Source organism: Pituophis catenifer, unplaced genomic scaffold (assembly GCF_029215685.1).
Source record: "Pituophis catenifer annectens isolate HBS135680 unplaced genomic scaffold, rPitCat1.0.hap2 SCAF_15, whole genome shotgun sequence".
Classification (NCBI taxonomy): Eukaryota; Metazoa; Chordata; class Lepidosauria; order Squamata; family Colubridae; genus Pituophis; species Pituophis catenifer.
In genome coordinates, this window is record NW_027256895.1 from 17,329,490 (window position 1) to 17,401,578 (window position 72,089).

The following is a 72,089-nucleotide window of genomic DNA, read 5'->3' on the forward strand; positions in this document are numbered from 1 at the left end:
GGAACAGTAGATGCTGTGTGTGCCAGGCAACTTGGCTCCGTGTGCCACTTTGGGCATGCGTGACATAGGTTTGCCATCACAGCCATAGGGTAATAACAATAGTTTTTTTTTTTGAAAAAGTTTTTATTTTATTTTATAATCAAACAAATATACAATATTTGTTGATATACAATCATTCAATCTATCATCAACCTTCAACCCCCCCTCCCCACCACCCCCAACTTCCCAGAACAAACAGGGCATAGACTTCAACAAACATTCGCTAACATATGCTAACTTACTGCAAGATTTAAAACTCCCTGGACCCCTTAACTCCCCTTCTACAAAGTCATCAATCTCCCCTTTCATTAACTCTAAGGGTTTTAAAAACATTAACAAACATTGATCATTCAAACCCTAAAAACTCTCTTAGTATATCTGTAAAGTATTCTTAATTCATTTACTTAAACATTTTACTCTCCCTCCACTTTTCTCAAAATTCAGATATTTTAGAAGATCTTATAACAAAAAGTAAACCTTAATTAGTCAATAATTGAGTTTCTGCATTTTCCCCTCAATCTTTCTTCCTCCCTCTGTCATTTAAATTTTAAAAAATAATCATTTTAATTAGCCATTAATACATCAACTGCAAAACCAAAAAAAAAAGTTAATCTTACTTTCATGCTTTCAGATATTTTAAAAGTCTTATAACAAAAAGTCTTCCTCCCTCCAACTTTTAAATCTTAAAACATAATCCTTTTAATTAGCCATTAAAACATCAACTGCAAAACCAAAAAAGGTTAATCTTCCATTCTTGCTTTCTTTTTATATTTTTTCCAATCTTTCTTCATCCCTCCTAGTTCTGTTTTGAGGAGGTTTTTAATTTTAATTTGAGGTTGTTGTATCTGTAAAAATTGTCCCCTTTTTGAAAGTGTTTCCTCTGATTTAGAGCCACCATATCGCCTCTTCTTGCTTATATAGTCAGTCACTTCATTCCTTGTTCTGTAAAACCAAAGATTATCATCAGTTCGCAAAGAAAAATTCAGTTGTTTCTTTTCATTTAGTTGTGTGAAAGCCACTGGCAAATCTCCTTCTTCCTCCAAGACCTCGCAAGGCTTATCATTTTCTACTTTTTTCCTCTCCAAATCATCACAAAGAGCAGGAAGTAAGCTTGAAAGTTCTTGAGAACCAGCCGATTCCACCTTCTCTGCTTTAATCAAAATGTCTCCTGCATTGTCATTGTGCTCTGTATTTGCTTTTGTGTCCTCCAACAAATCTTTTAATTTCCATTCGAAGATTGCTATTTGGTTAATCATAGCTACAGTATGATTATTCATAGCTTCCTTTACAAATTCTGTAAATTCATTAATAAAATCCTTGTATCTCTGTGAATCAGTCGACTCACCACTGTGAATCAGTGGTGTCATTTCTGACACCACTGGAGAGCTTCCAGCACTTTCAAAAACTCCTTTCTTGGAAGCCATCTTATTTTAAGAAAAATTTTCTTTTCACCACCATAAAGTCATAAAGTCACAGCCATAAAGTCTCTTGAACAGCTTTCAGCAATTTGTTTGTAAATCACCAAGCAAAATGATCTTTTTACCAAGCAGCTCTTTAAAATCAAATCCAGCAACTTAAAGCCAGTCTCTGAGCACAAATCTGTTAACAAGCACTTTCCTTTCTAACTTTCACTTTTAGACTCGCAACAAAGATGCCATCTTCACCTCCAGCTCAGAAAATTCAAATAGAAACAATGTATCCCCGGAGTTAAGCATTATACTTGCAAAAGCTTGTTCTCCTGCTTCCGTTCAGTCTGCTTTTTGGATTCAATCAATCTTCTTTTTGACAGCAGAGTTGGACGCGACGCCTAGCTCTGTTAATACAGAGTTGCACCAGATCCGGAGCTTCAGTGGGCTGACCGGGGGGCTCTCACCCTCCAAGCCCCTGGAGTTATTCCAGGGGCTTCCGGGAAGCTCTACCCTTACCCACCGGCTCTCCTCCCCTTCTTCTCCCGAAGGAGAGGTTTTCGAGCCGTCTGACAGCTGATTAGCGCTGTCAGGACAGCTCCAACGGAATCACGATGCCGGCAGTCTGAAAAGACTGTCCGCGGCGCCGGAGGTGCCAACCGGAAGTTATTGGGTAATAACAATAGTTGTAAGCATTAAAAAGTCATATAGAAATCTGTCAACCTATACATAAAAATGGATGGATGGATGGATGGATGGATGGATGGATGGATGGATGGATGTTCAGGAAAACAAACAAACAAATAAACCCTGCAATTGTGAAAGGCTTTTGATGCAGACATTTTTGAAAGCTTATCTCAATCACAGGACTAAGCCATGTACAAAAACAAAAATGCAACAAGAATAATATTAAATTAAATCACTCTCCCTCTCTCTCCCTCTCTCTTCCTCTCTCTCTCCCTCTCTCTTCCTCTCTCTCCCTCTCTCCCTCTCTCTCCTCTCTCTCTCGCACACACACACACACCCACACACACACACACACACACACACAACCAGTGGCTGGAAAAAGTTGCACTAAAGACAGTCCTGAGGCACTGATCAGAGCAACACAAGAACAGGCACTAAGCACCAGATACATAGAAGGAGGGATCTATCATACAGGACTCAAGCTACAGACTCTACAGAAAGGCCTCAGAGATATCCAACACATAGTGAAAGATGTAAAATGCAGGCAGGTACATTATACCTTGAGTGGCAAAATGAAGGAGTCCCACTGTGTATATTGATGGGCCAGACTATCAATAGTCCAGATTTTTTTGGGGGGTGGGATGTTCCATTCAATGTTGTGGAGAATAACATGACTAAGATTCTGTGAGACTTCCTGATCCAAACAGTCAGGCAGGTACTGGCTAAACAGCAGACATTGTGATAGTAACCAGGGACCAGAAGACAGCAGTGGTGGTAGATGTAGTGACACCAACTGACAGCAACGCCAGGAAAAAGGAGAACAAAAAGCTCAAGGAGTAGCAGGGCTTAAAGGATAAATGAAAGGGGATACAGTAAATAAAAGGCAAAGTGGTCCCATTGATGGTTCAAGAACTCAAGACTGTGACTCCTACAATGAGAGAGTAGCTCTAAAATATCTCAGAAACATCATCAGAACTTTCTGTGTGAACATCAGAAGAAAGCAGTCTAGGAATGATTAAGGCATTATGCAGAACCCTCAATTTCACACAATTGTTATAGAGGATCTGAGATTGAGCAAGACACATTCCGCTCATAGTATGAAAAAAAGAGGTGAAATCCAGCAGGTTCTAGGAGGTTCTGGAGAACCATAGCAGAAATTTTGAGTAGTTTGGAGAACTGGCAAATACCAGCTCTGGCTGGCCTCAGAGTGGGGAATGGAGATTTCGCAATATCCTTCCCCTGCCACACCCACCAAGCCATGCCCACAGAACTGGTAGGGAAATTTTTTGAATTTCACCCCTGATGAAAAGGGATATGTATTATATGTATAGGTACAAGTATAACCACACACACACACACACACACACACACACACACTCAAGTCAATACATAGCTAAAACACTATTGGCTAATTCAAAAGAATTAAGGGTCATCCAGGTTTATATTCTTCTAATGATTTTTGGTGCTTAGCTTTTCTTTCTTATTTAGATCAGGTCTCCATATAATAATAAAACATTTGGGGGAAAAGATGCAAATTAATATTCCAATACTGGAGGCTATGATAGAGAAGATCTCCACAGCAACCATATATTTTCCCTTTGAGCTCAGGTATGCTGGAACAAAGGACAACCAGACACTGCAGAAGACCAACATGCTGAAAGTGATAAACTTGGCTTCATTATAAGCATCAGGCAATTTTCTTGCTAGGAAAGCCACTATGAAGCTTATAAAGGCAAGGAAACCCATGTAGCCCAAGACACAGTAGAACATGTAGGTGGATCCTTCATTGCATTCCAGGACTATTTCTTCTGCCATTGAACTCATGTTAGCATCAGGGAATGGAGGAGATATTATCAGCCACACCGTGCATATAATCCCTTGAACAAAGGAGCAGCCAAACACTACAGACATGGCAAGTTTTTTCCCTACCCACTTGGTGATCTTGGTCCCAGGCTTGGTGGCCATGAAAGCCAGAACCACAATGACAGTTTTGGCTAAAACACAAGAAATGACCACTGAGAAGACAACTCCAAAAGCAGTTTGACGAAACACACAGGTCACCTTGGATGGTTGACCAATAAATAGCAAAGCACAAAGAAAAGATAATAATAGAGCACCCAGGAGAACATAGGTCAGGTTCTGGTTATTGGCTTTAACAAGAGGAGTATCCTGGTGTTTAATAAAAATCCAGAAGACCACAGCTGTAATGAAAGAACAGAAAATAGCAAAGCTGGCTAAAATGGTTCCCAAAATTTCTTCATACATCAAGAAAGTTAATGCTTTTGGGAGACACAGATCTTGGCTCTTGTTTGGGTACTGATCTTCTGAACAATGAAAACAGTCATCCATGTCTAGAAAAGAAAATATTAGTTTAGAAACAGGATAGTTCTGACATCCCATTCACTAATTAAATCAGAAACTAACAGTCAAATAATAATTGTTGACTTTGAATCTGAAAACCAAAGAAATTTTTATCATTTGCACATGTATCCAACATCAGTAATGGCTAATAAAGCAGGACATATATTGTATTTCAATTAAATGAAATTCCAGGATGACTGAAAATGTTTCCTTAGAAGCACTCAACATTATTATATTTGCTTTTTGTGTATTAAAAAGAAGTCATGATGGGTAGGTTTGTGAACTTGTGATACTTTTAATTGGAATTTGAATTTGTAATTCTTCATCATACCTTGGGAACATATGCCTACAGACCCTTTCTGATGAGGCTACCAGATGCAGGTAAACTAGATGGTGAATGAACTCCAAAAGTTATCTGGATGAAGTCCAGAATTCAGTGATGGGTCTTAACTCACAAGGTAAGAATCACAACATTAAGAGTGATTTTACTATTTAGGAGTTCAGAAGATCAAATAATATAAGGATATCAAGAAGTCCAATGTGATCTCGGCTTTTATTTCAATTTGCAGTTGAAATTATTATTGTTGGTTGCATAGTCAGCCACATATTTTGATTAGATTTGATATTTTTGTCCATCTATTCAGGGATGTCAAATTCAATTTCATTGAGGGCCACATCAAGGCTGTGGTTGACCTCGGGGGGCTGGGCAGGCGTGGCTGACTGAGTGAGTGTGGCTGACTGGGTGGGTGTGGTCAGCTTGACCCCACTCACTGGGCGTGGATGACTGGGTAGGCGTGGCCAGCTTGACACCACTCCCCAAACTGCTGGCATATTTCCTCTTGGCATTGGGTAGACCGGGTTGAAGTGACATGGGTAGACCATGCCGAAGCAATGTGGTTTGGCCCCTTATATTTTCCAGGATGGCCCCACCGGCCAGATCCAACCACATTATGGGCCAGATCTGGCCCACAGGCCTTGTGTTTGATACCCCTGATCAATTGAGTATCTCCCATGGATCTGAAATAGGGAAATGTGATTTATATTATGGTTCATTGCACAGTCAGTCAGATGCTTAGACTGAATTTGCCATTTTCATCTATCTATTGAGTCCTTCACAAGAGCATGGGATAGGCAGATGTTAATTTTAATGGATTTAAAGGTGTCATTGGAGGATGTAAGCTGTTCTGAGTAAAGCTGGCATACTGGCTTCAATGTACCTCTTCCACTGTATTTCAGATATTCTTCCAATGCCCTTTTTTCTTCTTCGCGTAACATTACATGCTTACCTATTTTCCTTGGTAAGTAGAATCAGTCAACATCACAGCATGCATGAAGCATGATTCATTGCCATCATTTTTCTGGCCTTTCTCTCTGGGATTTTTAGTTCTACTTACATCCAGTCCCTATTTCAGCTGTACATATGTTTGGATCAGGGGTGAAATGCTCCCGGTTTGGACCAGATCGCCTGATCTGGTAGCGATGGCAGTGGGTGGTTTGGAGAACCGGTAGCAAAAATTCCTGCCCCCTCCCATGCCCAGCTGATCCACGCAATCATCAGAAGCTTTTTTTTAATTTTTAAAAGCATTTTTTTCTACAACCTCTTCGGCTGAAAAAATGCTTTTAAAAGTTTTAAAAAAAAGCCTCTGATGATCGCACGGCTCAGCTGGGATCATCAGAGGCTTTTAAAAGCTATTTTTTCTACAACCTCTTCGGCCAAAGAGGTTGTAGAAAAAATGTTTTTAAAAGAAAAAAAAGCCTCTGTTGATCAGGCAACTCAGCTGGGATCATCAGAAGCTTTTAAAAGCATTTTTTTTACAACCTCGTCAGCTGAAGAGGTTATAGAAAAAATGGTTTTAAAATTTAAAAAAAACACTTGGCCACGCCCACCCAGTCACATTACCCCAACCACCAAGCCACGCCTACCCAACCGGTAGTAACAAATTTTACATTTCACCACTGGTTTGGGTTCTTGTGGTTCTCTGAGCTTGCTACCGTTGTTGCAGACATTTCATTATTGGGTTGTGTAATATCATCACTCCATGGAAAGATGAAGTTTGCTGGCTGTTTTTATTTGCTTTATAACTTCTCCATGCATGGACGTCAGCTAGCTTGGTAATGAAATATCTACAACAAGATAAGCGAACTCAGACAACCTAACCGGTCCCCCCCCCCATTTTTTAATCCTGTGATATCCCTTGATGAATTAAAATATCATGATCATCATCTATTTTTGGATACTAAGAGAAGATACGCCTGTGATTATTGATGTCAGTAGATCCTTCAGCTTTCTGCACAACATCTCTTACCTTCCTTGTTAGCAATCTCCCCATCAGGACACCGAAGACAATCATAGCAGCAAAATGGCTTTGATTCTATCCTTTTCTTACTGTATCCCGAGTGGCATTTGTTATTACACAGAGAAAGTGGCTGGACCTATCCGTTATGAAAGGAGAGAATGCTTTTGATTGGACAAGATTGTACCTTCATTGTCTATTTGTATATTGATTTATTTGTTACACTTTCTTGTGTCAAACCTTAAGAGCCTGGATAGCTCAACAGACAGAAGCACTGTAATTTAATACCAGCTGTCTGCAATTAAAGTAAGATCAAATCTCGCCAGGCTCAAGGTTGACTCAGCCTTCCATCCTTTCTAAGGTAGGTAAATTGAGGACCCAGTTTGTGGGGGCAATAAACTGACTTTGTATAAATATACAAAAGTATGAAGGCTATTGCTTAACGCACTGTAAGCCGCCCTGAGTCTCCGGAGAAGGGCGGCATATAAATCAATTTTTTTTAAAAAAAAAAAAAACCAGAAATGGAGAATCCCGCCCAGAACTTCAGAAACAAGATCAGGTTCATGTCAGACTTCCCTCTCTCATTTACATAATCCAATCAGATTTTTCCATCTTAAAACTAAGCCCCCTTAATCTGGTCTGGCCAGAAGAAAAGAAGTATGACTCATTGGGACTAAACCAACAGAAGATAATGAGGATTCAGCCTTTGCAAGTACTCATCAGCAGACCCATTAAACAAATTGCAACAGTGTTGTTGGGTGAAAATTCACAGACTTTCCAGTTCTAGATTAAGAGCATGCACCTAAATCTCCCATCACTAATTAGCATGGACAGACCATTTCCAAACACTGATTTATGAGCCACGGTGGCGCAGTGGTTAGAGTGCAGTACTGCAGGCTACTTCTGCTGACTGCCAGCTGACTGCAATTTGTCAGTTCGAATCTCACCAGACTCAAGGTTGACTCAGCCTTCCATCCTTCCGAGGTGGGTAAAATGAGGACCCAGATTGTTGGGGGCGATAGACTGACTCTGTAAACCATTTAGAGAGGGCTGTAAAGCACTGTAAAGTGGTATATAAGTCTAAGTGCTACAGTATTTCTCCTTAGTAAAAATATGAACATCCCTCCTCCCATAAAGTAAAAATAATTTGACCCACCCTCTGTGGCCCAAGATAACTACCAGCAAATAAGACCCTAAGAATTTCCTACTCCCCAAGTCACAATTCCTATCAAAGTCCTTCACTTTCTTTTGTTTTTGCTCTTGTTCCTGTTTCTCCTATGAACTGAAACTCAATGATCATGGCTAGTAATAAGGTGTGATCTTTTTCCTCAGCATTGTGTTAACCCTGAAGCTGTCCTGACTGAAGCCATTTTGTCTGCTTCAGTGTTGCCACTCTGGAATTGAGGGCCAGGGAGAGTGGGGGATCTGAGATAGAGGGATTTTTGTAGCCAAAATAAAATAAATCTACTAAGCATAAAATCATGCTGTACCATAGGAATAACAAAGCAAGGATAATAAATTAAACATTAGTAAAACAAGCATAAAATAACCAGGCAGGAAGCAAATATTGTATAACAAACTGTGAAATATTTTAAATGTCCCAAAACATCCTGGAACGATATGCTCTACACATTGGAAACCACTATGGAAAACACTCTCTCTGTGTTCCCTTAACATCTCATTACTGAGTGGAAAAGTATTTTTGTTTTATATAATTTTTATTCCATTATTTTCTCTTCTTTGAAACAGACATTCCTGTAAATAGGGGATAATCATATTCAAATAGTTGGCTATGATATTCCAGTTCCATCAATAGGTTAAAGTTGATATACAATCATAAGATAGATAGATAGATAGATAGATAGATAGATAGATAGATAGATAGATAGATAGATAGATAGATAGAATAGAGATATATACTGATAGATAGATAGATAGATAGATAGATAGATAGATAGATCGATAGATAGATGATAGATAGATAGATAGATAGATAGATAGATATAGAGAATAGAGATATATAGTGATGATAGATAGATAGATAGATAGATAGATAGATAGATAGACAGATAGATGATAGATAGATAGAAATGAATATTGATAAATCCTAGTGAGAATTCTGTTATCTTTTATTTATATTTATAATATAAATATATAAATATAAATATATTTATAATATTTGTGAAAATATTTTATCTGCTAAACTGTTTTATCTTATTCCAAAGTTTTTAATTATATTTATCCTTTGCCATTTGGTTTTTGGACAATAAATACAAATTAGAATAATTATTTTATTTTTATTTATTTTATTTTATTTTGAATTTGTATACCGCCCTTCTCCCTGAGGACTCAGGGCGGTGAACAGCCAAGTAAAAACATCAAGTACAAATATTAAAATACAGTTAATATATATATATATAAATTTGGCCCCATTAATTAAAAACAATAAACAAAACACTTAAAAACACTTAAAAAATTAGGCCAGCCCGGCTTGCTGGAAAAGGAAGGTTTTAAGGGCACGGCGGAAGGCACTGAGGTCTTGGATTCTCCTTATCTCTGGAGGCAATTGATTCCAGAGGGTAGGTGCCCCCACAGAGAAGGCCCTCCCCCTGGGGGTCACCAGCCTGCACTGTTTGGCTGATGGCACCCCGAGGAGGCCCTCTCTGTGGGAGTGCACGGGTCGATGGGAGGTCGTCGGTGGCAGCAGGCGGTCTCGAAGATAGCTAGGCCCTATGCCATGGATCGCTTTAAAGGTGATAACCAACACCTTGAAGCGCACCCGGAAGACCACTGGGAGCCAGTGCAGCTCGCGCAGGAGCGGTGTTACATGGGAGCGCCATGCTGCTCCCGTCACTACCCACACTGCTGCGTTCTGGACCAGTTGGAGCCTCCGGGTGCTCCTCAAGGGGAGCCCCATGTAGAGAGCATTGCAGTAGTCAAGGCGAGAGGTGACGAGGGCATGAGTGACTGTGCACAGGGAATCCCGATCAAGAAAGGGCCGCAACTGTCGGATCAGGCGAACCTGACAAAAGGTCCCCCTGGTTACAGCCATCAGATGTTCCTCCAAGGACAGCTGCCTATCCAGGAGGACTCCCATTATAACTGATGCATGTGACTTATGGAATCCCAAACCATCTTTTTACCAGATTTACATATATCCCCATGCTATTTTTCCTCATGGTTTGGACAATATATAGAAGTAGGGGAAAAAAAAACCCATGGAGGGTTTTATTACTGAATGTAAATGGAAAGTGGGATGTTGGATCTGTAAATATTTCTAACAGTGGAATAATTATGGAAAGTAATCCAAAATGTAATTGCACCATACCTGATTAAATCTCCTAGGCCACACAATAGATTCTTCAGGAGAAGAGAATGTTATTTCTTGAGAATCCATGCCATTGATCCCTCCAATTCTGACTCTCAGAAAAGACTGATTTGGAAATATGATCCAGTTCATAATATCAAATCCAACCTCCAACTCTCCATTCTGACTGAAGGAAACTTTTTCCCCTGCACTGTTATTGAAAGACACCCTTCTTATAAATTGGTTGAGCTAAATGTAAGAAAGAAAAAGAAAACAGAGTACAGTTAGAAATTCCAGTACATAAAGAATAATGTTCCTTGCTCTTTGGAGAATGCAGAGAATAAACCCTTTAAGACAATAGTGGGTTTCAAATCTGTCACTACTGGTTCGCTCGTGGGCGTGCGCCTGCTTGCTCGCTCTCATGACACTTCTGTGCATGCACAGAAGTTTCTGCACATGGGCAGAGATGTCCAGGCAGGTGGGCAGAGCCTCCCACCGCCACCGGTAGCAACCCACCACTGCTTTAAGAGCTTTAGAGTCTAGAACAGGGGTGTCAATCTCAAGGCCCAGGAGCTGGATCCGGCCTGCGGAGTACTTAGATCTGGCCCATTGGGCTGCCCTGGAAACATAGAAGGACTGGCCTGTTGTGCTTCTGCCAGGGAAAATGGGCTCCCAAACTCCATTTTTGGCTACCACGGCTTTCTGCAACCCTCTGTCAGTGTAAACAGAGTTTGGGAGTGCTCGGCTGTGGCAGCCGAAAACAGGAGGCCACAGAGCTCGGGAGCCTGTTTTCACTGGCAGAGCGCTTGGGATGCCACAGGCGCCCCGACAGGAGTGATGTCAAGCTGGCCATGCCCCCCCCCAGCCATGCCCCCCCCCAAGATCAAACACAACCCTCATGCGGCCCTCAATGAAATCAAGTTTGACACCTCTGGTCTAGAAGGTAAGGTAATACTGAATGATTATGCTTGCAGTTTTAGTGAATAGGCATGAGACTAAAACCTACAAAGCGGCACAATTTAATAAAAGTACCAAAGCTATGAAAAACAAACAGATAAAAACTGAGAATAAAAAAATCCCTGATTCTAATTTATTTCAAGAGAAATATAAAATAATTTGAATCAGAATCAGAGTAGAACTGGAAAGGACCTTGGAGGTCTTCTAATCCTATCCCCTGCTCAAGCAGGACACCCTATATCATTTCAGATAAGTGGCTGTCTAGTATCTTCTTAAAAACCTCCAGTGGTGAAGCACCCACAGCTTCTGAGGGCAAGTTCTTCCATTAGTTAATTATTCTCACTGTTAAGAAGTTTATCCTTAATTCTAGGTTACTTCTCCCCTTGGTTAGTTTCCATCCATTGTTTCTTGTCTTGCCTTCTGGTGCTTTGGGGGAAAAAAAGTTGATCCCCTCTTCTTTGTGGCAGCCCCTGAAATACTGGAACACCATTATCATGTGTCCCCTAGTCCTTCTTTTCTCTAGACTAGCTATAACCAATTCCTGCAACCATTCCTTATATGTTTTAGTCCCCGGACCTTTAATCATCTTAGTTGCTCTTCTCTGACTTTTTCCAAAGTCTCAACATCTTTTTTGTAATGTGGTGAGCAAAACTGGATGCAATATTACAGGTGTGATTACTAAGGCTTTATAATACTTCTTTTGATTTTTTTTTTATTTTTATTTTTTTTGCAATCAAGGATTGCATTAGCTTTTTTTACTGCTGCCACTCACTGCTGGCTCATATTTAAATGATTGTCCACTAGGTTTAAATCAGTGGTGAAATCCAAATTTTTTTTACTACCGGTTCTGTGGGTGTGGCTTGGTGGGTGTGGCTTGGTGGGCATGGCAGGGGAAGGATACTACAAAATCTTCATTCCCACTGCACTCCAGGGGAAGGATTTTGCAAAATCTCCATTCCCACCCCACTCTGGGGCCAGCCAGAGGTGGTATTTGCCAGTTCTCTGAACTACTCAAAATTTCCGCTACCGGTTCACCAGAACCTGTCAGAACCTGCTGGATTTCACCCCTGGTTTAAATCATTAGTGGATAATTTTTTCAAGCACATTTGATTGAGGAGAATATTTGTAACATAGAAATTATTATATATTATGTGAAGATCTCACTTCCTAAAGAAGATATGAATACTGGGAAAGGGAAAAGTAAAGAAAAGAAGATGAAAACCAGCAGAAAGTTATAGAAACCAGAAACCATGCAGTCAGTTATAGTTGTAATGGGTGCACCAATAAAAGACGTGAAAGGCAAGATTCAGGATAATTCATCCTGGAGAAACCCTGTCTACATTGTGGATAAAAACCGACCATTACTTGATAGCACATAGTCAATCAAATTAATCAATAAAGCTATTTTTGAAGTTTGCAACAAATCTATATTTGTTTTTCCTGATGGTTTCTTATCTAATAAATTACAAGACCTTGCTTAACTATTTGGGATAAGCTAAAGACAAATAAACATTTCACTTTCATTCTAGCAATAACTAGTATTCATTTTTTTTCTTTTCTTATTTCCTTTAAAAAAAATGAATTGGATAAGTGCTCAGACTTGTGATTTATTAGTCACTGAAACTATGATACATTTCACAAAACTGCAGTGTGCTTGTTATATAAGGTGGAATGAAATAAATAATCAGAAACATATCACATAGCTTATAAACATTAAAAACATAACTTTAAAGATATAATTAGAGAGAATCTTATGTCTAGATAAATGTTCATATTTAGGCTGTAAAAAGTCTTGGAGAATAGCATCCTCCCCAATCTAGGATCTACAGTATTAGTTTACCTGCAAATATGATCAGCCCTCTGCAATTTAGTTTCTGTGCGTAGAAGTTACTTAGACTTCCTTAGAAGTAGTGCTTAGAACAGTGATGGCAAACCTTTTCGGCACCGAGTGCTGAAAAGGTCGCACGGAAATGTCACACATGCATGCATTGGAAAAGCCAAAGTTGCGGGTTCTAGCACGCATGCATGCCTGACGATCAACTGGCCAGTGTGCATACATCAGTGGTGAGTTGCCCCCAGTTCAGACTGGTTCTATAGAACCGGTAGTAACACTGGCAGGAGGCTCTGCCCACTGACCCCGACATCATCAGGAAGCTTCTACGCAGGCACAGAAGTGCGCACATGCAGCCCCGTTGCAAACTGGTAGTAAAGGTAAGTAGAACCCACCCCTGGCATACACACACCAGTTTTCAGCACTGCCGCGCACGCAAAAGACAGCTGTTTGTTGCATGTGCATGCACGCCAGAAACCCGGAAGAGAAACAGGCAAGGCCGTGTGTGCCAGGCAACATGGCTCTTCACATGCCACTTTGGGCACGCATGCCATAGGTTTGCCATCATGGGCTTAGAACATTACCTTCCATGGTTGTTGCAACAGAAGGTTTAGTTTGGCTTCATGATCTCCTGCTTTGTATCTGAATATGGATGCCTGGATGTCATGTAAAGCATGTGCCACAGCAAAGACTGCATTGTAGACACTGTAGCTGTGGCTAGTCATGTCCATTTCAAATACAGATGAAGGAAGATTTCCCAGTTTTTCTTCACCAGTGCAGATGACTGCATCTTTCTCCCCATTCATGGAGTTGGAGAATGAACATTCAAATGCATTTTCCCAGAAGAGCTTGATAATGGCATCTTCTTTTTTCATGTTAGACTTTTTCATCTGAAGAAATTCCTGGAATCCCAAAACCTCCCCTGAGTGAATTGCAAAGGAGAGAGCACCATGGAGGAAGTCTATGTTGTCATTCCTTTGGAAGGGAAGTGATGTGAAATGCATCTGAGCTGTCAACACCCACACTTTAACTTTTGCCAATAATGGTACATCTTCCACTTGGGATATGGTGGGAATTATCCTCAAAATAATCATATCTTCAGCTTCGCCATGGATTAACACTACATTGGCAGAGCTTCTCATAATAATCTTGAAAGTTTCAATCCCAGCTTCCACAGAAGTGAAAATATTATTCGAATAAGTAATTGCTGGCAAAGTTTCGATGAAAGCAAAGCAGATGCCACTCATGGAAAACAGGGGTACAACATCTTGTACAAACCTTTCACCATTCTCACTATTTGAATAGAGCATCCCAATCCAGGTCCACTGGAAGTGGAGCATCAATTGAAGAATACCATTGTATTCATGGTGCACATTTGGGAACATCTGTTGGTTTAAAACAACCTGTGTTTTTTCATTTATCTCTGGAGTTGAGCCATAGATGAACTGAAGAAAGAGATGGAAAAACAGGATGGGGAAAAATCATCTTTAATTTTATGTGGTGGGGGGGGAGGGAAGAAAAGATTAGGCAAAACAAAAACCAGGAATTAGAAATTAAAATGGGGATTTTAAGCTTCCATTGTAGCCACATTTTGCATGTGGCAGTTAAAATGTTAAGGGAAGTAACTGAGAAATTATGAATTATCTAGTTTTCCATGAAAATAAATGAACAGAAGGTATGTAGAATTTAATTACACATTGGGACGTTTGGTCAGTCCCTGCCTAAGTAAGTCTGCTCCAATGAAATTGATTCAGTGCAGTGATGGGTTGCTCTCAGTTCGCCCCAGTTCAGGCAAACTGGTAGCGGCGGTGGTGGGAGGCTCCGCCCACCCACCCAGACGTCATCAAAAACGCTCTGCGAACTGGTAGCACCGGGATTTGAAACTCACTACTGATTCAGTGGTAAAGTTTCCATCAGATCATCCTGCATTTCATGGAACAACTATATCTGCATCTTATTAATAAAGCAGAACTTACATTGCAACCTCTAGTTTTGAATGTGATATATGTTGAAAACAATTACCTTCAGAGATAATAAAGTACACTCAACAGGTTCAGTGGTCTATTAGTTTGCAGATTGTTTGGGTCTATTTATCTATTAATTTTATTTATTCTATTTATTTAGTCTATTTATTTTTATACCCTATGAATTTTAACTGGTTTCTTGCTCTACAGTTCAATTTACAAAATATACTTTTCTTCTCATTTCATTTCACATTTTTTTTCTTTCTTTTCTTCCTTTTTTAAAGAGCATGTAAGAGAAAGGATTACTTAAAAATTAACGATAACAACAATATTGATACTGTGGTTTCACAGTCTGTGTATATAATAGCCCTTGGAATTTAAGTAGGGATGAAAACCAAGGAACATCAAGTAAGATACACTATGAGAATCTCTAACCCAAAAAGAATGATATCAAACAGGTAAACAATTTACAATAAACAGAATAAACTAGGCCTAAATAACCCTATTAATAATATATAATTAATTAAATCAAGCAAACAAAATAGTTTAAGACTTTGTAAGGTACAAGGGGCCCATTTATTCCCTAACTCTTTCTCCTTACCTCTAGGTAAAGGTAAGGGTTCCCCTTGTACACATGTGCTAGTTGTTCCCAACTCTAGGGGGTGGTGCTCATCTCCGTTTCAAAGCCGAAGAGCCAGCAGTGTCCGAAGACGTCTCCGGGGTCATGTGACTGGCATGACTAAATGCCAAAGGCGCATGGAACGCTGTTACCTTCCCACCAAAGGTGGTCCCTATTTTTCTACTTGCATTTTTTATTTGCTTTTGAACTGCTAGGTTGGCAGAAGTTGTGACAAGTAACGGGAGCTCACCCCATTACGCAGCACTAGGGATCTGAACCGCTGAACTGCCGACTTTTTGATCGACAAGCTCAGCATCTTAGCCACTGAGCCACTGCATCCCTTTACCTCTACCCCATGACTGACAAACATCACTGGAAGGAAAACATGAAAGACTTCAAAAACCTCATTTTTCTCAGCAGGCATTGTACCTGTGGCATCTTGTAGAGGGAAAGGATAGTAGCCAGGTGGTCTCCAACTGCAGATGTTGATCCTCCAATGACAGCTATTGGTCTTTTCTGCATGTCACACCTGTAGTTTGGGATGAATCTCTCCTTGGTGGAGAACAGTTCTAAGGAGGCACGATAGGTCCACGTGGGATTAAAATAACTGTTATAGACATGGAAGCCCAGGGTGTGATTGGGTAAAATGTGGGGATTTTCATTGATCTCCTTGAGTGCAAATTGCAGAGCCAGGAATTGCTGATACATTGGTGTCATCACTCTGAAAGGAAAATTATACACACAGTTCAAGAAATGACAATTAGCAGAGTTCATTGTATCATATTTTTTTAAGAACTGGCGTTCATGTATGTGAGGAAATATTGTCACCTTCAGCTGGATGTTTCTCACCAGTTTTTACAAGCTCAATTTGTTAATATGATTTATTGGGTTAGGGATTTTCTGACTTCACTGTGAGTTGTATTGTGTTGGGGGGGTGCACTGAGGGAGCTCAATCAATTTCGTTGTACATATGTTGTGCACTGACAATAAAGATTTCTAATTGAAATTATTCTAAACATTTAATATATAATGGTAAAAGCAATGATTTCTGTCCCCCTTGAATAAATTCTTTTGTAATGCTATTTTCAACAGGGAAATAACTTTGCAGCAAATAATGTTTGAAATAAATAGTGTTGAAGAACATATCAGCACAGTGGTTTCTTAAAATACTTTGTTCTTTTCTCTCTCTTTTTTTGCATATTAACATGAAATCACAATTTAGCCAGACTCTTTAATTTTATCTGTTTAGTTTTCAATTTTATCCTGATCATTAGTACAATAAAAATATTAAACATTAGTATGTACTGAATAAAATGTGATTCATTATCTATACATTATGAAAGGAATATAAATGTGTTCCTTTCCTTGAAAGTATTTCTTGGACCCACAAAAATATTAATGTGATGGAAAGTCATAGCTCAACAAATATAGATTATGCATAATCTCTTTCTCTCATTAGACAGAGTGTTATTCATTGCCTATGAGGAAACCATCTCAGATAAGATTCCATATGAATATGTGTCTCCATGTTTCAAATAAAATTACAGGATTTCATCAAAGAGATTACTAGACGGTGCTTCATTGAAGTCCATCACTGTATAGAATATGTAGATCTTAGACAAAATGCCTATAATAACGGAGTCTCCAGGTTCATATTGCTGGTGAAGAAAAGGCAGAGGTTCACTTATGCTGCATTTAGCACTGGGAATCATGCACACCACTCGGGGTAAAAGCACTATAATTAATGCTTCAAATACCGCCATGCTGAATGAAGCAGTTTTTCTTTAAGCCAGTTCATCTCTCCCAGATCTGTCTTTCATTAATTCAGATTGTCCAAGTCCCAGCCTAAGTAACAATTATCAGAGTTCAGAATTCTAACTATCTTTAAGCCCAGTTTGGAATATTGTGTTGTGTTTTCTCATTCCATTTTATTTTGTTGTATTTCATTTCTGTTCAACCTGTTTGAGATCCATGAGGAACGCAGAAGTTATCATCATTAAATGGATAATTATAGAGGAAGAATTACCAACAGAAAATTATAAATGAATCATAAATAAGAAAGCTCATTGGACATTTCCCCTCAAAAATCCTTTTTTTGTTTTCCAAGGGATTAGGCGATAATTGTTCCTTTTTGAATGGGTTCAATTATATTCCTGGAATTGAAAGAGGACATTGAAGTATAATTAAATTAGTAATTACATTGAGGATTTTATAAATTTGTAATCACAATTTCTAGAAAATAAGAAAGAAAACAGAACTGAAAGAAATATAAAACACTGACATTTATTTAGTATCAGTTTCTCTAAGTTACAGAGAAGAGTTCTCTGTATAATATTTCTCCATGCTTCTGGAATTAATGAGAACCTTCCTAACAGTTAGATCAATTAACTAGTGGCTTGCCTTCAGAAATTGTGGGTGCTTCAACACTGGGTTTTTTAAGAAGAGACTGGACAGCCACTTGTCTGAAATTGTATAGTGTCTCCTTCTTGAGCAGGGGATTGGACTAGAAGATCTCTAAGGCCCCTTCCAATTGTCTGTTATTCTGTAATTCTCACCTTCCTGCTGTTCATCCTATTTGCTTTCTTCTACTTCCAGTTTCTTCCTCTTTTCTTAGCATTAATTCAATACAAGTGTTTATTTTATATTTCCTAGACAATTTAAGCAATATTTTAATGGGTTAGCTAGAAACCTCACTAGTTTGGAAGAGTATCATGGCTGAAGTAATACCTACTCATATGATGTAGGTATTACATCCCTTTCTCAACCCACTTGAATTAATATCAATTATCTTGTCAGTTTTTTCAATGGCCTGAAGATAACAATGTGACCTTGATTTATATAACGAAAAGTATACAATTTACTATTTTATCAAATATTCAGTTTACTGAAAATGGTGGATACAGACAGATTGACAGACACTAGAAAGACCTAAACTTCAAATTTACAATCTTTGACTATATGTATTTGCTTTCTATTTATGAACTGGTTGTTCATGAAGTAACAGAAAGGTAGAGTTATATTATTCAGTAATCAAAGTTTAATGGTTCGTTATTTCAAATTGGGATAAAATCAGTGGTGGAATTCAGCTAGTTCATACTGGTTCGGTAGAACCGGTTGTTAACTGCTCAGTTCAGTGAACCGGCTGCAGCTTCGCCCCTCCTTCCCAGTCTCTCTTCACCAGGCGGTTTGTCTTGCAACCTGGCCACTCACCCAAGCTTACTTACCACTTTGTGTGGTGATGTAACCCAAAGGGAAGGGAGCAGGAGCAAAGAGGCTTGCTTGCTTCCTTTTTCTACGCCTGCACAATTCGGCCTTTCATTTTTCTTTTCAGTGTCCAAGCCACGTGACTGCTGCCATGGGCCACCAGCAGCTGTACTGGAGCCACCCCAGGATGTTGGGCAGAGCTTGCACACCTGGTAGGTCTCTGACCCTCCCCAACTCCCTCTTTCAACCTCTGCTAGGAGTGGAGGGAACACAGGATCGCCTGGCAGCTACACACATGGCTGCGAGAGGAAGAGAGGCCGGGTGAGCTGGACCCAGATATTTCCTGGCTCCCCTCATCCCAGAAGCACTCCCCTCTCTGCTAGTGGCCACCCCTTCTCCCTCCCCCTCCTTGCTTCCAGGTGATCCCATGTGAAGAAGGGGTGGCCACATTTTTTAAAAAGGACTTTTAATGAAACCTCCAATGCAGCAGCTAAGATCCAATCCTGAATCAAAAACAACAGCTCTCCCCTCCCCACCCTGCATGTCTGCTTCGCCTTACTAAATTGGGTCTAGAGCCATGATGACGAACCTATGGCACGTGTGCCACAGGTGGCATGCATACCATATTGGTGGGCACGCCAGCTCAGCTCTGGCATGCATGTGCACACCAGCCAGCTGATTTTCTGGCCTTCTGGGCCCACCAGAAGTAGGGAAACAGTCTGTTTCCTGCCTCCAGAGGGTCGGGGGTGGGTGGGGAAGGGCTGTTTTTCTTTCTCACCTGGCTCCAGATCCTCTCTATGCATCTGGGAAGGGCGAAAACAGCCTTTTCCACTCCCTCGGAGGCCCTCCGGAGGCCTGAAAGGGCCCATTTCCCAACTCCCGGTGGGACAGGAAGTGACTTTTTTTGCTGTTCCCAGCCTCCAGAGACTCCTAGAGAGGCCTGGCACATGATGGCAAAAAGGTTAACCATCACTGGTCTAGAGCCTGGGGGAGGATGAGAAATTTAACAGGCGGGAGGGAGGGAAGGACAGAAAGGCAGCAGAGCAAGTTTTATAAAGTAAACTCAGGTTTCTTAGCCTGGACCTGCAAAAGGCGGTGGGCAATGGTGGCATCAGAGAATACAAAGGACAACTGGAGAGATGGAGCAGTGCTCAGCCATCCAGGCTTCAAAGAAAAGTTCACTTCAGGGCAAGGGGCGGCAATCGATGTCACTTTCTAAAACAGAAGATCCTGCTAAACTCCAGATCCTACAAAACAAGCTGTGATGTTCAATCTGTGCACCAACCTCATGCCTTTCTAAAGGGACACCTCCCCACCACCACCCCACTTGCTCCTGCATGTTTCCACTGTGGTCTCACCCTTCACTGGGTCAGCCCAACACCTTTTGCTGGTCCAAGCTAAGAAACTTGAGTTTACTTCATTAACCTCACTCTGCTGCCTTTCTGTCCTTCCCCACTCCCCCCCTGTTAAATTTCTCATCCTCCCTCAGGCTCTAGATCTGATTTAGCAAGGCAAAGCAGATGCGCCAGGTGGGGAGGAGAGAGATGGGGGCTTTGGATCTTGGTCACTGTATTGAAGGTTTCATTAAAAATCTTTTTTAAAAAATGTGGCTGCCCCTTTCTTCACACGGGATTGCCTGGCAGCGAGAAGGGAGGGGGGAAGGGGGAAGCCACTAGCATAGAGGGGAGTGCTTCTGAGACAAGGGGAGGCAGGAAGAGAAAAGGCAGTGAAACGTTCAAGAGTGGAGGTGGGAGAACAAAGCAAGCAAGTGAGTGAAACTTCGGCCTGCCAAGTGGCCTCTTTACTCCCCCTCTTCTCCTAAGGCAGCCTGGTAGCACCCATTTCCTCACATGAGAAGCAACCGAAGGGCCTTCTCACCGGGAGGGCCACCCTCATTCAGATTCCCCACCTCCCTCTGGCAGACCTCGGCTGAGCACAGCTGCCCCACCAACTGAGGAGAGAAGCAGACCCGCTTCGGTGACACTACCACCACCTGCACCCAAAATCTTTAATCTTGAAATGTTTCTTGGGGTGACCAAAGTAGGCTTCTTATCCTACATTCTCATTGGAGTAGTCCTCAATTTATGGCCACAACTGAGCCAAAGCTTTCATTGCTAAGCAAGATTTAAGTGAGTTTTGCTCCATTTTGTGATTTTCCTTGCCACCATTAAGTGATGTTCAGTAGTAGTAAATAAATAGAAATTGTATCTTGTTGAAGACTTTGAGGCAAGTGGTTGGGAGACGGGACCAGGCAGGGTGAGTGACGTTGAGTTGGCCATGCCCATCCAGTCAATGCCCACCCAGCCATGCCTACCCAGCTGGTCATTAGGGATGAACTGGTTGCTAAATTATTTGAATCCCACCACTGGATAAAATATTATCAACCAGCTATATTCAATATGTATCCTAGATTCTGATGTGCTGGGGTTTTTAAAGCAGGTATGGAAATGGAAAATAATTTATACAGAACTTGGAAGCTTGTATGAAAACCATGGGAATTCCACACTCCAGCAGGGTCCTTTCCAGAATTGCAAGTTACAAGGAATGTTTGAAAATGTGTTGCTGTTCAAATCTTCAAGGCAGTCTATTTAATTCCATTTTTTGACATTTTGTTTACAAGCTAGGCAATAAATACTTCTAACATTCTTATTCACAAATACTGAGGAATATACTCCAAAAAGCTCAACAATGCTTACCGCAATACACGAGTATATAGGATTGTAGAATCTTTTTTTTTAAAATGAAAGGCTATCCAGTATGATATTATTGCATTATTTTTTTACTCTTAGCTGCTCTTTCTTGTTGAGATCAGGCCTTAAGATAAGAATGTAGCATTTAGGGGAAAAGATGCAAATCAATAAACCAGCACTGGAAGTTATAATTGAGAAGATCTCCACAGCAACCATATATTTTCCCTTGGTGCTCAAGTATGTTGGAATAAAAGACAACCAGACACTACAGAAGGCCAACATACTGAGGGTGATAAACTCGGCTTCATTGAAAGCATCAGGCAATTTCCTTGCTAGGAAAGCCACTGTAAAGCTAACAAAGGCAAGGAAGCCCATATATCCCAAGACACAATAGAACATGAAGGTGGATCCTTCATTACATTCCAGAACTATTTCTTCTGCCATGGAACTCGTGTCAACATCTGGGAATGGGGGAGAGATTGAAAGCCATGTACCACATATAATACCCTGAATAAAGGAGCAGCAAGATACTATGAAGAAGCCTAGCCTTTTCCCCACCCATTTGGTCATCTTGGAACCTGGCTTGGTAGATATGAAAGCTATAACCACAATGATGGTTTTGGCCAAAACAGAAGAAATGGCCACTGAGAATATAATGGCAAAAGCAGTTTGACGAAGGACACACATTACTTTGGAAGGTTGTCCAATGAATAGTAAAGAACAAAGGAAAGACAACATGAGAGCAACAAGGAGAATATAGGTGAGGGTTTGGTTGTTGGCTTTGACTATGGGAGTGTCTTGATGCTTAATAAATATCTAAAGTACTACAGCTGTGATTGAAGAAAAGAAGAGAACAAAAGTGGTCAAAACAATTCCCAAAGTTTCTTCATACATCAAGAATGTTATACCTTTGAAGAGACATAACTCCTGGTTCTGATTTGGATATTGATTTTGTTGACATTCCAAACAATCATTCATGTCTGCAAACAAAATCAGATTAGAAATATGATAGTCTTGGAGTTGCATTAAAACAAGCGAATGAAAGGCCTGTGATTAGGGCAGCTAACTTAAAATCTGAAAGACAAAGTTCTACAATTTTCCTAAACTTCTATTCTGCAGTTTCTGCACTCAGAAATGACTAAGAGGGGACTTGCCATTCAAGTATTTTAGGAGGCCAGTGGGGGCAGATTAAGTTTATTCATGAAAACAAAAAGAAAAAATAATAACTTGTCATTTAACATATGAATTTAGAATAGATTGTAGATAAACATTGATTTTAATCATTCTGGTTGACATGGACATGGATGTGTTCTGTCTATTTATGAATTTGTGCATATATATATATATATATATATATATATATATATATATATATATATATGTAGGTCTTTGGTTATTCGGGTCTTCTCCCACGTAAAATTGGAAGTGTCTTGGCGACGTTTCGACGAAGTCTCATTCGTCATCTTCAGGCTGGTGTTCTCGGCTTCGTGCTTCCAGGAGCAATGTGAGATCGCAGCTGTCTCTTCCTTTTAACTGCTAGTGGAGGTGTGAGCTGATTGGGTGGGAACTTGGCTGTGTTCTGATTGGGTGGAGGTGTGTTCTGATTGGTTAGGGGCTTGGCTGTGCTCTGATTGGCTGGGGTTGTGTTCTGTTTGGGTGGGGGCTTGGTTGTGCTCAGCTTAGTCTGAGTTGCAGGGGGATTTGAGCTGGTGAGCTGCGTTGTTGTTGTTTGGCTTCGTGTTTGTGGCCGTGTGAGCTCTTCATGGTGGGTGTCAGTCTGCTTCATGTATGGATTGGAGGGGTTTAAAGTGGCTAATGATGCAGCTGCGGTCTGGCTTCTGGTCCTTGGTCGTGGCTCATTATCAGTGTGGGTTTGAGTCTGCTTTCTGCGTGGATGTGTGGTGGTGACATCAGGTGTGGCACTCGTGAGTGTGGGTCTGGTGTCATTCGTCGTGTTAGGGACTCGTTTGTCAATAAGGGCGGGTTTCCAAATGGCTGGTAGGTGGGAGGTATCGTCTCGTTTGTTCATGCTGTGTGGGCGTTTTTCTATCTCAATGGCTTCTCTGCATAGAAGAACACAAGAACTCAGTCAGAAAAGAGGAACCAACTTCTTCCCTGGTCCAACACCTTAAAGCCACAGGACATGATATTGACTTTAAAAAGACCAGAACTATCGCCAAAACTGAACACTTTAACAACAGAATAATCAGAGAAGCCATTGAGATAGAAAAACGCCCACACAGCATGAACAAACGAGACGATACCTCCCGCCTACCAGCCATTTGGAAACCCGCCCTTATTGACAAACGAGTCCCTAACACGACGAATGACACCAGACCCACACTCACGAGTGCCACACCTGATGTCACCACCACACATCCACGCAGAAAGCAGACTCAAACCCACACTGATAATGAGCCACGACCAAGGACCAGAAGCCAGACCGCAGCTGCATCATTAGCCACTTTAAACCCCTCCAATCCATACATGAAGCAGACTGACACCCACCATGAAGAGCTCACACGGCCACAAACACGAAGCCAAACAACAACAACGCAGCTCACCAGCTCAAATCCCCCTGCAACTCAGACTAAGCTGAGCACAACCAAGCCCCCACCCAAACAGAACACAACCCCAGCCAATCAGAGCACAGCCAAGCCCCTAACCAATCAGAACACACCTCCACCCAATCAGAACACAGCCAAGTTCCCACCCAATCAGCTCACACCTCCACTAGCAGTTAAAAGGAAGAGACAGCTGCGATCTCACATTGCTCCTGGAAGCACGAAGCCGAGAACACCAGCCTGAAGATGACGAATGAGACTTCGTCGAAACGTCGCCAAGACACTTCCAATTTTACGTGGGAGAAGACCCGAATAACCAAAGACCTACATACAAACACCCGCGAAAACTTGAGAAAACATATATATATATATATATATATATATGTCTTTTTCTTTTTTCATAGGCTTTTATGTGCATATTCTTTCTAGCCAGGTTCCACCTATGTAAGCTAAGTTGTTCTTCAGCCCTAGTTCTGTGAAATCTCATTCACAAGTTTCTGGGCTTTTTGTATCCTGCTGAAAAGCAACAACTCTGTGCTGCAATTTGGGAGACTCAAATAGCTATTTCTGCCTTATAAGGCGTCATCAGTGAGCCACACCCTCTTCTCAAGTATCCTCCCTGTAGAGGTATAATGTGTCTTTTTCTTTTTTCATAGGCTTTTATGTGTATATTCTTTCTAGCCAGGTTCCATCTATGTAAGCTAAGTTGTTCTTCAGCCCTAGTTCTGTGAAAGAATATACACATAAAACGTCACCAAGACACTTCCAATTTTACGCGGGAGAAAACCAGGTGTTTTGGTAAACACTATATACATATACATATACATATACATATACATACATACATACATACATACATATATATATATATACATATATATATATATATATATATATAGTGTTTACTGAGACACCTGGTCTACCCCAAAATGTGGGAGGGCGCATTTTGCTCCCTTTTGCCTTTCAGCTCCAATCCAGGAGCCCTCAAGCAGTCGCATTCACGAGAAACCATTTTTATACCAAATATATTTTGCTGATAAAGAAATAAAGGGAGACCAATATAGATCTATTTCAAGCTTTTTAGCTTTCATCAGCCAGCCAGAATGGGAGCAGAATGCCTCCTCCCACATGTTGGGGTAGACCAGGTGTCTCGGTAAACACTTAATCTTTCCCCTGGCTCAAGCTGATGAAGGAGAACTTGTGGCTCAGTGGTTAATACAACTGCCTAAGATGCAGGCAGCCCAAGTTCGAATCCAAGTAATTGTATGGCTGGCTGATGAAAGCTAAAAAGCTTGAAATAGATCTATACTAGTCTCTCTTTATTTCTTTATCAGCAAAATATATTTGGTATATATATATTTCTCATAAACATACTTAAATGTACAGTCTCTTATCCATAATTAATTGCCAGGATCATACTATCATATGTGGTGGTCATGTAAGGAAGCAAAGAATTATTGGGTTAAAATATGAACATGGTTAGAGGGAATTTTACAACAACGTATAGAGTTAAGACCAGAGATATTTTTACTGGCAATTTTACTGGAGAAATATAGTAAAGAAGGTACATATTTGATTATTCATATAATAACAGCAGCTAGAATAGTATTTGCACAAAACTGGAAAGCAGAAAAAATCCCGTCAGAAGGAGAGATAATAAAGGAAAGTTTAGAATGTGCAGAAATGAACATTAAGAATAAAAGATAAAGAGGAGTCAGTGTATTTCAAGACATGGGGATGCTTTTATGATTGGTTAGAAAAGGAATATGAATAAAAGATCAGAGATAAATTGGATAGGGAAAAGGCAAATGAGAGAAAAGACAAAAAAGGAATAGAAATCCAGATGACACCTGGGTAAATGGAAAAGGGGGAAAACGGAAAAAGTGTTATTATATAAATGTACATGAATGATGATAAAGGTGTAACTATTAAATAAAAAAGAAATTGAAATGAAGATGTATGTACTGTAAATAGAAAATTGGGGCTGCTCGAATACCATTTTGAAAATATATTGAATTGAAAATGAAAACAATAATGGAGTGGGAGTGGAGAGAGGAGGAGAGGGATGGAGAGGAGGAGAGAGGAAAGGAAAGGAGAGAGCGGGTAGAAGAGCAACCCTGAATATACCTTAATATATGCAATTTTTTTAGGATGAAGAATTAACTAATATGAAAGTTAAAGGATGTATGATTAATGATGGATAAGAGACTGTACATTTAAGTATGTTTATGAGAATTTGTGCTTTATTAGTCATCAATATTCCTAATTCTATTTCATGGCAGCTGGTGCTGCTAGAGAAAGTGCACAATTTTTAAAACACAAATGAAATATTTAACAGGATTATACATTTTCATTTCTAAACTGTATTCCATTTTTATTATAAATTTTAACTTTTTCCATTGCACCTTTAGGCCATTTGCATTCAACTTATATTGCTATTACATAGAACTTAGCTAGAGAATAGGAAAATTCTTGAGTCAGTTTGGAACTGGGTGGCAGGTCTTACCTCCAACTTTAAAGAATGATATTGTTAGACTATTTATTCCATTTATATGTTCAAAAAGCTGAAATTACTCCCAATAATTCTGTATTTATTTATTTAAAACAGTTGAGAGGACAACATCTGCATGTTGCTGTATGCTTATGTTGCTTATGTTGCTATATTAGCATCATAAGCTAGTATATGTAGTTCAAGAAACTGCAGAAGACAGAGAGGCAAAAATCAAAATTCATATGGAAAACACTTTTTCTAAAACTAATCATTAACAGTAGTGCTATGTGCTATACAGTTCATAAGCAAAAGTAATAATTTGTTTTCTACCTCCTTCAAGCAATATATAAGCTTTCTATAAGACAACTCTTACCTTCCTGGTTGGCAATTTTCCCTTCTGGACACTGAAGACAATCATAGCAGCAAAATGGCTTCCCTTCTAATTTGCTTTTACTATATCCTGAATGACATTTGCTATTACAGAGAGAAAGTGGACGGGACTGTCCATAATGAAGAAAAGAACATTTATGATTGTCAGAAAATGCTTCTGAATGGACCAGACTAGATAGACTAATATTTATAAAATTACCTCATATTGCTTTCCTATTGGTCATGGCATGGTCTAATATTTAGTGTTAATTAGAGAATATTTGGTGTTAATTAGAGAAACAGAATGGTGTGTGTGTGTGTGAGATAGATAGCAAGACAGAGACAAAGAGAAAGAGTGCAGAGGAAGCATGGTGGTAGGATGTTAATGAAAACTTAAGGAATGAAAACTTAATAAAAACTAAGAAATAATGCAGTGATTTAGTAGTTTGCAAGGTTAGACAATGGTATGAACTACTCTGTTTTTGTGTTAACTTTTTATTCTCCCAAAGGAATGATATGTCTGTTAAAGCTACAATGTTATGTTTCCTTCTTCTGCATTACAAATGTCCTCTGATATTGTTATTTCAGTTGAATAATTTACTTTATTAAGTCAAAGCTGGTGTAGTGTGAGGAAGGTGGACTGAAAACAACTCCACAAAAAGTGGACCTGAGGATTATGATCAGCGGTGGGTTCTACTTACCTTTACTACCAGTTCGCAATGGGATCGCACACATGAGCCGAGCTTCATCACCTATGATGACATCTGGGGGGGGTTGGGCAGAGCCTCCAGCCGGTTTTACTACCGGTTCTTATGAACCGGTCCGAACCGGGGGCAACCCACCACTGATTATGGTGGAATGAAGAATCAGTGAGTAGACAGGATCTTTGATGATTCCTCTCCGGACAAGGAGAGGACTTGAGATCACCCATATTGTACTCATCAGAGACTGACTTGGATACTTTTTCCCCTATTTCCTTGTATTTTATCTTTTTTGAAATTTAATTAAGTTTAATTAAAATGTGAAATGATGCACCTTTATAGATTTATTATACTTGTGATGAAAAGGAAAGTCTCTTTATATATTTCTTATTTTTTCTTTACCATATATATCTTTTCATTTCTACTTCTATTGTTTCCCATACCTTCTACTTTTTTCATCTTCTACTTTTTAGTCTACTTTTAGTTTTTATCGTTTTAACTGTGATTTTAAAAGGAAAAGATGAATACATGTGCTATAAGATGAGGAAAAAAGACACAAAACAATGTTGACAAGCATTCTATAGAAGCTTTTTGGATTAAAAGAAGAATGCACTAGAATTTCTCACTGACCAATTTATGAAAAAATCATTTAGTATTAGACTGCATTCAACCATATATTCCTTAACCCCTTGTTCCCGTTTGACATCTGTCCACACTATAAGAAAACATGTCTAGTTATTACAACTAAATGACAAATTATGTAGGGTTATCCAAATGGGGAATAAGAAAAGTGGTTAATGATGTTGCATTAACTATTTCTACTCACATCCTAAACTTATTCTTAAATAATCAGAATGAGATATTGTATTGCAAATTCAAGTAAGAAAAACCATACCCTGATGTTTTCCTATAACTCAATCTGTCATTAACACAATATCACACTCGCTGATAATCATTAGATAGTTGGGAAAATTTTCTAAAGATAACCATATGGCCTAGATAGAAAATCAGAAACCATTTTGTTTCTCAATGTAAATATTGGTAAAATCAGTACTTCCTGTGTGGTTTTACTGTATTAATGGAATAATTATCAGACATAGTTGAATTTAACTTCCGTGGCATACCTGGTTAAACCTCCTTGGCCACACAATCGATTTCTCAGAAGATAATATTTCTCTTTTGGATATCATGGGATCTATCCCTCCAACTCTGACTCGCTGGAAAGACCGGTTTGGGAAAGTAATCCAATTTACAAGGTCAAATCCAATCTCTAACTCACCATTCTGATTGAAGGAAATCATATCTCCTGCATCATTGTTAAAGGAGATTCTTCTCACAAAGTGATTGAGCTAAGTTGAAAAACAAACAAATAAATTTAAATTAAAAAAAAAACCAGAGTAATATACCAAGAAGTACAAAAAATAATGTAATTTTCCCTTTGAGGAAGACAGGTAATAAATCCTTTCAAAGCTTTAAGAAGGTTATCAGTGTAACAGTAGTTGACAAAGCATATCATAAGTTAATTCATCTTAATTGAGTTATTTTTTAAATACAGTAAGACATACAGTTGCAAAATAATAAAAAGCCATGGGACTACCTAAAAACAGATTAAAATTAAGACTTTAAAACATCCATGATTTGAATTGTGTTTGAGGAAGTATTAATATTGGATAATATTTGGGGTGAGATGGGGAAACATTTTTAAATAAAATTACGCATGAACTAAACTGCAAGAAATTAGAATATGTCAATTTTATAGACACAAATATATTAGGTTATATTAAGTGCACAAATATATTAGGTTATATTAATTGATTTCTCAAAAATATATTACAACTTTTTATACTCTTACTCATATTAATAAGCAGTAGGTAAATCTAATTAGATAGACAGATAGATAGATAGACAGACAGACAGACAGACAGACAGACAGGTAGGTAGGTAGGTATAGATATAGATGATATATAGAGATAGAGATAGAGATAGAGATAGATAGATAGATAGATAGATAGATAGATAGATAGATAGATAGATAGAGATAGAGATATCTACTGTCCGACGCAAGGAACAGCGCTTCCAGATCTGGACGCATATGAAGGAGCACAACCACACATTTGATTTTTAAGAAGCTGAGGTTATTGTATCATCCTAAAGGAGGATGCCTACTAAAAGAAGACCGGTTCTCCAATAACAATTCCATCAACAGGCATATTGAACTGCCACCGGTCTACCAGGCTTTGGGACACCAGGAAAGACCCTGCAGGAGGAGCAGAGATGGTTTTCCACCCACCCACCCTCCACCTCTGGGCATGCAGACTCAGCCTGTGAAGGCATAGTTAGTCCTGTCCAAACACAGAGCCACCTGGCAGGGCTGTCTCAAACTGTAACAAATAGGATTAATGAGAAACAAACCTGGCTGACCACGAGGTCACGGACAAGGCAGCAAATTGCAATGGCTGACAGGCTAACATCATCCCCCACTAATAAGCAAGCTAGGAGGGAGGAAAGAGTAGGAATCAAGCCTCCATCATCCAGCATGACAACAGCAAAAACAACACAGCTGATTACAAGTGGGAGATGGCTGGAAGGGCCTATTGCACGTGCAAGGGCCAAATTGATTAATGGCATATAAAGGCAGAGATCTCTGTAATGGTAGTTTAATACTCTGACGATGTCAGCAGATGGCTGATGAAAGCTTAATAAAATAAAATTTTAATTCTTTTCAAATTTTCAAATTTTATGTTCTGGAGTTCGCAGGATGTCTGCTTCTTTCTTTACTAATATACCTGGAACTTGTATTTTTAGAATAGTTTGTAAAGATAGGTAGATATAGATATAGATTTAGATATGTATTTCTCTTTAGCCAGGTAAACCAAGATATTATGCAGCCCTAGTTCAGTGAAATCACAATTCACTAGTTTCTGGGCTTTTTTTCTTCTGGCAGCCAGCAGACCCTTTGCTGCCCATTGGGAGACTGAGATAGATCTATTTCGGCCTTATAAGGCCTCATCAGTTAGCCACACCCTCATCTCATGTATCCTCCCTGTAAAGGTACAATATTTGTTTTTCTTTCTTTTTTGTAGGTTTTATGTGTATTTCTCTTTAGCCAGGTTCTACCTACATAAACCAAGATATTATGCAGCCCTAGTTCAGTGAAATCACAATTCACTAGTTTCTGGGCTTTTTTTCTTCTGGCAGCCAGCAGACCCTTTGCTGCCCATTGGGAGACTAAGATAGATGTACCTTAGATAGAAAAAAAGCCCAGAAACTAGTGAATTGTGATTTCACTGAACTAGGGCTGCATAATATCTTGGTTTACGTAGGTAGAACCTGGCTAAAGAGAAATACACATAAAACCTACGAAAAAGAAAGAAAAGCAGATATAGATATAGATATAGATATAGATATAGATATAGATATGGATATGGATATGGATACGGATACGGATACGGATACGGATACGGATACGGATACGGATATGGATACGGATACGGATACGGATACGGATACAGATACAGATACAGATACAGATATAGATATAGATATAGATATAGATGGATGTAAATCTGAAAAAGCTTTTGAATTCTGTTGGTTTAGGACAGTGGTGTCAAACTCAAGGTCTGGGGGCCAGATCCAGTCCATGGGGTGCTTAGATCTGGCCCATGGGGCCACTCTGAAAACAGCAAAGGACCGACCTGCGTTGCCTATGCCAGTGAAAATGGAGCTCGGGAGGGCCGCAGGCAGCCCTTGCAAGCTCCATTTTCATTGGCAGAGGGTTGCAAGAGGCTGTTGTAGCTGAAAATGGAGCTAGGGAGCCCGTTTTTGCTGGCAAAGCACTCAGGCCACCACGTGTCCCGACATGAGTGATGTCAAACTGGCCACACACACCCTGGCTATGAACACCCCGGTCCTCCAAGGTCAAACACAATCCTGATGCAGCCCTCAATGAAATTGAGTTTGACACCTCTGGTTTAGGACTTTACCTTCCAGAATTGCTGTTTCACAAAGGAAAGTTTGGCTTTGTGGTTTTCTGTTCTGAATGTGACTGCAGATGACAGCATGGCATGCAAAGCATGTGCTACCAAGTAGACTGCATTGTAGATGCTGTAGCTGTGGCCAGTCATGTCCATTTCAAACACAGATGTCGGAAGAGTCTCCAGTTTCTCTTTTCCAGTGCACATGACTACTTCTTCTTCATCATTTATCACAGAGTTGGAGAATGAACATTCAAATGCATTTTTCCAGAAGAGCTTGACAAAGCTATCTTCTTTGTCAAAGTCAGGGTTTCTCATCTGAACAAATTCCCGGAATCCGAACACTTTGTTTGAATGAATTGCAAAAGTGAGAGCACCATGGATGAAGTCTATGTCCTCATTCCTTATGAAGGGAAGTGAAATGAAATCTATTTGTGCTGTCATAACCCAGACTTTAACTTTTGTTCATAGCTCTATTCCCTGCAATCTGGAAATAATGGGGAATGTTCTGAAAAGAATCATGTCATCAATTTCCCCGTGGATTATTACTACATTAGTGGTGCTTCTCATAATCACCTTGTATGTTTTAATTCCATCTTCCATAAAGTCAAAAATACTATTTGAATATGTTGTTTCTGGAATGCCTTCAATGAAATCAAAGCAAATACCTCTTTGGGAAAACATGGCAACTACATCATGTACAAAATTCTCACTATTCTCATTCTTTGAAGAAATTATACCAATCCATGTCCATTTAAAGTGCAGTAGCAATTGGAGAATTCCTTTGTACTGATAGTTGATATTTGGGAACATTTGTTGGTATAAAACAGCTTCCTTTTCCCCTCTTCTCTCTGGAGTATAGCTATATATGATCTAAACACATAGAAATAATGAGTTGGGAGGATGCATGCTCAGTCTCATATTTTTTAAGTGTCCCAAGAATATAACTTAAACTCAAATTCCAATTTCAAAGTTTGAATCCAGCCATACTTTACTTAGGAATTTAGGGCATGTTAATGGACCAGAATGTTCCCACATTCTTTCTAAGCTTTGATGATTTGGAATTCACCTGGAAAACAAATGTTTTACTAGACCTAGTCTAGTTTGTTTTTGCATTGGAGAATTTACTGTACAATAGTGCATTGCTCCTTAGGCAAAACTGAATCAACAAAACTAATCTTCTAGATAGTTTGCCCCAGACAATCTATTAAATTGTCCAATATGTATTTCATGAACGTATTTTTTTTTTTGCATTATACGAATAAGGCAGAACACACACACACACACACACACACACACACACACACACACACACACATATATTCTTTCTAGCCAGGTTTTACCTATGTAAGCTAAGATGTTCCACAGCCCTAGTTCTGTGAAATCTCATTCACAAGTTTCTGGGCTTTTTGTATCTTGCTGAAAAGCAACAACTCTGTGCTGCAATTTGGGAGACTCAAATAGCTATTTCTGCCTTGTAAGGCGTCATCAGTGAGCCACACCCTCTTCTCAAGTATCCTCCCTGTAAAGGTACAATGTGTCTTTTTCTTTTTTGTAGGCTTTTATGTGCATATTCTTTCTAGCCAGGTTTTACCTACGTAAGCTAAGATGTTCCACAGCCCTAGTTCTGTGAAATCTCATTCACAAGTTTCTGGGCTTTTTGTATCTTGCTGAAAAGCAACAACTCTGTGCTGCAATTTGGGAGACTCAAATAGCTATTTCTGCCTTGTAAGGCGTCATCAGTGAGCCACACCCTCTTCTCAAGTATCCTCCCTGTAAAGGTACAATGTGTCTTTTTCTTTTTTGTAGGCTTTTATGTGCATATTCTTTCTAGCCAGGTTTTACCTACGTAAGCTAAGATGTTCCACAGCCCTAGTTCTGTGAAATCTCACTCACAAGTTTCTGGGCTTTTTGTATCTTGCTGAAAAGCAACAACTCCGTGCTGCAATTTGAGAGACTCAAATATTATAAGGCCTCAAAGCCTTATAAGGCACATAAAAGCCTACAAAATTCCTTTGCAGCCCAAGGAAACAACAGCCAATAACTTAATAGTCAGCAACAACTCGATCTACATCTAAAAAGCTACACACAATAGCCACCATATAAATGCCACACACAGAACAGCTCAAAGCAGCCAAATAAATTCCCTGAAGATGGGCTCCAGCATGAGTCCAAAGGCTCAGAAGACAAAATCTCTGGTCCCGGTCACCAACCCAGATTGCGTCCTGCATCATAAAATAACTATATCCATTTAAATACTGAATGAATAAATAAAAGTCCAATGTTCCAAGCAAGCAGTATACCTGTGACATCTTGTAAAGGGACAGGATGGTTGACATATGAGCCCCAACTGCAGCAGTTGGTCCTCCAATGACGGCAATTGGCCTATTCTGCATGTCACAGCTGTAGTTAGGGATGAATCTGTCCTGAGTAGAGAACAGTTCCAATGAGGCATGATAGGTCCAACTTGGACTAAAATAGCCATTGTAGATATGGAAGCCCAAGGTATGGTTAGGCAAGATTTCAGGATTTTCATTGATTTCCTTGACTGCAAATTGTAAAGCCAGAAATTGCTGATAGATTGATGTGATTACTCTAAAAAGAGCAGTACATATTATTTTACAGCATTTGTAGTTTAAAATAAAATACTTGGCATATTGATGAATGTCTGAATTAGTGAGATTAATGAATCCCATGAAACGGTTAATAAATCCCATGAATAGAAGAGAATAGAATTCTTTATTGGCCAGGTGTGATTGGACACACAAGGAATTTGTCTCTGATGCATAAGCTCCCAGTGTGCATACAAGCAAAAAGGCTCATTTTGATGAACTAAAGCAGAGTTTATGAGTTTATTATCCTTATAATAATAAACTTAATCATAATAAAAATGCATTCATCATAAATCATAAGATACAACACTTAGTGATAGTCATAGGATACTAAATAAGCAATCAACATAAATCATACTAGATACAAAATAAAACAAATAATATAAATTGTAAGATACAAGCAACAAAGTTATACTCATAAGTTATACTCATAAGTTATACTCATAAGAAGATAAGGAAATAGGTAATAGGAAAGATGAGAAAGATAATAATAATACAGCCCTCCTAGGTAGTTTGACAGTGTTGTAGGAATTAGTTGTTTAGCAGAGTGATGGCATGGGAGGGGTGGAAGTGTCCTTGTGTCTAGTTGTCTTGGCATGCAATGCCCTATAGCAGTGATGGCTAACGTTTTTGCCATCGCGTGCCAAAAGTGGGGTGAGCCTGGGGAGGGTGAAAACAGCCTTCCCCACCCCCTTGGAGGCCCTCCGGAGGCTGGACACTGCCCATTTCCCGAGTTCCGATGAGACCAGAAGGGCCGTTTTTCACCCTTCCCAGGCTCCAGAGGCTTTCTAGAAGCCTGGAGAGGGCGAAAACAGTCTTCCCCACCCCCTGGAGGTCCTCCAGAGGATGGAAACAGTGTGTTTCCCAACTTTCGTTGGGCCCAGAAGGCCTGAAAAGCAGTTGGCCGGCATGCACATGCACGCTGGAGCTGAGCTAGGACAATACTCATGTGCCCACAGATATGGTTCCATGTGCCACCTGTGGCACGCGTGCCATAGGTTTGTCATCACGGCCCTATAGTGTCATCTTGAAGGAAGAAGTTGAAACAGTTTATGTCCAGGATGTGAGGGGTCTCTAGACATTTTCACAGCCCTCTTTTTGACTCGTGCAGTATACAGGTCCTCAATGGAAGACAGGCTGGTAGAAATTGTTTTTTCTGCAGTTCTAACTATCCATTGAAGTCTGTGGTCACTTTATTTACATTTACACTATTTGAAGTGATATTTCTATGGAAAAATGGGGTAATTCGTTCCAGTTTCATTGAAATAGGCAATGAAGAATTTTAAGTCAAATTTTTATATTTCATTAATGAACTATTACAGTAATTCAAATTTATTGCAGTCATAGAAAACTAAATACCTGTACTGAAATTGAAACTATTACAGTAAAAGATTAAAAGACATTTACAACCTAAATTTATTTTTAACAGTCACAGAGCAGTTATAGAAAGCAAAATAAAAAGAAAACTATTCCAAACATTATTCCTATCTATCTTCTTAATATATAGAACTCATAAATATTTAAAAATAAATAAAGTGAACAAAGGGCAAGTTGAAGGATAATAAACTCATAAACTCTGCTGTAGTTCTTCAAAATGAGCCTCTTCCTTTTTTTGAGCTTTCCACAAATAGAAACTTCCTCTTCTCCATTTTGCAAACACAACAATTGACATCTAAAACCCCATCTGTGCCTATACTAGCCTCATACTAACTGAATTTTGACTTACATTATAAACAACTTGGTATCTGCATTAATATCACCCTGTTCAACAAGTGATTATTATCTACTTATACTGTTTTTTCTTTTAAAAAATGTATATTAACGCAAGCAAATAGGATTCTGATTCTCATTTAAAAGCTATTTATAAATTTTGAAACATAGAGAGACACTACCTATTTTGGAGACATCAGTGTTTTTCTTTAATACTATTCCCTTCGGATTATGGAAATAAATTTCAGATAACATTGCAAATGTCTTATTTCTATTCTATTAGTTGCATAATTTATTTAAGATTTGACCTAATAGATTCTTCATTATACACATGACATGATTTTTTGCAGGTAAGAACCTTATTAGGAGAAAAATCTTGTTATGGGAATAAAATCAGAAATTGAGAATCAAGAGGAGAATTTTCATCACTGCTTTTTGTCAGTAGAAGTTCTAATCCTTTTTCAGAAGACTTGGTCGAATAAGATGACCATCTTACTCAACCCAGCTGTCTCCTTAACTCAATATCAGAACCAGATACATGGAGTTTTGTGATGTACAATACTACTAATTCTATCATTCCTTCTTAGTCCAGGTTTTAGACATTTCAGCATAATATTACCCCACACTTGAGAGACTGTGTCACTCTCTTGTCTCACTTTTCCTATGGATGTGTTGTCTTCTAAAGAAATGTTAGCATTTGTGCTAATAAAATACTTAAAAGAAAATAAAATGTTTGTTCTCGACCTATAGGTGTTTAAAATGTACTGCCTAATTAATTATTCTGGAGAAAGTGGTAGAAAAAGAACACAAATGTATAGGATATCATTCAGCAAAGACTGGATAATACTCAACAATGATTTAATTTTTTTTTAAATGGAATACAGTTAACAGCAAACAAAGACAGGTCTGTCAATACAAATTATTACGTGACACATATGAATCATACAGAATCTTAAATTGAGCTTAACTTTTGGTGATTCCATTCATGCAGGGTTTTTTTCAAAATCTTACATGAATTGAATCTTCTTCTATGATTTTGATTTATATTTTGCTCCTCAATCTAGTCAATAGCCACAAAATTCTCAGGTTGCCCCAAATCAAGTTAGATCCTGCTTAGATTTCTGGATCAGACAAGGCTGGCTTGGTGCTGCCAGATATATTTGTTGGTATGTATGTTTGAAAGAAACTTACAGAATGTCATCAAAAAGATGACCAGAGGGTGCTTCACTGAAGTCCATCATGGAATAGAATATGTAGATCTTAGATAAAATACCTACAATGATCACGTCTCCTGATTGGTATTGCTTATGAAGAAAAGGCAGAGGCTCACCAATCCTGCATTTAGCACTGGGAAATTTGCATACAATTTGGGGCAAAAGCACTAAAACCAATGTTTCAAACACCACCATGCTGGATGAAACAGTTCCTTTTTAAGCCATTTCTACTGTGCCAGCATCCCCCATCAGTCAGTTTACAGAAAAGCCCAGGTGCTGACTGAGTAAATAACTCTTTGAACTAAAAACTGTCAGGTGATGAGACTCACAGAATCCTTTCTAGCTTATTCCCAATTTTGAATACTTCAGGGAATATTAATGGCACTGTATTTTTTAAAAAATACTTTTGCTTTTCTCATGTTGTGTTTCCATTCTAGTGGCTCTAGAATTCATGTGGGATATATTTCAGAATAACTCAGAAGTTATTTTGCTTAAATGAATAATTGCAATTAGTATAAGGGGTGTGGGGGGAACCCTAAATCATAAATAAGGAAATTTATTCATGTTGTTGATCACATAGGCCATTGATCTTGTAGAAATGTTTTACACATTTTAGAAAAATAACAAGAATTATAAGAGATTATTGAAGTTGTCAGAATGAGTACAAGTGTTCCCTTTGTGTTATGAGATGTAGTGGAAATAAACCTAGTCAAATTGCTAAGTACAATGGAGAAATCAAAAAGCCGAATGGAATAGGCTGTTTACATTTATGCAAGCATTGTACCAAGAGTTTTAGAAATCGGTTGTTTACTGACAGCATGATAGTGATCCACAATCTAGTTGTAACTTCAAAAATAAAGGGAGGGGAAGGGAAAATTTCTTCAGATTTCTTTGCATGAATATTGCTTTTACTATATATTCATTATGACTTGGAAATGAGATTCTTTTGAAAATACACAAAACTGACATGAAGCAACAAGAGACAAATCAGCTTTCCCCAACCTTCACTGCCCAATAAAATATATCTACTTTTTCTAAAACCTTAGCACATCGAGCAATGAAAAGATCAAGAAAACGAATATTTAAAGACAGAAATAACATTATTGATTCCTAAAATATTTTTTATTTATTTTTTATTTTTATTTTTGAATTTGTATACCGCCCTTCTCCCTGAGGACTGAGGGCGGTGAACAGCCAGATAAAAACATCAAATACAAATATTAAAACACATTTAAAAATATATATAGATTTGGCCCCATTAATTAAAAACGATAAGCAAAACAGAACAATTAATAAAACCCTTAAAAAGAAATTAAGCCAGCCCGGCTTGTTGAAAAAAGAAAGTTTTAAGGGCACGGCGGAAGGCACTGAGGTCATGGATTCTCCTTATCTCAGGGGGCAACTGATTCCAGAGGGTAGGTGCCCCCACAGAGAAGGCCCTCCCCCTGGGGGTCACCAGCCTGCATTGTATGGTTAATAGGTATATGGTTAATATATGGTTAATAGGTAAAAACTATAAATATTGGAACAATTTTTTTCTTATCTCTTTACTCTCCAATTTGCTTACTCACAAAATTTGACTAAGTTCAAGAATGTCAGTGTTTGGGTCAAATTTTGGAGAAATTCCAAGCACATTGTTTTGGCTTCCTTTTAAAACAAATTTTAGATTTCTTAACATTACATAAAAAATAAAGAACTCCACTTTTCAGTGACACCTAAAGGGAAATTTTGCTTTCATTCATGTTTTATTCTTGAAATATGTTGAACAGGTAGAATTTTCCATAGTGCTGTTGTTTAAATAAATAAGTAAGTAAGTAAGTAAGTAAGTAAGTAAGTAAGTAAGTAAGTAAGTAAGTAAGTAAATAAATAAATAAATAAATAAATAAATAAATAAATAAATAAATAAATAAATAAATAAACAAATAAATAAATAATCACTAAACATTTCAACTGAAGACAAAAGAGGTATTATCTTCTTATAGGGATTTGGCTTTAGGTCATCAGACTTTTCAAGAACTGAACAAAAATACCCCAGGCACTTGTTTTCTTTTAATTAAGAAATTCTATTCCTTTTCAGTTATAGAGGATGGAAATTATTCTTATGGCAAACTGTTTAGTTTTTTTCCCCCTTTTAGCTGTTCCTTGTTATTTAAATCAGGCCTCAACAGAATAATGTAACATTTTGGGAAGAAGATGAAAGCCAGTAACCCCCCACTGGAGCACAAAATGGAGAAGATCTCTACAGCCACCATATATTTCCCCTTTGTGCTCAAGTAGGTTGGAACAAAGGACAGCCAGACACTGCAAAAGACCAACATGCTGAAGGTGATAAATTTGGCTTCATTAAAGGTATCCGGTAACTTCCTGACCAGGAAAGCCACCACGAAGCTGATAATTGCCAAGAGACCCATAAAACCAAGGACACAGTAAAACATGATGGCTGACCCTTCCTTACATATCAATACAATTTCCTTTGGCATGGAATACATGTCAACATCTAGGAACGGGGGAAAGGTTGATAGCCATACTGTACAAATAATGGTTTGAATAAAAGAGCAAGAAAGGACAATAGAAAGACCCAGTCTCTTCCCCATCCATTTTCTAATTCTGGATCCTGGCTTGGTAGCCATGAAAGCAAGAATTACAATGATAGTCTTGGCCAAAATGCTAGAAACTGCCATGGAGAAGATGATGCCAAAAGTAACTTGCCGAAGAAGGCATGTCCATTGGTGAGGCTGGCCAATATATAGCAAAGCACAGAGAAACGAGAGCAGGAGAGAGATGAGAAGAATGTAGGTGAGGGTTTCATTGTTGGCTTTCACAATAGGGGTGTCGTTGTTTTTAATGAAGAGCCAGAGCAGCAAAATAGTAATAATAGAAAAAGTAAGAATAAAGCTGGTAAAAATGTTCCCCAGCATTTCTTCATAGGATAAAAATGTTACAAATTTTGGAAGGCAGAAATTTTGCTCCTCATTTGGATAATGATCTAGTGGACACTGAAAGCAGTTGTCCATGTCTGTGGGGAAAGAGAAACAGGCTTTTATTCTATACTGTATATAGCTTTCATGAAAATGATACTGGAATAATCAGATCTGTTTTAGTTGTTAATCCCTACAGACAGCTGCATGATGGACAACCTGAGTACCTCAGCAGATCATCAGTCATGATCCCAGACCACAATTGGGGCACCACACCTCTGGGTAGTATCTTTTACCCTTCTGATTAGTAATCTTCTCTGTTGGATGGCAATCCGTCGGCAATCCTCTGTTGGACGGCAAGGAAGGCAATGAAAGCAGCAAAATGGTTTCCCTTCCTTTTTAGCCTTCTAAATTTGATAAGAATTTGATAAGGGCCCTGTTACTTGGTTTTACTGTTAATTGGTTCATTATGAGCTGAGGTGGCACAGTGGTTAGTGTGCCAGTACTATAGGCTACTTCAGCTGACTGCCTGCTGCAGTTTGGCAGTTCAGCAATTCAAATTCCACTGGCTCAAGGTTGACTCAGCCTTCCATCCTTCTGAGATGGGTAAAACGAGGACCCAAACTGTTGGGGGCAATAGGCTGACTCTGTAAAACCACTTACAGAGTGCTGTAAAAGCACTATGAAGTGGGAAATAAGTCTAAGTGCTATTGCTATCACAGATGCTGTTTGTACTTATTTATTTTATGGATGTTTTTATTGTTTTTATGTTTTCTAACTTTTTTTTTTTTTAATTTTAGAATTGTAAGCCACCAGAGTCACTTGGCTGAGTTGAGCAGCTATAGAAATTGACTCCATCAATCCGAGTAACTCAACAGATAATCAGTTGTGACCACAGCTACCAAATGGGCAACCATTCCTCTAAGTATTACCCTGTTTTCCGAAAAATAAGCCTCCCTAGATAATAAGCCCAATCAGGCTTTTGAGTGCATGCGCTAAAATAAGCCACCCTAAAAATAAGCCCTCCCTGAAAATAAACCACCACCACCACAAAAATATTAATATGCATGCGCAGATGGCTGCCATTTCCTCTGGTTAGGGTTAGGGAGACAGAGCTGGAAATCAGGTAAAATGGCAAGGGGAGCCCCATCTTGTTCCATGTACTCCAAAATAATAAGACCTCCCCGAAAATAAGGCCAAGTGCTTATTTTGGGGTTCAAAAAATATAAGACAGTGTCTTATTTTCAAGGAAACACAGTATCATTTACCCTTCTGATTAGAAATCTTCTCTGTTGGACAAGGAAGGCAATCATAGCAGCAAAATGGTTTCCCTTCCTTTTTGGCCTTCCTGTAACCTGGATGACAATGGTCATTGCAAACAGAAAAAGGCTTTGTCTACAGAGAAAAGAAAGAGAAGGTTCTCTATCTTGCAAATGTATATATCTACAAATAACCATAGGAACATGTGCTTTCATAGATGAATAATTCAGAAAAAAAATCATATATGACAACTTATTGTGAAGACTCCTCTAGGGGAAAGTTGTTTTTCAATTTTGCTTATGTGTATCCAGAAATTCATATAGAGAGTGATAGCTAGGCAATGAGTCAGATTAAAAGAAAAGTGACATGATGTATTTCTGCACCAATCCAATGTCATTTAAATGTCATACTTTGAATTTATTAGCATTTCACAGTGATATTTTATTTATTAATAAATAAATAAATACTTCAATTTGAGATAATAACTCAAATGAATGAATATAGCTCCCAAATATATTTAAGTCATGATTTTGGATGGAAACCATGGTATAAATGAATGCAATCAAATAAATATGGTATTAACACATAAGCATATTAAGGAAGAAGAGATGACATGCTTGTCCTGGAATATATGATTCCTGAATATTGATATTCTGTGTAAAATGAAATATTTGAACATTTCATGTTTTGTTGGATTCTTTCTCCTATATCTTGTGATCTGACACTTCTTTCTACATTTTCTCTGTATTTTCTGAGGTAGTTGAAGAGAAGTTAATTCAAAACATATATTTTTAAGTTTGAATAGAACTCTTAAGATGTATAGGTCCTACCTGGTTAAACCACTTTGGCCAAATTATGGTTTCCTCTGAAATAGTAAATGTGTTTTCTGCGAGAGACAAGGGTTGTATGTCTCCAACTTTGACTCTAAGGAAGGAAAGGTTTGGGAAGGTAACCCAGTTGATAATATCAAATCCAGTTTCTACTTCTCCATTTTGATTGAAGAAAATTGTTTCCCCAACACTGTTGTTAAATGAGATTATTTTCACAAAATGGTTGAGCTGAAGAGAAGAGATGAGATTGCAATTCATCAGGATATATTTAAGGATACTGCTGTTTTCCATTTGAGTTTTTTTTCCATGTATAACAAATAGACATAGACAGAAAACAGGAATTAGAATAGCGTTCTAGAGAAAAAGGAGAAATTAAGATGAATAGATTCATTTTCTGAGAAGGCCTCAAGTATTTGTTTGCTGGACACATGTTGCTATGCAATCTCATGCCTATTTGTAAAGGGGTGTGATCTGTGCCTGTATGATTAGGTCTCAATACAGAGTAACTCTTAGGCAAATAGCCTATGAGAACCAGGGGTGCTATTCAGCAGGTTCTGACAGGTTCTGGAGAACCGGTAGAGGATATTTTGAGTAGATTGGAGAACCGGCAAATACCACTTCTGGCTGGCCCCAGAGTGTGGTGGGAATGGAGATTTTGCAATATCCTTCCCCCGGGAGTGGGGAGGGAATGTGGATTTTGCAGTATCCTTCCCCAGCCATCCTACCAAGACATGCCCACCAAGCCACACCATGCCCACCAAGCCACGCCCACAGAACCGGTAGTAAAAAAAAATTGAATTCTACCACAGATCAGAGCTCTTTGGGAAGATGTATCAGTAACTGGTCTTTCTACAACTGATCCAACATATTTCTAATTGTAAAATTGTGGTTGTTTGGAACATATAAAAATCACTATGACACAGAATAGCCATGAAAGAATTAAGTAGAAATGCAGCCTATTTAGGAAGGCACATCCCACCATTGTGAAAAAAGTGATCACTTGACAAAGGCGCTTTTTCAAGAGGCAACTGGACTTTCTGGTTTTCTTTGAAGAAGTTTCACTTCTCATCCAAGAAGCTTCTTCAGCACCTTTGGGACAAGCATGACCTAGATGACTGAGACATTGATCACCTGACAGTTTATGAACCAATACTAGCTTTCATAGCTCACATTTTTGGGGGTAATATTAGGCTTCAGTGATTAGTAACTATGTTCAAGACAATAGAGTTCCTGGTGTTTCACCAACAACTGCTATGAATTAGACTCAACGTGCCTCTCAAGATACAGTCTATATTAGTAAACCAGCTTCCATTCTTGCTTAGCTGATATATACTTTTGAAATTTTAAACCACGTGAGCTATACTGGTATCTTTGTACTCGACTACTTTGAAACTCATCAGATTTGGTACTCATTGCATTTTGATGCAAAAAAAAAATTGTCCTGATACTCATTGTTTGTTTAGTACTCAATGCACAAACTAGAACTTCTTGTTGTCCGCTGCCTTGTGACACACTACATTATTTATTATGGGGAAAAAATTTCCCATTGATTTTGGTGCTCATCACGCCTCCTGGAATCAATTAACAAAATGATTCCAGGTAAAAAAGAAATATAACACAAAGCAATATGTTGACATTACCTCCCATAGGTGTTGAGCCAGCAAGCTATGGATTGCTTCAATGACACTCTCTGTTTTTTTCAGTTGAAATGAAATCATGTTGTGCAAAGCATATGCCACAGCATAGACTGCATTGTAGACGCTGTAGCTATGGGAAGTCATGCTCATTTCAAAAATAGATGCTGGGAGATTCTCCAGTTTCTCCTTACCAGTGCAGGAGACCCTTCCTTGCCTGTCTATCATGGACTCAGGAAAGAAACATCCAAAGGCCTCTTCCCAAAAACCCCGAATGAAGCCATCTTCTCCTTCAAAGCTAGCATTTATCAATCGAAGAAAGTCAGTGAATCTCGGGACCTCTTTTGAATGAACTGCTAAGGACAGGGCACCATGGAGCAAGTCTATGCCTTCCTTCCTTTGAAAAGGGAATGATGTGAATTCCATCTGAGCCGTCATAAGGTAAACCCTTCCTTTTGCCATTATTGATACATCCTCATATTTTGACAATGTGGAACACATTCTGAAAAATATCATGGTCTCAATTTCACCATAAACAATGGATACATTAGCAATGCTTTTAATTATAACATCATACTGATTTATTCCCTCTGTCACCATTTTATCAATTTCACTAACTGATGTCATTATTGGGAATCCTTCTATATAATCAAAGCAGATTCCTCTCTGAGAAAACATAGGAAGAGCTTCTTGAACAAATCTCTCTCCATTGTTATCATTGTCATAGAGTACCCCAATCCATGTCCACTGGAAATGCAACAGTAACTGGAGAATCCCTTTATATTGTCTGTGTACATCTGGAAACATCTGGTGATAGAAAACAGCTTGAGTTTTCCTATTCATTTCAGAAGCAGAGCCATAAGTGAACTATAGCACATAAACAAAAATTGTTTTAGAAAATTAGTAACTAGATAAATCGATTTTTTTATATCTTTTTCCATGTGTGAGTAAAATATCATTTCTTTCTTACACACAGGAGTTTATGAAATCAAATTCCCTAATCCCATAGAAAGAATGTGCTGAAAAGCAGATGCCTTGCTATGTAACAATGAGAACATACCACAGAAATGTGAAAATATGCTTTGGAAAAAGTTAAACAAAGAATCTCCAGTAGACTGAACTCAGTTCATGTAATGTCAGTAATGACATTTTCAGTCAGTATAGCATGTGTTCATGTTGGAACATCAAACAAAACTATTCCCCTACTATTTTCATTTCTCCGGAAAGGGAAATCTGTATTCTTCACAGGTTTTCATTAACAGTTTGTAGTAAGGAGAAAGGGAATTACTATATATTTTTCAAAACTATTTTTAAAGGAAAACCTAGACCCGTGATGGCGAAGCAATGGCACATATGCCAGAGGTGGCATGCAGTGCCCTCTCTGACAGCATACGAACCATCACCCCAGTTCAGCTCCACTGTGCATGCGCACGCGCCTCCTGCTGGCCAGTTGGTCTTCAGGTCTCTGCCACGCATGCACTGGGGTTAGGGCGCATGCATGCACAGGGGCGCATTCGGGGGTGCATGCAGGGTGTGCACACAGGGGGAGGGGCATGTGAGGGAGGCCATGTGAGCATATGGGGGGGTGGAGTGCATGCAGGGGCTGCACGTGTATTGTATTTTGGTGGTTCGGGCACGCACATTCACACGCATTTGCACACGCATGTGCACACTTTGGGCACTCGGTCTAGAAAAGGTTTGCCATCAGTGACTTAGACAGATAGCTATAGATTTAAAATCTGAGAGGAAACTCTTACTTGTAGAATCTTGTAAATAGAGAGAATAGCTTCCATGTGGATACAGACTTCAGAATTAGGTCCTCCAATGACTGACACTAGATTGTTCTCAGTTTCACACTTGTAGTTAGGGATTAACTTGCCTTCTGTTGAAAATACTTCCATTGAGGCATGATATGTCCAGCTTGCAATAAAATTGCTGTTATAGATATGGAAGCCCAGAGTGAGATTGGGCAAAATCTGGTGATTTTTATTGATTTCTTCTATAGCAAATGCCAAAGACAAAATGTGTTGGTAGAGCTGAGTCACCACCCTGAATTGAAATGAAATGTTGATTACAGCTCATTGGTTTCAGGACATTTGTTCAACTCATAGCTTTAAATATATTGTTCTCAAAGCTACCCTCAGGTGAGATTGTATCAAAATTGCTGCTAAGCAAAATTTTTCCTCTCCACAGAAGTCTTGCAAGACTAAAATAACTAAACAGTATATTATTGTGAATAACTGAAGTTCTGGGAAATCAAAACTTTAGTTATTCATAATAACACAGAGATAATCAGTTTCTCTGTTGATATTCAGTTTAGAAACAGTAAAAATAAGAACAGCTTATAAAGTAGTGGCCAAAATAGTGGAAATCTTTTGAGAAAAGTGTATTTTCAAAAACTAGCTAATAACACCACTTTTTTTTTTGAGTAGTACCATAAAATTATATATCAATGGAAAGATAATTTAATCAAGAATGTAATGCAATAACTTTTATGAAGGATTTGCTATTAGAATAGCATTTACAGTATAAAGAAGAAAAGTGAAACACGTAGAAAAGAACGAGATATGCAAAATTATCACCATACAAAAAATGAGATATACCAAAATTATCACCATGTCAGTTAATACTTAGTTGGGTAACCTTTAGCATGAATTATGGCCTTACAACATCTTCCAATGGAGTAAACCAAGTCTTTTAGTTCTGCAGCTATTATAATATGAAACCAAGATTGAATGATTGCTTCTATTAACTGGGTTTTATTGCTGGGTTGCGTCTGACTAACAAGTTTCTTTAGTCGGCTCCATAGATTTTCAATTGGGCTATTCCCAGGGGATTTCAGCAGTGGAATATGATTATCTTGAAACTCCAAAAACAAGTGGTGTTATTAGCCATCAAACCTCAAAAATATACTTTTCCCAAAAGGTTTCCACAATTTTGGCCACTACTGTGAGTACAAATGACTAGATAATTTTTTAAAAAATGGGGAAACTCTTATCTTACATTATATACAGGCATTTTGCAATTCAAAAAAAAGATGAGTTTTTTTATGAGTTGACCAAAACAAATTTATTTTGCCATGCCATTGAATTACTCCAATTCTTTTTAAGGAATATGGGGATCTTGAAATATAATGGGACATTTCTTTACTTAAAAACAAAGAAAAAGAAAAAAATATTGTAAGAAAGATTTCAGGACAGAAATTTAGCAAATGGATTTATGACTATCCTTCATGAAACTTTATTAAAAATAAATATTTCATCAACATATCATCCTCATGCAACAAGCTACAAATACAGTACAAAACAGTATTTTATTATGTGGTTTTCGTAAAGCTTCCGCCAAAGTAATTTACAGATAAGTTAGTTAGTAAACTGCATAAAAGTACATAGATATAAAACATGTATCTTCCACAGAATTAACTGAGAATATGATCTGCCAAAATCATGAACTCAAAATCATGAACTCATCCATATAAATGAGATTAAGTAGAACTGTTGATTCCCAATGCATTATTAATTGAATTTGACAACCAAGATATCCTGGAACAATTCCAGTCTTCATGGGAAAAGGGATAATATAATACAGACCCAGCACCAGACATCAAACTCAGTTCTGAATAATTAGTTTTAGATTCATGAGTATCTTACTCAGCATCATAGAAAAGGTCAGTAGAAGGCTTTTCATGAAAGTATATTGTGTTTGAAAATATATAGATTTGGGACAAAATAGCAGCAACAATGACATCTCCTGATTGATAGTATTTATGAAGAATTGGAATAGGATCACCAACAATGCAATTCATGTTAGGAATCTCTGAGAGTACCCCAGAAAAAAGCATTAAGACAATACAAAAAGCTTCATCAATTTGCATGATATAATTCCTTCTTTGCAGTCTTTCATTTGTCCTATTTTTTCTTTTAATGAATTCTTGGCTGAATAGCAGAGCCTAACTTGAATGACCACTTGCTTAGATTGTGGCACCAGCCAAGAACATTAAGAACAACACCATCAAATATATATACAGTAGTCTGCTTCTTTGCATTATAGAGCAAATAATGACTGAATTATTTCTGTCTTAGGTTTTAGTTTTGCTGGTGGTTAATGAAGCTCCCTTGAGACAGGAAGATGAAAGGAAAATAACTGGGGTTAATTTGATAATTGCCTGAAAAAATAACCTCCTGTTCAGAATTACAATTTTTACTGACTTATCAAAGGAATATATTCAATATCTTTCATCAAAACTCACCTCCATCCATATACAGGCCTTTTTGCTAATAAAAAGCCTCAAGTATATGTGTGTGTGTGTGTGTGTGTGTGTGTGTGTATACACACACACATACACACCAAAGGTGAAATCCAGCAGGCTCTGACAGGTTCTGGAGAACCGGTAGCGGAAATTTTGAGCAGTTCAGAGAACCGGTAGTGGAAATTTTGAGTAGTTCGGAGAACCGGCAATACCACTTCTGGCTGGCCCCAGAGTGTGGTAGGAATGGAGATTTTGCAATATCTTTCCCCCAGGAGTGGGGAGGGAATGGGGATTTTGCAGTATCCTTCCCCTGGAGTGGAGTGGGAATGGAGATTTTGCAGTATTCTTCCCCTGCCATGCCCACCAAGCCACGCCACACCCACCAAGCCATGCCCACAGAACCAGTAGTAAAAAATATTAAATTTCACCACTGATACACACACATACATAAGGTATTCCTTAGTGTTCCTTATGAAATTGTTGGGGAAAAAAATCTGGGAGAAACATTCTATCCATTAGATGCAAGCTAACAGGATTGAATGATTGGATTTTGTTGTCTGGTCTCTGGACTTGGGGCTGACAAGGAAAGGTATTTGAAAGACTGTGACACTTCAAACTGGTGTGCGTTTGCCAAAATTTCAATTGAAATGTACAATTTTGCAAAATAAATCTGTCAGTTTTTGCATCTGTGGTCTTCGAATATACATTTAAAATGTGGCAGGAATGGAATACCATGAACTTTCATGTGATGGACACAATTGTGCAGTTACAATGAGCAGGGAAATTAATGGATTGTGTGCCATGAAACAAAGTAATCCTCAATTTATGACACAATCTTTTCTGCTGCTAAATTATGTAGTTGCCATGCTCAATTTTAAGTCCTTTTTTTTTTTACCACAGTTGTTAAACAAATCACATAAATGTTTGTTTATTTATTTATTTTATTTATTTGTCAATAATGTAGTAGGTAATATATATAAGTATAAGCATGGATTGGATACATAAAATAGATACAAATAGAGGAAACATTAGGACAGGGATAGTAGGCATGCTGGTGCACTTATGCATGCCCCTTACAGACCTCTTAGGAATGGGGTGAGGTCAAGGGTGAAATGATCCCAGTTCGGACCGGATTGCCCAATCCAGTAGCGATGGCAGCGGGTGGTTTGGAGAACTGGTAGCAAACATCCCTGCCCACCCCACTATGCCCAGCTGAGCCGCACGATCATCAGAGGCTTTTTTTTAAAGCATTTTTTCTACAACCTCTTTAGCTGAAAAAATGCTTTTAAAAGTAAAAAAAAAAAGCCTGGGAGGAGTTTGATGCTGTGACTCCCGATGATGTGGACAGGATTTTGGGGAGACTTAGTGCGGCCACATGTTTACTGGACCCGTGTCCCTCCTGGTTGGTACTGGCCTCCCGGGAGGTTACACGAGGCTGGCTCCAGGGTGTTATCAACGCTTCGTTGAGTGAGGGTCACTTCCCCGCTGCCCTGAAAGAGGCAGTGGTGAGGCCTCTCCTCAAGAAGCCGTCCCTGGATCCAGCAATATTGGCCAACTATCGTCCTGTCTCCAACCTTCGCTTCCTGGCGAAGGTTGTTGAGAGTGTGGTCGCGCGACAGTTTCTGCAATTCCTGGAGGAAACATCCTATCTAGATCCGTTCCAGTCAGGTTTCAGGCCTGGGCACAGCACGGAAACGGCATTGGTCGCGTTGGTTGATGATCTCTGGAGGGCTCGGGACAGGGGTTGCTCCTCTGTTCTGGTCCTGTTAGACCTCTCAGCGGCTTTTGATACCATCAACCATGGTATCATGCTGCACCGGTTGGAAGAGTTGGGGATGGGGGGCACCGTATTACGGTGGTTCTCCTCCTTTCTCTCGACCGGTCGCAGTTCGTGTTGGCAGGGGGGGCAGAGGTCGACCTCAAGGCCTCTTATATGTGGAGTGCCTCAGGGGTCGGTCCTCTCGCCCCTCCTGTTCAACATTTATGTGAAGCCACTGGGCGAGATCATCCGTGGCTTTGGGGTGAGATACCACCAGTATGCTGATGACACCCAGCTGTACATCTCCACCCCAGGCCACCCCAACGATGCCCTTGAAGTGATGTCCCAGTGGCTGGAGGCTGTGCGGATCTGGATGGGGAGGAACAAGCTCAGGCTCAACCCTTCCAAGACTGAGTGGCTGTGGCTCCCGGCATCCCGATATAGTCAGTTGACTCCATCACTGACTATTGGGGGTGAGTCGTTGGCCCCCACTGAGAGGGCTCGCAATCTGGGAGTCCTCCTGGATACGCAGCTGTCCTTGGAGGAACATCTGACGGCTGTAACCAGGGGGACCTTTTGTCAGGTTCGCCTGATTCGCCAGTTGCGGCCCTTTCTTGATCGGGATTCCCTGTGCACAGTCACTCATGCCCTCGTCACCTCTTGCCTTGACTACTGCAATGCTCTCTACATGGGGCTCCCCTTGAAGAGCACCCGGAGGCTCCAACTGGTCCAGAACGCAGCAGTGCGGGTAGTGACGGGAGCAGCATGGTGCTCCCATGTAACACCGCTCCTGCGCGAGCTGCACTGGCTCCCAGTGGTCTTCCGGGTGCGCTTCAAGGTGTTGGTTATCACCTTTAAAGCGCTCCATGGCATAGGGCCTAGCTATCTTCGAGACCGCCTGCTGCCACCAACGACCTCCCAATTGACCTGTGTGCTCCCACAGAGAGGGCCTCCTCAGGGTGCCATCAGCCAAACAGTGTAGGTTGGTGACCCCCAGGGGGAGGGCCTTCTCTGTGGGGGCACCTACCGTCTGGAATCAACTGCCTCCAGAGATAAGGAGAATCCAAGACCTCAGTGCCTTCCGCCTTGCCCTTAACACCTTCCTTTTCCAGCAAGCCGGGCTGGCCTAAGTTTTTAAGTGTTTTTAAGTGTTTTGTTTATTGTTTTTAATTAACGGGGCCAAATTTATATATGTATATTTTTAACTGTATTTTAATATTTGTACTTGATGTTTTTACTTGGCTGTTCACCGCCCTGAGTCCTCAGGGAGAAGGGCGGTATACAAATTCAAAATAAAATAAAATAAAATAAAATAAAATAAAATAAAATAAAATTGGGCGGCTCAGCTGGCATCATCAGAGGCTTTTAAAAGCATTTTTTAAAAAATGCCTTAAAAAGCCTCTAATGATCCCAGCTGTGTTGTCTGATCATCAGAGGCTTTTAAAAGAGGTTGTAGGAAAAAAATGCTTTTAAAAGCCTCTGATGATCCCAGCTGAGTTGCCTGATTGTCAGAAGCTTTTAAAAGCATTTTTTCCTTCAACCTCTTTGAGGTTGTAGAAAAAAATGCTTTTAAAAGGAAAAAAAAAGCCTCTGACGATCAGGCAACTCAGCTGGGATCATCAGAGGCTTTTAAAAGCATTTTTTTTACAACCTGTTCGGCCAAAGAGGTTGTAGAAAAAAATGCTTTTAAAAGTAAAAAAACCCAAAAAGTTGGCCATGCCCACCCAGTCACATTACCCCCCCATCAAGCCACGCCCACAGAACCGGTAGTAACAACTTTTACATTTCACCATTGGAGGTCAATAGTAGACAGTCTTAGGTTAAAAGTTTGGGGGTTTCGGGAGGAAACCACAGAGTCAGGTAGTGCATTCCAGGCATTGACCACTCTGTTGCTGAAGTCATATTTTCTGCAATTGAGTTTGGAGCGGTTCACTTTAAGTTTGTAGCTATTGTAGGCTTGTGTATTGTTGTGGTTGAAGCTGAAGTAGTCATTGACAGGTAGGACATTGTAGCAGATAATTTTATGAGCTATGCTTAGGTCATACCAAAGGCAGTGTAGTTCTAAGTTTTCTAAGCCCAGAATTTCAAGTCTGGTGGCATAAGGTATTTTGTTGCGAGCAGAGGAGTGGAGGACTCTTCTTGTGAAATATTTCTGGACACGTTCAATTGTATTAATGTCCAATACGCTAAGAAAATATGTTAAGAAATATGGTTTTTCCCATTGATTTGGCTTGTCAGAAGCCCAATGGGAAGCTTGCAAATGGCAGTCATGTGACTCTGGGATACTGCAAGTATCATAAATACATCCCAGTTGCCAAGCACCCAATTTTAATTACATGATTGTGGGGCTGCTGTTATGATTATTACGTTCAAGGACTGGTTGTAAGCCATTTTTGGAGGACTGAGAACTTTACTATTTTTACTGCTAATTATTTCAGACTGCTAAATGATAGATCTTCTGTGTTCATTTCAGTGTTCCTAATTGATAATCCTGGATAATAGGTTTGGTCAGGGTTTGCTTTTATTTTATTTTTGGAGACTTGTAATAAAGGATTGGATCCGATTCCTTTTTGCTGCTGGAGGTGCAGTTTCAGCATTAGAGCATACATTTATACAGTCCTGACTTATTCTACAATTGTAATATTTTATGCTAATGACATCATTGATTTAAAATATATGGTCTATGTTTGCTAGACCTTTGGCACTTCAAGCAATCAAAAAATCAAGAACACTAAATATTGCAAACACAGAAATGACATTATTCCTTCTTAAAGAAAAGTGAATACAATTGATAGGTAAAAACTGTAAACCAGGGGTGTCAAACTCAAGACCTGGGGGCTGGATCCCACCCTCGGGGTGCTTAGATCTGGCCCACGGGGCTGCCCTGGAAACAGCAAAGGACTGCCTCTGCCAGTGAAAATGAAGCTTGGGAGGGCTGTGGGTGGAGGGTTGCAGGAAACCATTGCGACTTAAAACAGAGCTTGGGAGGGCTGCGGGTGACCCTCCTGAGATCTGTTTTCGCTGGCAGAGGGTTGCAGGAGGCCATCACAGCTGAAAACGGAGATCGGGATTTCATTTTCTCTGGCAGAGCGCTTGGACCACCACAGGTGCCCCCAACATGAGTGACATTGAGTTGGCCATGCCCACTCTGCCCCTCCCCAGGTCAAACACAGCCCTGATGCAGCCTTCAATGGAATTGAGTTTGATACTCCTGCTATAAACATTAAATTGGAGCATATTTTTTCTTAAATCCTTACCTTCCAATTTGCTTACTCACAAAAATTGACAAAGTTCAAGATTTTGAAGAAATTTCAAGAACATTGCTTTGTCTTCCTTTTTAAACAAACTAGATTCCTTAACATTATGTTTTTAAAAAAGGAACATCAAAACTGACACCAAAACAAAAATGTTGCTTTCATTCATATTTTATTCTTGAAATATATATTGAACAGATAGAATTTACAATAGTGCTTCTGCTTAAATAAATAAATAAATATTTATTATTAAATATTTCAACCGATGACAAAAGAGATACCATGAGCCATGGTGGCGCAGTGGTTAGAGTGCAGTACTGCAGGCTATTTCTGCTGACTGCTAGCTGCCTACAATTTGGCAGTTTGAATCTCATCAGGCTCACGGTTGACTCAGCCTTCCATCCTTCCGAGGTGGGTAAAATGAGGACCTGAAATTGTTGGGGGCAATATGCAGACTCTGTAAACTGCTTAGAGAAGGCTGTAAAGCACTGTAAAGCAGTATACAAGTCTAAGTGCTATTGCTATTGCTATCTTCTTATAAGTATTTGGCTTTAGATCATCAGACATTTCAAGGATTGAACAAAAATCCCACAGACCTAGGGTAGACAGTTTTTTATGTAATTAACAACTTTAATTCCATTTTAGTTGTAGAGGAGTGAAATAATATAATGGGAACAAAGAAACCAAGCTGTATAAAATACAAAGTGGTTACTTGAAAATGAAAAATCTTGGTGCAAACTATTTACTTAATTACTTATGGTTAACTTTTAACTCTTCAGTTTTTCCCCCTTTTTAGCTGTTCCTTGTTATTTAAATCAGGCCTCAACAGAATAATGTAACATTTTGGGAAGAAGATGAAAGCCAGTAATCCCCCACTGGAGCACAAAATGGAGAAGATCTCTACAGCCACCATATATTTCCCCTTTGTGCTCAAGTAGGTTGGAACAAAGGACAGCCAGACACTGCAAAAGACCAACATGCTGAAGGTGATAAATTTGGCTTCATTAAAGGTGTCCGGTAACTTCCTGACCAGGAAAGCCACCAGGAAGCTGATAATTGCCAAGAGACCCATAAAACCAAGGACACAGTAGAACATGACGGTTGACCCTTCCTTACATATCAATACAATTTCCTTTGGCATGGAATACATGTCAATATCTAGGAACGGGGGAGAGGTTGATAGCCATGCTGTACAAATAATGGTTTGAATAAAAGAGCAAGAAAGGACAATAGAAAGACCCAGTCTCTTCCCCATCCATTTTCTAATTCTGGATCCTGGTTTGGTAGCCATGAAAGCAAGAATTACAATGATAGTCTTTGCCAAAATGCTAGAAACTGCCACGGAGAAGATGATGCCAAAAGTAACTTGCCGAAGAAGGCATGTCCATTGATGAGGCTTGCCAATAAATAGCAAAGCACAGAGAAATGAGAGCACAAGAGAGATGAGAAGAATGTAGGTGAGGGTTTCATTGTTGGCTTTCACAATAGGGGTGTCATTGTGTTTAATGAAGAGCCAGAGCAGCAAAATAGTAATAATAGAAAAAGTAAGAATAAAGCTGGTAAAAATGTTCCCCAGCATTTCTTCATAGGATAAAAATGTTACATATTTTGGAAGGCAGAAATTTTGCTCCTCGTTTGGATAATGATCTAGTGGACACTGAAAGCAGTTGTCCATGTCTGTGGGGAAAGAGAAACAGGCTTTTATTCTATACTGTATATAGCTTTCATGAAAATGATACTGGAATAATCAGATCTGTTTTAGTTGTTAATCCCTATAGACAGCTGCATGATGTACAACCTGAGCACCTCAGCAGATCATCAGTCATGATCCCAGACCACCATTGGGGCACCACATCTCTGGGTAGTATCTTTTACCCTTCTGATTAGTAATCTTCTCTGTTGGACAAGGAACGCAATCAAAGCAGCAAAATGGTTTCCCTTCCTTTTTAGCCTTCTAAATTTGATAAGATTTTGATAAGGGCCATGTTACTTGGTTTTACTGTTAATTGGTTCATTATGAGCCGAGTTGGCACAGTGGTTAGTGTGCCAGTACTATAGACTACTTCAGCTGACTGCTTGCTGCAGTTCGGCAGTTCAGCAATTCAAATTCCACTGGCTCAAGGTTGACTCAGCCTTCCGTCCTTCCGAGATGGGTAAAATGAGGACCCAAACTGTTGGAGGCAATAGGCTGACTCTATAAAACCACATAGAGAGTGCTGTAAAAGCACTATGAAGTGGGAAATAATTCTAAGTGCTATTGCTATCACAGATGCTGTTTGTACTTATTTATTTTATGGATGTTTTTATTGTTTTTATATTTTCTAACTTTTTTATTTTTATTTTTTTAATTTTAGAATTGTAAGCCACCAGAGTCACTTGGCTGAGTTGGGCAGCTATAGAAATTGACTCCATCAATCCGAGTAACTCAAAAGATAATCAGTTGTGACCACAGCTGCCAAATGGGCAACCATTCCTCTAAGTATTACCCTGTTTTCCCGAAAATAAGCCTCCCTAGATAATAAAACCAATCAGGCTTTTGAGTGCATGCGCTAAAATAAGCCACCCCTGAAAATAAGCCCTCCCTGAAAATAAACCACCACCACCCCAAAAATATTAATATGCATGCGCAGATGGTCCCTGCCCTTTCCTCTGGTTAGGGTTAGGGAGACAGAGCTGGAAATCAGGTAAGATGGCAAGGGGAATCCCATCTTGTTCCATGTACCCCAAAATAATAAGACTTCCCCCAAAATAAGGCCAAGTGCTTATTTTGGGGTTCAAAAAATATAAGACAGGGTCTTATTTTCAAGGAAACACAGTATCATTTACCCTTCTGATTTGAAATCTTCTCTGTTGGACAAGGAAGGCAATCATAGCAGCAAAATGGTTTCCCTTCCTTTTTGGCCTTCCTGTAACCTGGATGACAATGGTCATTGCAAACAGAAAAAGGCTTTGTCTACAGAGAAAAGAAAGAGAAGGTTCTCTATCTTGCAAATGTATATATCTACAAATAACCATAGAAACATGTGCTTTCATAGATGAATAATTCAGAAAAAAAATCATATATGACAACTTATTGTGAAGACTCCTCTAGGGGAAAGTTGTTTTTCAATTTTGCTTATGTATATCCAGAAATTCATATAGAGAGTGATAGCTAGGCAATGAATCAGATTAAAAGAAAAGTGACATGATGTATTTCTGCACCAATCAAATGTCATTTAAATGTCATACTTTGAATTTATTAGCATTTCACAGTGATATTTTATTTATTATTGATTTTCCTCTTACACGTTTTCAATTAGAAATACTTCAATTTGAGATAATAACTCAAATGAATGAATATAGCTCCCAAATATATTTAAGTCATGATTTTGGATGGAAACCATGGTATAAATGAATGCAATCAAATAAATATGGTATTAACACATGAGCATATTAAGGAAGAAGAGATGACATGCTTGTCCTGGAATATATGATTCCTGAATATTGATATTCTGTGTAAAATGAAATATTTGAACATTTCATGTTTTGTTGGATTCTTTCTCCTATATCTTGTGATCTGACACTTCTTTCTACATTTTCTCTGTATTTTCTGAGGTAGTTGAAGAGAAGTTAATTCAAAACATATATTTTTAAGTTTGAATAGAACTCTTAAGATGTATAGGTCCTACCTGGTTAAACCACTTTGGCCAAATTATGGTTTCCTCTGAAATAGTAAATGTGTTTTCTGCGAGAGACAAGGGTTGTATGTCTCCAACTTTGACTCTAAGGAAGGAAAGGTTTGGGAAGGTTACCCAGTTGATAATATCAAATCCAGTTTCCACTTCTCCATTTTGATTGAAGAAAATTGTTTCCCCAACACTGTTGTTAAATGAGATTATTTTCACAAAATGGTTGAGCTGAAGAGAGGAGATGAGATTGCAATTCATCAGTATATATTTAAGGATACTGCTGTTTTCCATTTGAGTTTTTTTTCCATGTATAACAAATAGACATAGACAGAAAACAGGAATTAGAATAGCGTTCTAGAGAAAAAGGAGAAATTAAGATGAATAGATTCATTTTCTGAGAAGGCCTCAAGTATTTGTTTGCTGGACACATGTTGCTATGCAATCTCATGCCTATTTGTAAAGGGGTGTGATCTGTGCCTGTATGGTTAGGTCTCAATACAGAGTAACTCTTAGGCAAATAGCCTATGAGAACCAGGGGTGCTATTCAGCAGGTTCTGACAGGTTCTGGAGAACCAGTAGAGGAAATTTTGAGTAGATTGGAGAAATGGCAAATACCACTTCTGGCTGGCCCCAGAGTGTGGTAGGAATGGAGATTTTGCAATATCCTTCCCCCAGGAGTGGGGAGGGAATGTGGATTTTGCAGTATCCTTCCCCAGCCATCCTACCAAGACATGCCCACCAAGCCACACCATGCCCACCAAGCCACGCCCACAGAACCGGTAGTAAAAAAAAATTGAATTCTACCACAGATCAGAGCTCTTTGGGAAGATGTATCAGTAACTGGTCTTTCTACAACTGATCCAACATATTTCTAATTGTAAAATTGTGGTTGTTTGGAACATATAAAAATCACTATGACATAGAATAGCCATGAAAGAATTAAGTAGAAATGCAGCCTATTTAGGAAGGCACATCCCACCATTGTGAAAAAAGTGATCACTTGACAAAGGCGCTTTTTCAAGAGGCAACTGGACTTTCTGGTTTTCTTTGAAGAAGTTTCACTTCTCATCCAAGAAGCTTCTTCAGCACCTTTGGGACAAGCATGACCTAGATGACTGAGACATTGATCACCTGACAGTTTATGAACCAATACTAGCTTTCATAGCTCACATTTTTGGGGGTAATATTAGGCTTCAGTGATTAGTAACTATGTTCAAGACAATAGAGTTCCTGGTGTTTCACCAACAACTGCTATGAATTAGACCCAACGGGCCTCTCAAGATACAGTCTATATTAGTAAACCAGCTTCCATTCTTGCTTAGCCGATATATACTTTTGAAATTTTAAACCACGTGAGCTATAGTGGTATCTTTGTACTCAACTACTTTGAAACTCATCAGATTTGGTACTCATTGCATTTTGATGCAAAAAAAAAATTGTCCTGATACTCATTGTTTGTTTAGTACTCAATGCACAAACTAGAACTTCTTGTTGTCCGCTGCCTTGTGACACACTACATTATTTATTATGGGGAAAAAAATTCCCATTGATTTTGGTGCTCATCACGCCTCCTGGAATCAATTAACAAAATGATTCCAGGTAAAAAAGAAATATAACACAAAGCAATATGTTGACATTACCTCCCATAGGTGTTGAGCCAGCAAGCTATGGATTGCTTCAATGACACTCTCTGTTTTTTTCAATTGAAATGAAAGCAAGTTGTGCAAAGCATATGCAATGGCATGGACTGCATTGTAGATGCTGTAGCTATGGGAAGTCATGCTCATTTCAAAAATAGATGCTGGGAGATTCTCCAGTTTCTCCTTACCAGTGCAGGAGACCCTTCCTTGCCTGTCTATCGTGGACTCTGGAAAGAAACATCCAAAGGCCTCTTCCCAAAAACCCCGAATGAAGCCATCTTCTCCTTCAAAGCTAGCATTTATCAACCGAAGAAAGTCAGTGAATCTTGGGACCTCTTTTGAATGAACTGCTAAGGACAGGGCACCATGGAGCAAGTCTATGCCTTCCTTCCTTTGAAAAGGGAATGATGTGAATTCCATCTGAGCCGTCATAAGGTAAACCCTTCCTTTTGCCATTATTGATACATCCTCATATGTTGACAATGTGGAACACATTCTGAAAAATATCATGGTCTCAATTTCACCATAAACAATGGATACATTAGCAATGCTTTTAATTATAACATCATACTGATTTATTCCCTCTGTCACCATCTTATCAATTTCACTAACTGATGTCATTATTGGGAATCCTTCTATATAATCAAAGCAGATTCCTCTCTGAGAAAACATAGGAAGAGCTTCTTGAACAAATCTCTCTCCATTGTTATCATTGTCATAGAGTATCCCAATCCATGTCCACTGGAAATGCAACAGTAACTGGAGAATCCCTTTATATTGTCTGTGTACATCTGGAAACATCTGGTGATAGAAAACAGCTTGAGTTTTCCTATTCATTTCAGAAGCAGAGCCATAAGTGAACTACAGCACATAAACAAAAATTGTTTTAGAAAATTAGTAACTAGATAAATCAATTTTTTTATATCTTTTTCCATGTGTGAGTAAAATATCATTTCTTTCTTACACACAGGAGTTTATGAAATCAAATTCCCTAATCCCATATAAACAATGTGCTGAAAAGCAGATGCCTTGCTATGTAACAATGAGAACATACCACAGAAATGTGAAAATATGCTTTGGAAAAAGTTAAACAAAGAATCTCCAGTAGACGGAACTCAGTTCATGTAATGTCAGTAATGACATTTTTTGGGATGAGTTCAGTCAGTATAGCATGTGTTCATGTTGGAACATCAAACAAAACTATTCCCCTACTATTTTCATTTCTCCGGAAAGGGAAATCTGTATTCTTCACAGGTTTTCATTAACAGTTTGTAGTAAGGAGAAAGGGAATTAGTATATATTTTTCAAAACTATTTTTTCCCCAAAGGGAGAAACTTAAACTTAAAGGAAAACCTAGACCCGTGATGGCGAAGCAATGGCACACATGCCAGAGGTGGCATGCAGTGCCCTCTCTGACAGCATACGAACCATCACCCCAGTTCAGCTCCACTGTGCATGCGCACGCACCTCCTGCTGGCCAGTTGGTCTTCAGGTCTCTGCCACGCATGCACTGGGGGTGGGGCGCATGCATGCACAGGGGCGGATTCGGGGGTGCATGCAGGGGGTGCATACACAGGGGGAGGGGGATGTGTGGGAGGCCGTGTGAGCATATGGGGCGTGGAGTGCATGCAGGGGGCTGCACGTGTATTGTATTTTGGTGGTTCGGGCACGCACATTCGCACGCATTTGCACACGCATGTGCACACTTTGGGCACTCGGTCTAGAAAAGGTTTGCCATCAGTGACTTAGACAGATAGCTATAGATTTAAAATCTGAGAGGAAACTCTTACTTGTAGAATCTTGTAAATAGAGAGAATAGCTTCCATGTGGATACAGACTTCAGAATTAGGTCCTCCAATGACTGACACTAGATTGTTCTCAGTTTCACACTTGTAGTTAGGGATTAACTTGCCTTCTGTTGAAAATACTTCCATTGAGGCATGATATGTCCAGCTTGCAATAAAATTGCTGTTATAGATATGGAAGCCCAGAGTGAGATTGGGCAAAATCTGGTGATTTTTATTGATTTCTTCTATAGCAAATGCCAAAGACAAAATGTGTTGGTAGAGCTGAGTCACCACCCTGAATTGAAATGAAATGTTGATTACAGCTCATTGGTTTCAGGACATTTGTTCAACTCATAGCTTTAAATATATTGTTCTCAAAGCTACCTTCAGGTGAGATTGCATTGATCAGATGAGACTGTATCAAAATTGCTGCTAAGCAAAAATTTTCCTGTCCACAAAAGTCTTGCAAGACTAAAATAACTAAGCAGTATATTATTGTGAATAACTGAAGTTCTGGGAAATCAAAACTTTAGTTATTCATAATAACACAGAGATAATCAGTTTCTCTGTTGATATTCAGTTTAGAAACAGTAAAAATAAGAACAGCTTATACAGTAGTGGCCAAAATTGTGGCAACCTTTTGAGAAAAATGTATTTTCTAAAACTAGCTAATAACACCACTTTTTTTTTTGAGTAGTACCATAAAATTATATATCAATGGAAAGATAATTTAATCAAGAATGTAATGAATGTAATGAATCCTTTTATGAAGGATTTGCTATTAGAATAGCATTTACAGTATAAAGAAGAAAAGTGAAACACATAGAAAAGAACAAGATATGCAAAATTATCACCATACAAAATATGAGATATACAAAAATTATCACCATGTCAGTTAATACTTAGTTGGGTAATCTTTAGCATGAATTGTGGCCTTACAACATCTTCCAATGGAGTAAACCAAGTCTTTTAGTTCTGCAGCTGTTAAAATATGACACCAAGATTGATTGAATGATTGCTTCTATTAACTGGGTTTTATTGCTGGGTTGCGTCTGACTAATAAGTTTCTTTAGTCGGCTCCATAGATTTTCAATTGGGCTATTCCCAGGGGATTTCAGCAGTGGAATATGATTATCTTGATACTCCAAAAACAAGTGGTGTTATTAGCCATCAAACCTCAAAAATATACTTTTCCCAAAAGGTTTCCACAATTTTGGCCACTACTGTGAGTACAAATGCCTAGATATTTTTTTTAAAAAATGGGGAAACTCTTATCTTACATTATATACAGGCATTTTGCAATTCAAAAAAAAAAGATGAGTTTTTTTATGAGTTGACCAAAACAAATTTATTTTGCCATGCCATTGAATTACTCCAATTCTTTTTAAGGAATAGGGGGATCTTGAAATATAATGGGACATTTCTTTACTTAAAAACAAAGAAAAAGAAAAGAAAATATTGTAAGAAAGATTTCAGAACAGAAATTTAGCAAATGGATTTATGACTATCCTTCATGAAACTTTATTAAAAATAAATATTTCATCAACATATCATCCTCATGCAACAAGCTACAAATACAGTACAAAACAGTATTTTATTATGTGGGATTCGTAAAGCTTCCGCCAAAGTAATTTACAGATAAATTAGTTAGTAAACTGCAGAAAAGTAGATACATATAAAACATGTATCTTCCACAGAATTAACTGAGAATATGATCTGCCAAAATCATGAACTCAAAATCATGAACTCATCCATATAAATGAGATTAAGCAGAACTGTTGATTCCCAATGCATTGTTAATGGACCTTGATATCCAAGACATCCTTGAACAATTCCAGTCTTCATGGGAAAAGGGATAGTATAATACAGACCCAGCACCAGACATCAAACTCAGTTCTGAATAATTAGTTTTAGATTCATGAGTATCTTACTCAACATCATAGAAAAGGTCAGTAGAAGGCTTTTCATGAAAGTATATTGTGTTTGAAAATATATAGATTTGGGACAAAATAGCAGCAACAATGACATCTCCTGATTGATAGTATTTATGAAGAATTGGAACAGGATCACCAACAATGCAGTTCATGTTAGGAATCTCTGAGAGTACCCCAGACAAAAGCATTAAGACAATACAAAAAGCTTCATCAATTTGCATGATAGAATTCCTTCTTTGCAGTCTTTCATTTGTCCTATTTTTTCTTTTAATGAATTCTTGGCTGAATAGCACAGCCTATCTTGAATGACCACTTGCTTAGATTGTGGCACCAGCCAAGAATATTAAGAACAACACCATCAAATATATATACAGTAGTCTGCTTCTTTGCATTATAGAGCAAATAATGACTGAATTATTTCTGTCTTAGGTTTTAGTTTTGCTGGTGGTTAATGAAGCTCCCTTGAGACAGGAAGATGAAAGGAAAATAACTGGGGTTAATTTGATAATTGCCTGAAAAAATAACCTCCTGTTCAGGATTACAATTTTTACTGACTTATCAAAGGAATATATTCAATATCTTTCATCAAAACTCACCTCCATCCATATATAGGCCTTTTTGCTAATAAAAAGCCTCAAGTATGTGTGTGTGTGTGTGTGTTTGTGTGTGTTTGTGTGTGTGTGTGTGTGTGTGTGTACACACACACATACACACCAAAGGTGAAATCCAGCAGGCTCTGACAGGTTCTGGAGAACCGGTAGCGGAAATTTTGAGCAGTTCAGAGAACCAGTAGTGGAAATTTTGAGTAGTTCGGAGAACCGGCAATACCACTTCTGGCTGGCCCCAGAGTGTGGTGGGAATGGGGATTTTGCAGTATCCTTCCCCTGGAGTGGAGTGGGAATGGAGATTTTGCAGTATTCTTCTTCTGCCAGGCCCACCAAGGCATGCCCACCAAGCCACGCCATGCCCACCAAGCCAAGCCCACAGAACCAGTAGTAAAAAATATTGAATTTCACCACTGATACACACACATACATAAGGTATTCCTTAGTGTTCCTTATGAAATTGTTGGGGAAAAAAATCTGGGATAAACATTCTGTCCATTAGATGCAAGCTAACATAGGATTGAATGATTGGATTTTGTTGTCTGGTCTCTGGACTTGGGGATGACAAGGAAAGGTATTTGAAAGACTGTGACACTTCAAACTGGTGTGCGTTTGCCAAAATTTCAATTGAAATGTACAATTTTGCAAAATAAATCTGTCAGTTTTTGCATCTGTGGTCTTCGAATATACATTTTAAAATGTGGCAGGAATGGAATACCATGAAGTTTGATGTGATGGACACAATTGTGCAGTTACAATGAGCAGGAAAATTATTTATTTATTTATTTATTTATTTATTTATTTATTTATTTATTTATTTATTTATTTATTATATTTCTATACCGCCTTTCTCCCGTAGGACTCAAGGCGGTGTACAGTCAAGAAAAATATAGATACACAAACATCATAAAATTGCTAATTAAAATTATTATTATAACATAGTTTGGCCCAATTAAATAGAACCTAAAATTAGATAACATTTTAAAAACATTCACATGTTCATATGTTTAGCCCTGCTTGTTGGAACATCAGGGTTTTGAGGGCACGGCGGAAAGCACGGAGATCAGGGATATTCCATATCTCCGGGGGCAGTTCATTCCAAAGGGTTGGAGCCCCCACAGAGAAGGCCCTCCCCCTGGGAGTCGCCAGTCGGCATAATTTGACTGACGGTACCCTGAGTAGTCCCTCCCTGTGAGAATGAACTGGTCGGTGGGAGGCTATTGGTGGCAAAAGACGGTCTCGTAGGTACCCAGGTCCTAAGCCATGGAGCGCTTTAAAGGTGATAACTAACACCTTGAATCGCACCCGGAAGACCACCGGGAGCCAGTGCAGCTCGCGTAGGAGAGGTGTTACATGGGCATAACGGGCTGCGCCCATAATCATCCGTGCGGCTACGTTCTGGACCAGTTGGAGCCTCCGGGTGCTTTTCAAGGGGAGCCCCATGTAGAGAGCATTACAGTAGTCCATACGGGAGGTAACTAGGGCATGAGTGACCGTGTACAAGGTGTCCCGATCCAGAAAGGGACGCAACTGGCGGATCAGGCGAACCTGATAAAAGGCACCCCTGGCCACAGCCGTCAAATGATCTTCTAAAGATAACCGTGAATCCAGGAGGACACCCAAGTTGCAGGCCCTCTCTGTGGGGAGCAAGATCTCATCCCCTATTGTCAGTGATGGTACCAGCTGACTATACCGGGACGCCGGAAGCCACAGCCACTCGGTCTTGGAGGGGTTGAGTCTGAGCTTGTTTCTCCCCATCCAGATCCGCACGGCCTCCAGGCAGCGAGACATCACATCAAGGGCATCGTTGGGGTGGTCTGGGGTGGAGATGTATAGCTGTGTGTCATCAGCATACTGATGAACACTCACCCCAAAACCACAGATGATCTCGCCTAGCGGTTTTACATAAATGTTGAACCGAAGGGGTGAGAGGACTGACCCTTGCGGCACCCTACACATAAGGTGCCTCGAGGTCGACCTCTGCCCCCCTGCCAACACAAACTGCGAATGGTCAGAGAGGAAGGAGGAGAACCACCGAAGCACGGTGCCCCCTATTCCTAACCCCTCCAGCCGGTGCAGTAAGATACCATGGTCGATGGTATCAAAAGCCGTTGAGAGATCTAAAAGGACCAGGATAGAGGAGCAACCTCTGTCCCGAGCCCTCCAGAGATCATCCACCAATGCGACCAATGCCGTTTCCATGCTGTATCGTGACCTGAAACCCGACTGGAACGGATCCAGATAGACAACTTCATCCAGGTATCGGGGTAGTTGTCGCGCCACCACACTCTCAATAACCTTCGCAACAAAGCGAAGATTGGAGACTGGACGATAATTTGATAATATAGCCGGGTCCAGGGAAGGCTTCTTGAGGAGGGGCTTCACAACCGCCTCTTTCAAGGTGGCGGGAAAGACACCCTCACTCAGAGAAGCATTTATAATCCCCTGGAGCCAGCCTCGTGTAACCTCCCGGGAGGCCAGTACCAACCAGGAGGGACACGGGTCCAATAAACATGTGGCAGCGTTAAGCTTGCCCAGAATCCTGTCCACGTCCTCAGGAGCCACAGAGTCAAACTCTTCCCAGATAACGCTCTCAAGACCTGCCCCCATCTCCTCCCCTGGATCTACCCAATCGGAGTCCAGGCCTTCCCGAATCTGAGTGACTTTATAATGCAGGAATTGTACAAAATCCTCAGCTCGACCCTTTAAGGGATCTTCCCGTACCCCCACCTGAAGTAGGGAGTGGGTCACCCTAAACAGTGCAGCTGGGCGGTTCTCTGCAGATGTAATAAGAGCGGAGAAGTAGCTAGACTTCGCCGCTCTTATCACCACTTGTCCTCCAATCGCTCTCCAGGCATCTTTTCCGACGCTTCATCTCTCTCAGCTCCTCGGAAAATCAAGGAGCTAGATGAGATCGGCATCGGGTCAGAGGCCACAAAGGCACGACGCGGTCCAAGGCCCCAGTAGCCGCCCTGTCCCAGGCGACCACCAGGTCCTCAGTCGAGTCGTGAGCCAGAGTCTCAGGAAATGGCCCAAGCTCCATCAGGAACCTTTCGGGGTCCATCAGGCACCTGGGATGGAACCATTTGGTTGTTTCTGTCTCCCTGCGGTGGGTGGAAGTGACTTGAAAGTCCATGTGAAGGAGAGAATGATCAGACCATGACAAGGGCTTGATGTCTATATCCCCTATTCTTAGATCATTCAGCCACTGATCAGAGACAAAAATCAAGTCCAGAGTGTGATTCCCCAAGTGGGTGGGGCCTTGAACTACCTGGGTCAGGTCCATGGCCGTCATGGAAGCCATGAACTCCCGAGCCGTCTCCGACATCTCACCAGCAGATGGCAGGTTAAAATCCCCCATAACAATAAGTCTGGGGGTTTCCACCACCACCCCGGCTATAATGTCGAGCAGCTCAGGCAGGACCGCTGTTACGTGGCAGGGAGCCAGGTACGCAATCAGTAGGCCCATCTGAATCCCCCAACCCCACTTCACAAGGAGGGACTCACATCCGGCTATCTGAGGAACAGTGGCCTCCCTCGGGCAAAGACTTTCTCTAATGATTGCTGCCACTCCCCCACCCCTTCTCTGAGTCCTTGGCTGATGGAATGCACGGAAACCTGGCGGGCACATTTCCACAAGGGGAACTCCTCCCTCCTGGCCTAACCAGGTCTCCGTAATCCCTGCCAGGTCATCACCCCCCTCTGAAATAAGATCATGAATGAGGGGGGCTTTATTTACCACTGACCTGGCATTACATAACATCAGCCGTAGACCCAGGGTCTGAGACTCTGGACAACCTGGGAAACGAGCAGTGCTTTGGGGGTCGGAGTGGGCAATCGCTCGTAAACATCGAGTGCGCACTCCCGAAACATAATATGGCCCCCTGCAGCCGTCATATCTGCCCCTCCCACTTACTATACTAATGCCCATCGCTTCATCCCCCTGCATCCTTGTCAGATTTCTGTCCCCATCCTCCCCACCATGATTATCAGACCCATTACCCCTTTCAGTGGATTTATGGATCCCCCCAGATCCATTCCCACAATCCCTCCCAGAACCCCTTAAAATAGAACTTAAAGATTTATCTAAAAAACCCCAAAGCTGTCGGTTTTTTGCAAACCACCTCTCAGGGTTCCAAAACCTGTCCTCAAGGGCCGCCCTTGATAACTGAGAGAGCCAGACATGCGAGAGGGGGGAATCTCGCAGTGCAAGGAGCTCCGCAGTTGAATACATCAAAGATAGGAGCGAGTTGAAGGAGATGAAGGATCATTTTCTTCTAAGAGTGTTAGAGATGGTTAAGACAGGTAATTTAAAATAAGGGAGGAAATAGATGTAAAAGGGAGACCAGTATGTTACAAATGTCAATACATCGGAACATCATCGCCCTCTCACGACGATGGGAAGTCTTGTGGTTGTAGTAAGTCCATCCAAAGAAGGTGGGGGTAGAGGTCTCAAAGGGTCATCCTCTCACAGCGACCAAACCATTTGAAACAAACAAAGAGAAGGTGGTTTATCTCCCCATAATCCAAGACTCTCGATGTCTGTATCTCCTCCAGTCCTGATACCAGCGATGGCCGAGGATTAGATCAAAAAAGTAAGGCAGAGCCACTGGACAAAGTATTTAGGGTTAAATAATCAGGGTAATCTTGGGTGGTAAATAAAGCTGCAGATCGATCTAAGATTGCAAGTTAACGCTGAGTGGTCGTAATAGATCTAGATCTGATAAAGGAGAGAGGGACAGTTGAGGGGGAGAGTAAGTCATCATCTCCTGTTTGTAATCCTCAGTCCCTATCCATCACCTTGCTCAGGCTACTTAGTTCAATTAGTTTAATAAGTCCTCAGAGTTTCAAGAAAGAGGAGTGCAACAGATCCCTAGAGGTTGAAGGGATCCTAACATTTATAGCCTTTGCAGCATTAATGGATTGTGTGCCATGAAACAAAGTAATCCTCAATTTATGACAACAATCTCTTCTGCTGCTAAATTATGTAGCTGCCATGCTCAATTTTAAGTCCTTTTTTTTACCACAGTTGTTAAACAAATCACATAAATGTTTGTTTGTTTGTTTGTTTGTTTGTTTATCTTATTCATTTGTCAATAATATAGTAGGTAATATATATAAGTATAAGCATGGATTGGATACATAAAATAGATACAAATAGAGGAAACATTAGGACAGGGACAGTAGGCATGCTGGTGCATTTATGCATGCCCCTTACAGACCTCTTAGGAATGGGGTGAGGTTAAGGGTGAAATGATCCCAGTTTGGACCGAATTGCCCAATCCAGTAGCGATGGCAGTGGGTGGTTTGGAGAACCGGTAGCAAACATCCCTGCCCACCCCCCTATGCCCAGCTGAGCCGCACGATCATCAGAGGCTTTTTTTAAAAGCATTTTTCTACAACCTCTTTAGCTGAAAAAATGCTTTTAAAAGTAAAAAAAAAAGCCTCTGATGATTGGGCGGCTCAGCTGGGATCGTCAGAGGCTTTTAAAAGCATTTTTTAAAAAATGCCTTAAAAAGCCTCTAATTATTATTATTTTATTTATTATTTATTAGATTTCTATACCGCCCTACTCCCGAAGGACTCAGGGCGGTGGACAGCCAGACAATAAAAACACATACAATACAAAATTTAAAAAATAGAATAAAATCAAATTAAATAATTTTGGCCCCGACAAATTTAAAACCCCAAACTTTTAAAACCAATTTAAAATTGAATATATAAATACTAAAAGATATTTAAAATTTTAAAAATCTTTTATAAAAGAGGGGGAAAATTAGGCCAGGCTGGCCTGGTGAAATAGTAAGGTCTTTAAGGCGCGGCGGAAGGTGCGCAGATCCGGGATCCTCCGTATCTCTGGGGGGAGCTCGTTCCAGATAGTAGGTGCCCCCACAGAGAAGGCTCTCCCCCTGGGGGCCGCCAGTCGGCATTGTTTGGCTGACGGCACCCGGAGGAGCCCCTCTCTATGGGAGCGTACCGGCCGGTGGGAGGCTATTGGTGGTAGTAGGCGGTCCCGCAAGTACCCGGGTCCTAAGCCATGGAGCGCTTTAAAGGTGGTAACCAAAACCTTGAAGCGCACCCGGAAGACCACCGGGAGCCAGTGCAGCTCGCGCAGGAGAGGTGTTACATGGGAACGCCATGTCGCTCCCATTACCACCCGCGCGGCCGCACTCTGCGCCAGTTGGAGCCTCCGGGTGCTCCTCAAGGGGAGCCCCATGTAGAGAGCGTTGCAATAGTCCAGGCGGGAGGTGACAAGGGCATGAGTGACCGTGCGTAAAGAGTCCCGATCCAGAAAGGGACGCAACTGGCGAATCAGGCGAACCTGATGAAAAATCCTCCCGGTCACGGCCGTCAAGTGCTCTTCTAAAGACAGCCGTGAATCCAGGAGGACGCCCAAGTTGCGAGCCCTCTCCGTGGGGGCCAATGATTCACCCCCAATAGTCAGTGATGGCATCAACTGACTATATCGGGATGCCGGGAGCCACAGCCACTCAGTCTTGGAAGGGTTGAGCCTGAGCCTGTTCCTCCCCATCCAGATCCGTACGGCCTCCAGGCAATGGGACATCACTTCAAGGGCATCGTTGGGGTGATCCGGGTGGTTATCCCAGCTGTGTTGTCTGATCATCAGAGGCTTTTAAAAGAGGTTGCAGGAAAAAATGCTTTTAAAAGCCTCTGATGATCCCAGCTGAGTTGCCTGATTGTCAGAAGCTTTTAAAAGCATTTTTTCTTCAACCTCTTCAGCCGAAGAGATTGTAGAAAAAATGCTTTTAAAAGGAAAAAAAGCCTCTGATGATCAGGCAACTCAGCTGGGATCATCAGAGGCTTTTAAAAGCATTTTTTTACAACCTGTTCGGCCAAAGAGGTTGTAGAAAAAAATGCTTTTAAAAGTAAAAAAACCAAAAAGTTAGCCACGTCCACCCAGTCACATTACCCCCCCCCCCATCAAGCCATGCCCACAGAACCGGTAGTAACAACTTTTACATTTCACCATTGGAGGTCAATAGTAGACAGTCTTAGGGTAAAAGTTTGGGGGTTTCGGGAGAAAATCACAGAGTCAGGTAGTGCATTCCAGGCATTGACCACTCTGTTGCTCAAGTCATATTTTCTGCAATTGAGTTTGGAGTGGTTCACTTTAAGTTTGTAGCTATTGTATGCTTGTGTATTGTTGTGGTTGAAGCTGAAGTAGTCATTGACAGGTAGGACATTGTAGCAGATAATTTTATGAGCTATGCTTAGGTCATAACAAAGGCGGTGTAGTTCTAAGTTTTCTAAGCCCAGAATTTCAAGTCTGGTGGCATAAGGTATTTTGTTGGGAGCAGAGGAGTGGAGGACTCTTCTTGTGAAATATTTCTGGACACGTTCAATTGTATTAATGTCCAATACGCTAAGAAAATACGCTAAGAAAATATGGTTTTTCCCATTGATTTGGCTTGTCAGAAGCCCAATGGGAAGCTTGCAAATGGCAGTCATGTGACTCTGGGATACTGCAAGTATCATAAATACATCCCAGTTGCCAAGCACCGAATTTTAATTACATGATTGTGGGGCTGCTTTTATGATTATTACGTTCAAGGACCAGTTGTAAGCCATATTTGGAGGACTGAGAACTTTACTATTTTTACTGCTAATTATTTCAGACTGCTAAATGATAGATCTTCTGTGTTCATTTCAGTGTTCCTAATTGATAATCCTGGATAATAGGTTTGGTCAGGGTTTGCTTTTATTTTATTTTTGGAGACTTGTAATAAAGGATTGGATCCGATTCCTTTTTGCTGCTGGAGGTGCAGTTTCAGCATTAGAACATACATTTATACAGTCCTGACTTATTCTACAATTGTAATATTTTATGCTAATGACATCATTGATTTAAAATATATGGTCTATGTTTGCTAGACCTTTGGCACTTCAAGCAATCAAAAAATCAAGAACACTAAATATTGCAAACACAGAAATGACATTATTCCTTCTTAAAGAAAAGTGAATACAATTGATAGGTAAAAACTGTAAACCAGAGGTGTCAAACTAAAGACCTGGGGGCTGGATCCCACCCTCGGGGTGCTTAGATCTGGCCCACGGGGCTGCCCTGGAAACAGCAAAGGACTGCCTCTGCCAGTGAAAATGAAGCTTGGGAGGGCTGTGGGTGGAGGGTTGCAGGAAACCATTGCGACTTAAAACAGAGCTTGGGAGGGCTGCGGGTGACCCTCCTGAGATCTGTTTTCGCTGGCAGAGGGTTGCAGGAGGCCATCACAGCTGAAAACGGAGATCGGGATTTCATTTTCTCTGGCAGAGCGCTTGGACCACCACAGGTGCCCCCAACATGAGTGACATTGAGTTGGCCATGCCCACTCTGCCCCTCCCCAGGTCAAACACAGCCCTGATGCAGCCTTCAATGGAATCGAGTTTGATACTCCTGCTATAAACATTAAATTGGAGCATATTTTTTCTTAAATCCTTACCTTCCAATTTGCTTACTCACAAAAATTGACAAAGTTCAAGATTTTGAAGAAATTTCAAGAACATTGCTTTGTCTTCCTTTTTAAACAAACTAGATTTCTTAACATTATGTTTTTAAAAAAGGAACATCAAAACTGACACCAAAACAAAAATGTTGCTTTCATTCATATTTTATTCTTGAAATATATATTGAACAGATAGAATTTACAATAGTGCTTTTGCTTAAATAAATAAATAAATATTTATTATTAAATATTTCAACCGATGACAAAAGAGATACCATGAGCCATGGTGGCGCAGTGGTTAGAGTGCAGTACTGCAGGCTATTTCTGCTGACTGCTGGCTGCCTACAATTTGGCAGTTTGAATCTCACCAGGCTCAAGGATGACTCATCCTTCTATCCTTCCGAGGTGGGTAAAATGAGGACCTGAAATTGTTGGGGGCAATATGCAGACTCTGTAAACTACTTAGAGAAGGCTGTAAAGCACTGTAAAGCAGTATACAAGTCTAAGTGCTATTGCTATTGCTATCTTCTTATAAGTATTTGGCTTTAGATCATCAGACATTTCAAGGATTGAACAAAAATCTCACAGACCTAGGGTGGACAGTTTTTTATGTAATTAACAACTTTAGTTCCATTTTAGTTGTAGAGAAGTGAAATAATATAATGGGAACAAAGAAACCAAGCTGTATAAAATACAAAGTGGTTACTTGAAAATGAAAAATCTTGGTGCAAACTATTTACTTACTTACTTATGGTTAACTTTTAACTCTTCAGTTTTTCCCCCTTTTTAGCTGTTCCTTGTTATTTAAATCAGGCCTCAACAGAATAATGTAACATTTTGGGAAGAAGATGAAAGCCAGTAATCCCCCACTGGAGCACAAAATGGAGAAGATCTCTACAGCCACCATATATTTCCCCTTTGTGCTCAAGTAGGTTGGAACAAAGGACAGCCAGACACTGCAAAAGACCAACATGCTGAAGGTGATAAATTTGGCTTCATTAAAGGTGTCCGGTAACTTCCTGACCAGGAAAGCCACCAGGAAGCTGATAATTGCCAAGAGACCCATAAAACCAAGGACACAGTAGAACATGACGGTTG

At 39.8% G+C, this 72,089-nt stretch overlaps 4 protein-coding genes across 4 annotated transcripts in view; all 4 read right to left on the bottom strand.

Annotated features, from left to right (window-relative positions):
- Positions 1–3,581: 3,581 nt before the first annotated feature.
- LOC139324491 (vomeronasal type-2 receptor 26-like) lies at positions 3,582–31,902 on the bottom strand. The gene is made up of 6 exons (XM_070954203.1): positions 31,468–31,902; positions 17,011–17,123; positions 15,895–16,186; positions 13,467–14,207; positions 6,800–6,926; positions 3,582–4,483 (listed from the first exon to the last, which is right to left on the bottom strand). Exons 1-6 carry the CDS (start codon positions 31,900–31,902, stop codon positions 3,582–3,584), a joined length of 2,610 nt encoding a protein of 869 aa, XP_070810304.1.
- A 7,191-nt stretch (positions 31,903–39,093) lies between these two features.
- Positions 39,094–44,098, bottom strand: LOC139324492 (vomeronasal type-2 receptor 26-like). Its single transcript, XM_070954204.1, has 4 exons — positions 43,643–44,098; positions 42,003–42,230; positions 41,181–41,307; positions 39,094–40,010 (listed from the first exon to the last, which is right to left on the bottom strand). The coding sequence occupies exons 1-4, from the start codon at positions 44,096–44,098 to the stop codon at positions 39,094–39,096; spliced, it is 1,728 nt and encodes a 575-aa protein (XP_070810305.1).
- Positions 44,099–53,673: 9,575 nt separating this feature from the next.
- On the bottom strand, positions 53,674–58,347 carry LOC139324493 (vomeronasal type-2 receptor 26-like). The gene is made up of 3 exons (XM_070954205.1): positions 58,207–58,347; positions 55,725–55,851; positions 53,674–54,575 (listed from the first exon to the last, which is right to left on the bottom strand). Exons 1-3 carry the CDS (start codon positions 58,345–58,347, stop codon positions 53,674–53,676), a joined length of 1,170 nt encoding a protein of 389 aa, XP_070810306.1.
- A 13,413-nt stretch (positions 58,348–71,760) lies between these two features.
- Positions 71,761–72,089, bottom strand: part of LOC139324495 (vomeronasal type-2 receptor 26-like) — a 10,369-nt gene continuing 10,040 nt past the window's right edge. Inside the window, exon 4 of the mRNA XM_070954206.1 lies at positions 71,761–72,089. This exon is cut by the window's right edge and continues 573 nt beyond it. Coding sequence (XP_070810307.1) covers positions 71,761–72,089 — 329 coding nt within the window.

Coding starts and splice junctions, on each gene's coding strand:
- LOC139324492 (XM_070954204.1), bottom strand. CDS start 44,098: ATGGCAAAAGGAAGGGTTTACCTTATGACGGCTCAGATGGAATTCACA. Junction 42,231..43,642: donor TGGCTCAACACCTATGGGAG/GTAATGTCAACA, acceptor TCTTCTCTTCAG/CTCAACCATTTTGTGAAAAT. Junction 40,011..41,180: donor GAAGATTTCTAATCAGAAGG/GTAAATGATACT, acceptor CTTTCCCCACAG/ACATGGACAACTGCTTTCAG.
- LOC139324493 (XM_070954205.1), bottom strand. CDS start 58,347: ATGACTTCCCATAGCTACAGCATCTACAATGCAGTCCATGCCATTGCA. Junction 55,852..58,206: donor TGGCTCAACACCTATGGGAG/GTAATGTCAACA, acceptor TTTTCTCTGTAG/ACAAAGCCTTTTTCTGTTTG. Junction 54,576..55,724: donor GAAGATTTCAAATCAGAAGG/GTAAATGATACT, acceptor CTTTCCCCACAG/ACATGGACAACTGCTTTCAG.
- LOC139324491 (XM_070954203.1), bottom strand. CDS start 31,902: ATGACAGCACAAATAGATTTCATTTCACTTCCCTTCATAAGGAATGAG. Junction 16,187..17,010: donor AATCTCTTTGATGAAATCCT/GTAATTTTATTT, acceptor TTTTCCTTTCAG/AGTGATGACACCAATGTATC. Junction 4,484..6,799: donor GGAGATTGCTAACAAGGAAG/GTAAGAGATGTT, acceptor TTTCTTTTCTAG/ACATGGATGACTGTTTTCAT.